Consider the following 72089-nt stretch of genomic DNA (forward strand, 5'->3'; position numbering starts at 1 on the left):
CGAGGAGAGTCAATAGTGCAAGGAAAATGGGGGATGTGAACATGTGATCAAACCCAAGGGTGAGAACCCATCTCCAAGTGAAAATTCCCAACACGGGATTACTTTCAGGGTATTTGTCGAAATAGAAATCGGGGGCCTCACCTTGATCAATGAAAGTTCCTGCAGAAGTATTGCATTGACATAAGGCCTAGTTAAAATTCCATATGAAGATAAAAACATCTCTCTTTACAATACCTCATAAGAAAAAACAGGGCATTGCTTACAATTATGCGCATTCCGAAAAGGGCATTGCTTATAAACTCTAGTTTTTCATGAAAAAACAAATAAATTATCCAAAACAAATAAATCAAATTTTATTTCCACCTCACTGTTATAAGCCAGGGAAACAAGCTACCTGGATTGAATATTCAAAAAAAACCCAAATTTAAAGCAACTACTAACAAGCATTAAGCACCAGCAAGTAACCCAATTTAGCAAACAACAAACTGAAAAAAGCCAAAAGCAAAAGTCATTACGCTGCTTACTCAAAGATAACAAAACCCAAAAACTGAACATACCCAGAGCCATAAGACCAGCAATGGCAAACATTTCTCCAATAGCCAAAGGCAGATAAGACAGAACCGAAAGAACCCTTCTCGGCAACCTTTTCATCAGAACCATCACCCCACTCCCACTCCCTGACTTCACCGAAGCTTCCTCGCCTCCGTCGGCGTCGCCACTCTTCTCCACAAGAGGCGGCGGCGCTCCTTCGGAGAGTATAATTGGCTTGGTTATGTTATTTCCTTTTTTCTTGCTCTTCTTGCTGTCTTGAGGGGTCTTCAGCCCACAAGTGGTGGTGACTGAGAGGGAGAGAGGTGGCTGCCGGAAGGAACGTCTGTGAATTTGAAAATTGTGAAAAGAGAGTGTGATGGGCTTGAAGGGGCAGTGGAGGAGAGGGGCCTTGAGAAAATGGGTTCTGGGCAGACATGATTTGGGGGCTGTGGTGGGGTTTAGAGCCACCATTGATATCAAGCTCCAAACAACTGATTCAGAGTTGAGGGGGTGGTGTAACGACCGGTACTTCTGCTAGTTTATCCCAAAAGGAGATATTTTTATACAACTAATAGTATTCTTCTCATTTTCTCATTTAGGTGAGATATCTTAGATTCAATTTTCGTCGAATTTGAATCACGTCAAAACATACACATTTGCCGATTTATTTTTATATTTACTATATAAAATTTGTATTTTTTTGACATTTGAAAATTAAAATTCATTTTGTAACTATTTTCAGTTTTTAGATTTAAAGAAAATGAAAATTAAATACTTTCTTGTGCTTTCAAAATTTGATTTTGAGTTTTCACTTTTTCACTTTTTGATTTTGAGTTTTATTTTTTTTACTTTTTAAATTGAAAGTTGAAAATAGTTACAAACAATATTTTATTTTTCAAAAGGTGAAAACTGAAAATAAAGAATTAATAACTAAAAATTAAGTGGTTATCAAATGGTTCCTGAGAAACTCATTTTACATTTTATTATGAATAATGCTAGACTACATTTTGTATCACATTGGTGTACCATCTAAAATGACAAGTAATGTGTATATGTTATGTCAATTAATGATTATGATTGGATGTTGATGAATCATTTATCATATCATATGATTACTAATGTGGTGTAATTATGTAGCCTTCCGAGCTTTACTTTGTTATTATGTGGTTTTTTATCTATATGCATAAGATATGACAACCCGTCCCTAAATTTACGTTTTTATGTATTTTAATCGAGTGAATTTACGAAAATGCTCTAGAGGTAAGGACTTTGACTTCCGTTGACCATCGTCTAGAAAAATGTTTTACTTATTCTTTTAGCGTATTTGCGTAGTACTCGTTGGTACGAACGCATAAGAGAAAGCCATTTGCGCGTCCGGATTATAACGGTATAGTTACAGACGTTTGAATTTAGTTATTTATATTTTAGATTATAAATTATTTGAATTCCCACCTTGTGGGATGAGGCCCAATCAGATTTTGTTCAAGGACCAATTAGATTAGAGTTTAAGGGACCAATCAGAAATTGAGAACAAGAGAGAGAGAGAAGCTGTCAACTCCCCCAAAACTACGACCTCCCATTTTTCGATGCTGATTCTGGCCAACTCCGATCGAATTTTTCGACGCCACCACTACCATCTTGAAGCTCTCACTCCCCTCTACAAGACATAACCAATGATAGGGGCGTTGGAACACCGGAGAAGTCTAATCGACGAACACCCGTCCTATCCTAGGTTGCAATAGGCAACTAGGACTTGTATGTGATGCGCCTAGCGCCAGTCTTCATGTGATTGTAGTAATAGAGCGTATATTATGATTACACCCAGTCCTGTTCATATCAAAATCCCTCTGCATGAACTCGTGTGTTAGCATAGATTGATGAGCACTTGATTTTCTTATGCCACAGTTGAGATATTATGATTTGTGTATTTTTGGAATTATTGTTGATTTATATTTGATTTCATACTTATACGTAGTATGATTTTTTGGAAATTATACATGTTTTATGACGAGGGGTTAGTATGTTCAAAAAATAAATGTGTTTTATAAACCTTTGTTTTTGCCCACTCACACCTTCTGTTTTTTGTCCCTCTAGGACTTGGTTAGCTGAATTCTCTATGGCGTAAGAGGGACCTTTGGCGATTCTGACATTCCCCTAAATAAATGTACGAGCTTATTTCCGATTGTGTAATAAGTACCTTAACTAGATTCGACCGCTCTACTTATGTCGTACTGTCATCTATGCTCTGACCACTTATGTTTTATGGGTTCTTCCCACTACTGCACACTCTCTTTATTAGATTAAATAAATGCTAGCTTTGGTTTAAATTTATTCATATTTTATATGCCACCTTTCTTTTGGCAACGTCATCTTCGAGTGTCGGCCAGCATACCTCAACTCTGGTCAGGGTGTGTCATATATATATATATATATATGCATATATTGAGCTTATGGTAGTAATATATACATTTGAATGTGTATATATGTGTGTGTTAGGGGTAATAATATGTGCAATAATTATATTTTCATTGTAATTAAGGTGAGTAATAACATTTATTGATTTTATTTTGAATATTGTGGTACAAATTGTAAATATTTTGTAATAATAGGTCAATTACTTCTATACTTGGCAGTCATTTTTAAACTTGGGTTTTGTTTGGATGTTTTATAACTAGGTGGGTTTTTGTCTAGGAAATAAGAGTTGTAAGGGTTTATATCTAAAGAACCCTAAAATTAAAGTTCAAGAGAAAAATTGGCCAACTATAAAAATTCACGGAGTAATCAGATAAAATTAAAGTTTATGGGGGAAATTGGTCAATTATAATAGTTTAGAGTGATGGCTAAAATTCAAGTTCATCAAGGAAATTGGTAACTCTATTTAAGTTCAGGGAGAAAGTAATCATGCATATACACCGTAGTGGTTCAATTCTCACTGGTCTTATTCCTTCCTAACAATTAACAATTTGACCTACTAATGCTATTGTTTGTCAAAAAATAAAAAGAATAAAAATAACAAGTAGTTTATAGATTTCTTGCACTAAACTTTGGGATGAGTTCGTTCTCCTACTTGCAAAATAACATATTTTTCTTATAGTTATATCATAGTCAGAATTGTTCAAACTTCTTAATCTTCGATTATTTGAAGATCATCATTATAAAAAATCGAAGTATCAAATAAATTGATAATTTATTATTAATATGTTATGTGGTACCTACATTGTTGATTTATTTAATACATACAAAGCAAGGAGTTAAACAATAGAATCCCTAGCTTTGGCCTATCATCTGACATGTGCACAAATTCAAATCCCATAACCAATATGTAAAGGGACACTAAAAACCTGTACCAATGTAACGTACAATATTGTAAATTACACTGAGAGGAGGGAAAGGGTTTAGGCTTGAGACGCAATGAGTTGAAATGGAAGAACCTAACCACTAGAGCAATTCACTTGCAAACATAATCAAATTTAATGTACCAGTTTTTTATGTCGTTTAATGTTCCCATTGAGGACATCCCAAATGACTACAATCAACCAAGACCACAAGCTCCAAACCAAAACCTTCTCCACCAAATCATTCTTTCTCTCCCTTGGCAAATAGGGATGCAACATCACAAGAATTGCAATAATTGGTAACACTCTTGTCATAAAAACTTCCATGGTACGTCGACCAAACCGAAATAGAGCTCCAATCGTAGCAAATACACGTTGAACAAAACATTTCACTTCGAGACTTAAGGCAGTGCCGGCAGTGCCAACGGTTGCAGACCATGATCCCGGACGTGAGACACCATGTGATTTGGTCCCTTTTCCATAGAGAGGGACTAATTTTTCATCCTCTATAACCGCCTTGCAAACCCAACAGTTGGAATTTGAATTCCATTTGTTAAGCCATTTGTTCAAACAACACCAACAATAAAGGTGGCCACAAAGTGTGACAATTGGGTCTCGGGCTAATTCGGAGCAAATTTTGCATTCAAACGGAGATTTTGGATTCGATTGTATTTTCGATTTTCCGCAAGAAAAGATGAGTTGGCTGAATTCTATGCCAGTTCTACAAATTGGGCACTCATTGTTGGAATGTGCCTTGAAAAGCCATTTCATCATACAACTCCAGCAGTAGAGGTGGCCACAGGGTGTTATAACAGGGTCTTGCGCTAAAGCCAAGCAGATGTTGCATTCAAAACCACAAACATCATCACGTCCAATATCCATGAGAGCTCTTCAAGATCCTAAACCCCATCGATGGCCAAAATTAAAAGTTGAATTAGATACAACAAAAAACATAGGAATTTAATGTAGTATTTCAAAGCGTTGCAATGATTATAATTAATAAAAATACATGAATATATAACTTTGTAGGATAAATGAGAAAATACAACAAATTAGTTAAGTATATATCATAAAATAACTATAATGAATTAGGTTTTTCTGTAATGAGCTCACCTTAATTCTCAAGAAGGTATGGGACTGGTTCTGAGTTCTGGCTCCTGAGATTGAAGCTCGTGTGTCCCTCGACTGTTCAGGTGCTGCTGGAAAGGAGAGAGTCATGTTCTTAAGGTCTGCTAGGTAACGTTTTCAGTTTTAAACAAAATTTAAAAACAGGTAACTATAGTTTGGTTTTTTATTTTTCCTAATGATAGGGAAAAAAACAGCAACGATTCGGAAACGGTTTTTTAAACAAAAACTGTTTTTCCTTTTTTTTTTCTCAACAAAAAAACACACCTAAACCTCTAGAAAAACGCATAAGCTCCTATTTTTGTTTCCTTCATAAAATGCAAGTATGATATATAGTTCCAAATCTTGTTAACTGTTATAGTTTCTATTTTGAGTAATATATACAGTTATTTATGCGAGGAAGGTAAATTTTAAGAGTTTATCAACAAAACATAGTTAAAAGAACATGTACGTAGGATGTTGACGTAGCCCTCCCCTTCCTATTCCCATCCATTTTCCTCCCCTCCTCTCACACTTTGCTATTTGTAAATGCAATTTCTAAAATTCAATCTCAATTAGCTAACCTCACTACCCTTGTGTCACAGGTTGTGGATGGATCTAAAACACAAAATGCAGCCATATGTGGAGTGTGTTTGATGCAAGGACATCTCAATGACCAATGCCCTCAATTGATTGAAAATGGAGGATGGGAAACTGCCCATGCCGTGGGTTATCAAGGACCAAATCAGCAACGTAATGTCCCCTACTCCAACACTTACAATCCGGGGTGGAGAGATCATTCGAATTTCAAGTGGAGAGAGCCACAACAACCTGCCCAACAAGGGGGATTTCGACAAACACCACCTGGGATGTTTCCAAGGCCATATGCACCACCACAACCTCCATCATAATCTGCCCAAACCAATTCAAGTTCGTCTTTGGATAATGATACACTTCTTAAATTACTAACCTCCTTGACTCAGGGCCAACAAAATCAAGCTAAGGAGATGAATGAAGTCAAGAAGCAAATTGCGCAGATGGCGGAGTTTATGGGGCAGTTTCGAGAAGAAGGAAAACTTCCTAGCTCCACCATTGTCAATCCAAAAGGGGACTTTGAATCTGCCAAAGCAATCACTTTGAGAAGTGGAAAAAATGTGGGAACTGATCCCAACCATCTAAATCAGCCCAAAAAGAGGACGAGAAGTTGCAAATCGAAGAGGAGGAGCAAGAGAAGGCCATGGCAAGGACGGAAACAACCTTGCCGCAGCCTTCTACACTCCATAATCCATCCAATCTGTCCAACAAAGGTAAGGTAGGTCCAATTTCGGTTAATTCTAACCCTATTCCACCTAATGTACCTTTCCCTCGTAGATTCATGCAAACAAAGAAGGAAGAAAGTGACAAAGACATTATTGAGACATTTAGGAAGGTACAAGTCAATATCCCGCTCTTGGATGCAATCAAACATGTCCCGAAGTATGCCAAATTCTTGAAGGAGCTGTGCACCACAAGAAAGAGAATTTCGAACAAGGAGGTGGTAAGAGTAGGTGAGAATGTTTCAGCCGTCTTGCAACGTAAACTGCCCCCTAAATGCAAAGATTCGGGTAGTTTTACAATTCCTTGTGTTATAAGCAATACTCGCTTTGAACATGCCATGTTAGACTTAGGTGCATCTATTAACGTCATGCCCTATTCAATTTATGCATCTATGAACTTAGGTGAGCTGAAAAATGATGGGGTAATTATTCAATTAGCCGATAGATTTAATGCCTATCCAAAAGGAGTTTTGGAGGATGTTTTAGTGCAGGTTAATCACTTGATCTTTCCGGCTGATTTCTATGTGCTTGAGATGGAAGATTCGGCTCATTCTTCCTCATTGCCTATTATACTTGGAAGGCCATTCATGAAAACAGCCCGCACCAAGATAGATGTATTCAAAGGGATGTTATCCATGGAATTTGATGGGGAAGTCATTGATTTCAATCTTTCTGAAACTATTAAGTATCCTAGTGATGATCATCCGTGTTTTTCTATTGATATAATTGATTCTTTGGCGCAGGAATATCTTGAAGATTTGAATGAGGATGCACTTGAAAAGGCCATTACAAAGGGAGTAGGACTCAAAAACAAAGGGGTAGGGGTTGTCCATGCTCACGACAAGGAAGAAAACAACCTTGCCGTGCCTTCTAATGAGGAATTGGTCGAAGTTGTTGCTGCCCTTGAATCAATTCCAAAGCATGTTGGTAAGCCTTCCGAACCAATTTCAATTCCTATTTCTACTAATAAAATGTTACCTTCAGTTGTGCAGCCACCTTCCCTTGAACTTAAACCATTACCAAGCCATTTGAAGTATGTTTTCTTAGGAGAACAAGAGACTTTGCCCGTCATAGTGTCTTCCACACTCACGACACAAGAGGAAGAGAAGTTGGTGAGGGTGTTGAGGGAGTACAAAATATTTATTGGATGGAGCTTGGCCGACATCAAAGGTATAAGTCCTACAACTTGTATGCATCGCATACTCTTGGAGGAAGGAGCTAAACCATCACGTGACGCTCAACGCCGACTCAACCCTCAAATGATGGAAGTTGTGAAAAAGGAGATAATCAAGCTACTTGATTATGGAGTTATCTATCCAATTTCTGATAGTCAATGGGTTTCGCTGGTCCAAGTAGTTCCCAAGAAATCTGGAGTCAACGTGGTGAAGAATGAAGAGAATGAGCTTGTGCCTGCACGTATTCAAACCGGTTGGAGAGTTTGCATCGATGATAGGAAGCTCAACACCACCATAAGGAATGATCATTTCCCTTTGCCATTCATTGACCAAATGCTTGAAAGGTTAGCTGGTTATGCATTTTATTGTTTTCTTGATGGTTATTCCAGTTATAATTAGATTGTCATAGCCCCAAAGGATCAAGAAAAGACCACTTTCACTTGCCCATTTGGTACATTTGCTTATCATCGTATGCCATTTGGTTTATGCAATGCACCAGCCACATTCCAAAGATGCATGGTGTGTATATTTTCAGATTATGTTAAAAAGATCATTGAGGTCTTTATGGATGATTTTAGTGTATTTGGTAAGTCCTTTGATGATTGTTTGGATGATCTTGAAAAGATGTGTTGAAACTAACCTTGTTTTAAATTGGGAGAAATGTCATTTTATGGTAAAACAAGGCATAGTTTTAGGTCACATAATCTTTGAAAAAGGAATTGAGGTTGATAAGTCAAAAATAGATCTTGTACGCTACTTACCCTCTCCTACTTCGGTGAGAGAGTTCGTTCTTTTCTTGGTCATTCAGGATTTTATAGGCGATTTATCAAGGATTTTTCAAAGATTGCACAACCCCTATGCTGTCTCCTTAAAAAAGAAGTGGCTTTTGAGTTCAACGAGGAATATGAGAAAGCTTTTAAACACCTCAAGAACATGCTTACTTCGACCCCCATCATCATTCCACCAGATTGGAGCCTTCCTTTTGAACTAATGTGTGATGCATCCGATTATGCAATTAGAGCTGTTTTAGGCCAAAGGAAGAACAAGTAGTCACATGTCATCTATTATGCTTCCTGGACCTTGAATGATGCCCAATTAAACTACTCTACCACTAAAAAAAAACTTCTTGCTGTTGTGTTTGCGTTAGATAAGTTTCGTTCTTATTTAATTGGCACTAAAGTTATTGTTTTCATTGATCATGCAGCTTTGAAGTATTTGCTTACAAAAAAAGATGCTAAACCAAGGCTCATTCGATGGATGCTTCTTCTCCAAGAGTTCGACATTGAAATTAGTGACAAGAAAGGGAGTGAAAATGTGGTGGCTGATCACTTGAGTCGAATGGTGCATGAAGATCATGCCAATGTCGTGCCTATCCAAGACACATTCCTAGATGAGCAATTGCTGTCCATTAAGGTAAGTGAACCTTGGTATACTGATTTGGTGAATTATTTAGTGTCTAAACAAGTTCCAAGTGACCTAAACAAGCACCAAAGTGATAAACTACAAAAAATGCACGTTTTTATGTTTGGGATGACCCCTATTTGTGGAAATATTGCTCTGATCAGGTTGTACGTAGGTGTGTACATGAGTCTGAATTTCATTCAATTTTAACTTTTTGTCACACATATGCATGTGGTGGTCATTTTGGCACACAACACACAGCGCATAAAGTTTTGGAATGTAGATTTTATTGGCCTACTATCTTTAAGGATGCTAGAACCTTTTGTATGACTTGTGATCGTTGCCAAAGAATAGGAAATATAGGTCAAATAGACCAAATTCTGCAAACATCCATACTTGCTGTTGAAATCTTTGATGTTTGGGGCATTGATTTCATCGGTCCTTTTCTTTCCTCACATGGTTTCCTTTATATTTTGATTGCTGTGGATTATGTGTCGAAATGGGTGGAAGTAAAAGCCACCCGTACTAATGATTCTAAAGTGGTTGCAGATTTTAGGAATTGAACAGACAATGCATTGCAACCAAATTATTCTTCTCAAGTTCCCTATATGAACAACATGATAAAGATACATTTAAAGATCATTAAGTTCCATGGAAATCATAAGCATTGACAAGGCTATCGTAACTATGAACTGCATGATATTCCAACCAAGAATCTACTTAACACGATTGTGACTAGCAATCTTCACTACTTTTAATGATAAGTTCCTAACGATTAGGTGAAAGTCTTTTATAATTTAGCATCAGATTCATGTATGCAAACTAAGTGTGCACCCTTAATCAACAAACAAGAATAAGTTCTCAATCAAATAGATAAGTAAATCACATTCATGTTTTACGAAACAATAACTGAAGGTAATCAATTCATATTAAACATATATCCATGGCTTCGAATTCACCTCTAACTAATAAGAAAAATTAGTCACACATGTTCATGGCAATTGAAAAGCAAATTGAAATAAACATTGAAATTAAAACAAGGGAAGAAAGAACTCTTAGAACTCCAATGGTTGCAGGTCGCTTGTGCACAAGGTCCTTGCTCTAATGGAAGGCATAACAAGCTTATCTTCTTCTCCTAAGGGTGCGGCAAAGGTGTAGAATGGTGTGTTTCTGTGGCTAAGAGGGTTTTAGAAGTATATGGTGGGGGGTGGTGGTCGAAATTATGGCTGAAAACATATATTTATAGGCCAGGGTTTGGTTTAATTTCTTGAGGAAAAGGCTTAGGGTTTTCGTACAAGGCTTGGCCCAATCCAAGGGGGAAATAACTAGGGTTTCTAGCAAATTTTAGGGTTTCTAGAAGGGTTTGGGGCACCACTTTTGTAGGGCTTCTAGAAAAAGTGTGTTGTGGCTGATTTCTAACCTTCTAGAAGAGTTTGGGGCGCCACCTTTCTAGGGTTTCTAGAAAGGTGGGTGCGGCACATGTATAAGAGAATATATATGCCTTCTAGAAGGGTTTTAGGTCCCCTTACAGCTGATTACTCATCTTCCAAGTCTTGAATTAATTTCTCCATCTCTTTAGCACATTCCTCGCTTCATTTGATCTTCAAAAAAGTCCATTCCTTGTGCCCCACATGTATGCAATCCATTCCAGCCCAAAATTGCTCTAAAATGCTTCAAAATGCACTTTCTTGCAAACTTTGCCAATTAGACCTACAAACAAACGAAAATAGCTTAAATCACTAGAACAAACACAAACTAACTATGAAAATGCAAGAAAACAAGCTAACTAAGTCGCATAAATATGCTCCTATCAAATTCCCCCACACTTAGCTTTTGCTAATCCTTGAGCAGAACAAAAGAAACAAAACAAGCAAAACAGAACCTAAACCTTCCAACGGTTGTCTCAGAGTTTTCCAATGAAACATGACACATTAAAAATCACTACTCACATAGATTTTAGTTATCCTTACCCTTGAGCACACACTCAATCACAGTCACCACTCACTAGCTCGCATTTAATCAATTTAAAACAATGTTTTGAATGTAGTAACATGCCTTAGAGAATCCCTTAATTCCTTATCGGATATACACTCTATTTTCACACAGAATTTCTGACTGCACTCCCTATACTAGGTATATGTGAGAAGATTGATGTAAATAGGTGGACTAACCACTCACATATGTTAAGAAAAGAAAGCACTTTCTGGAATTATTAATGCATGTATATATATATGATCTCATGAACGGAATGCCACTACTTAGACGCGAGAACCAGGGATACCATATGCTCATACCAATCCCAAACTACACAGATTGAAACACATAACAACCAAGATTAAAGTCTAAGGGTTGTAACGGGGCTAAAGGTATTGGCTAACAAAGAAGGGTAAGGATAAACAAAGGTTCTTAAAGCAATAGTAAGCAAAGTAATGAAATCAACTTAGAATTCACTCTTGAATGTTGAATGCAACAAATAACTTGAAACACTAAGGGGATTTCGTACATACTTAGGGTCATATTCAAACTTTTTGGACCCTTTCTTCAACAACTAATACTTGTGAGTTCTTTCTCACTTATTTCACTACTTTTTTTTTTTCACGTTTTGTTTTTGTCTCTTTTTTGTCTTCTCTTTTTGTTTTCTTTCTACCCGTGTACATAACCTTCCCTCACACTTGATTTCTGAAATATGTTTGATCAAAATGAATTCACTCTGAGTCATGCTCCACTATACTTTAAGAACAAGGGTATGGATAATCCTATTCTAGGCTAGGTAGGGATAATGTGGCTAACAAAGAAAATAGGCTCAATAAAGCTCAAATGGGTTAAACCTACAAAACAAATGCATGGGATGAAGGCTTTTTGGCTCTGGTGGTAACTACTAAACAACTTCATCTTTTTATATGTTATGCACTCAATTTTAAGCTTTGAATGAAACGGGCATGAGTTCTAGTATTTGGAACTAAAGTGATAAAACGCATTCTAAGTAGCAACCAAGCAAAGAATAATGAGATCATGCAATGACTTTAGAAAACAAGAAATCACAGATTAATAACTCTCCAAATAAAGTTTAGGCTCAAATCTCTCAGGGTTGTAGTGTTAGTTTGAGTTCCTTCCTTCAAGCATGTTACAAAAACTGATTTTTTTTCTTCTTTTGTGATTACATGTGAATTCGTTAATGATAACTACAACCAAGTATAAACCAAAGAGCATATCAAACGTCCATCCATGTTTATAGCTTTCTTAAACAGTCATGTAATTAAAAACCAAATCCTCATCATTGTGTTGTATGGTACCCTAAGACACAAACACACAAAAATAATTCTAAAACAACTCTTTTTGGGTTTTTCAAAACATTTTGTATTTTTTTTTCAAAATTTCGTATTTTTCTTTCTAAACACACTAAAACAATTCAAAATACACTAAAAATTGTGAGAAACACTCTAGTAGTGTTAGGTGATAAAATCTCACGAAAATCATGCAAAAACAGCTTGTTTACCCCCCCCCCCCACACTTAAACCAAACATTGTCCTCAATGTTTCAAACATAGACTAACATGCAAGCAAGCAAACAACACAACTAACAGACACTACAATCATGGAAAAGGAAAAACAAGAAAGAGAAGGGGTTAAGAATGAAAATCTGGTTATGGAGCTAGAATTCCATCAAGCCCTCATTTGAACACATGGGTTGCCTCCTAAGAAGCGCTTGCTTTAACGTCTTCCAGCCGGACGATACCTCCTTTTAAGCTCCGTTAGGACTCACGGCATGGAGGGGTATTTCCTCCACAACATGCTCCTAAAAATACTCATGCAATGGATCTATGAATGGCAGGGGATAATCATCCTTCCTGATTGTGGCGTTTTGCTTCCTAAAGTCAATGTAATTATTCCCACTAGCTTGCATTCGATTGGGCACCTGCACCATACAAGGCAAAAACCTATTAGTTGAAATGGGAATTGGAATTGGAGGAGGTGGCTCACCAATGTGCTACAATGAAGTGGCAGCACTATCAACAGATGAACAAGGGGTGCTTTTTGCCAGATTTAGTGGTATGAGGGTTGGGGCGTGTCCCTTATGCTTTACTCCAATTCCCTCTTCATTGGTGTTTCGAAATTCATCCATCTTAATTGGTGTTGAACGTTCCTGCCCTATATCTTTAATTACATCAATGGAAAAACAAGAACGAACATCGTTAGGATTCTCAATAGATTCAAGAATTTTAAAATTAATCATATCGCCACCAAACGCCATTGTTAACGCTCCCTTGGCCACATCAATCTTGGTTTGGGCTATTTTCATGAAATGTCATTCAAGTAAGATTGGCGATGGTGAAGAGTGGGTTGAATCCTCCATGTCAAGCACATAGAAATTTGCAGGAAAAATCAAGTGGTCTACTTGCACCAAAACATCTTCCAAAACTCCTTTCAGGTATGCATTAGATCGATTGGCTAATTGAATAATAACACCATCATTTTTAAGCTCTCCTAAATTTATAGATGCATAAACAGAATATGGCATGACATTAATTAATGCACCTAAATCTAGCATAGCTTGTTCAAACCTGTATTACCAATTTACACAAGGGATAGTGAAACAACCTAGATCTTTTCATTTAGGTGGCAGCTTTCTTTGCAACATTGCAGAGACATTCTTACTCACATGAACCACCTCTTTCTCCTGAATCCCTTTCCTTGTTGTACAAAGTTTCTTAAAAAACTTAGCATACTTCAAAATTTGCTTTATAGCATCAAGGAGTGGGATATTGACGTGCACCTTCCTAAAAGTCTCTAGAATGTCTTTTTCATCCTCTTCATTCTTAGATTGCATAAACTTGTGAAGTGAAATATTCCAATACTCAAATTAAAACCCTATGATTGTAGTATATGTAAGTAGGGATCGTTCTAGGCCGGGGATTAGAAGGGATGCTAATCTACTCAATTTAAACTTTAAAACACTTAACTAGACTCAAAAACAGCAAACTAGACTCTTATGACTCAAAACTGACCAAATTGACTCAAAACAGCAAAACTAAGTTAAAAGGACTCAAAACAGACTCTAAAGAGTGCTTTGGATGAATTTTAAACTAACTTGACTCAAAACACTAAATGGGGACAGATTTGAACGAAATTAACTAAACTAAGACACCAAATAATAACTAAGGGGGTTTTTGGACGAATTTAACAAAACTAAGTAAATTGCAGCAAACAAAGTAAGTTAAAATGAGATTAAGATGAATTCAAGGGTGAAAAGCTAGTTAGAGGGTCCTTCTCCACACATAAACATATGCAATATAAATCGATTTCCAATATTGTTTCTTTAAACCATGAATGACAATGCCCCAAATTAATCGTGAATGCACAAATTAACTCTCAGATTTCCTTAAATTCATTGAATTGAATGGACAACGCATCGCAATCAAATTATTCTTCTCAAGTTCCCTATATGAACAACATGATAAAGATACATTCAAAGATCATTAAGTTCCATGGAAATCATAAGCATTGACAAGGCTATCATAACTAAGTGTGGGGGGGGGGGGGGTAAACAAGTGTTCTTATTGCAAATTCGTGGGTTTTTACCACCTAGCATAACTAGAGTTGTTTTTCATTGTTTTTAAGTGTTTTTAGAGTGTTTTGGAGTGTTTTAGTGTGTCTTTGACAAAAAATACGAAAAATTGAAAAAAAAAGTAGAAAAAGTTTTGAAAAACCCAAAAAGAGTCGTTTTTGTGTGTTTATGTCTTAGGGTACCTTCCAACACAATGATGAGGATTTGGTTTTTAATTGCATGACTATTAAAGAAAATTACTAACATGGATGGAAGTTTGATATGCTCTTTGGTTTATGCTTAGTTGTAGTTGTCATTTACGAATTCACATGTAATCACAAAGGAAAAAAAAATCAGTTTTTGTAACATGCTTGAAGGAAGGAACTCAAATTAACGCTACAACCCTGAAAGACTTGAGCCTAAACGTTATTTGGAGAGTTATTAATTTGTGATTTCTTGTTTTCCAAAGTCGTTGCATGATCTCATTATTCTTTGCTTGGTTGCTACTTAGAATGCGTTTCATCACTTTAGTTCCAAATACTAGAACTCATGCCTGTTTCATTCAAAACTTAAAATTGAATGCATAACATATAACAAGATGAAGTTGTTTAGTAGTTACCACCAGAGCCAAAAAAGCCTTCATCCCATGCATTTGTTTTTGTAGGTTTAACCCCTTTTGATCCTTAATTAGCCTATTTTCGTTGTTTGCCACATTATTCCCACCTAGCCTAGAATAGGACTATCCATACCCTTGTTCTTCAAGTATAGTGGAGCATGACTTAGAGGGAATTCCTTTTGATCAAACATATTGCAGAAATCAAGTGTGGGGGAAGGTTATGTACACGAGTAGAAAGAAAAAAAAAACAAAAGAAAAAAGAACGTGAAAAGAAGAAAAGAAAAGAAGAAAAAAGAGCATGACTTAGAGGGAATTCAATTTCATCTAGTTTTGCTGATTTGAGTGTTTTAAGCCAGTTTAGAGTCTAGTCTTATGTTTTTAAGTCTAGTTTAGTGTTTTAGAGTTTAATTTAAGTAGATTAGCAGCCCTAGTTAATCCCCAGTTTAGAACGATCCTTACTTGCTTAATACTACAATTAGATATTCAATAGGGTTTAATTTGCATGTTGGATTATTTCACATCACATGATCTCATCATTCTTTGCTTGGTTGTTACTTAGAATGCGTTTTCATCATTATAGTTCCAAATACTAGAGCTCATGGCCGTTTCATTCAAAGCTTAAAATTGAGTGCATAACACATAACAAGATGAAGTTGTATAGTAGTTACCACCAGAGCCAAAAAGCCTTCATCCCATGCATTTGTTTTGTAGGTTTAACCCCTTTGAGCCTTGTTTAGCCTATTTTCTTTGTTAGCCACAATATCCCTACCTAGCCTAGAATAGGACTATCCATACCCTTGTTCTTAAAGTGTAGTGGACAATAACTTAGAAAGAATTCCTTTTGATGAACATTATGCAGAAAAACAAGTGCGGGGGAAGGGTTTTCAAAGTGTGTTTTGTGTGCCAAAGAAATAGGGCATGGGTTTAAAAAATAAAAGAAAAAAATATATATGTGAAAAAAAACGTTGAAAAAGAAAAAAGAAAAGAAAAAGTGTGTAGAAAAGAAAGAAAAAGAGTTGAAAATAAGTGAGAATGAGCTCACAAGTGTTGTGTGTTGAGGAAAGGGTCCAAAAATGTGAATCTAGCCCTAAGTGTTTTATGAATCTTCTCTTTGTGTTTAAAAGTGGACTTTTGCATTCAAAATTGAATTCTAAGTGCCAATTTCATTACTTTGCTCACTATTGCTTTAAGAACGTGTGTTTATCCTTTCCCTTTCTTTGTTAGGTAATACTTTAGCCCCGTTACAACCCTTGAACTTCTATCTTGGGTGTTATGTGTTTCAATCTATGGAGTTTGGAATTGGTATGAGCATATGGAATCCCTGGTTCTCGCTTCTAAGTAGTGGCATTCCGTTCATGAGATCATATATATTTACATGCATTAATAATTCCAGAAATTGCCTTCTTTGTTTAAAACATATATGAGTACTAGTTTTCATGTTTACATCAATCTTCTTCACATATACCTAGTATAGGGAGTCTAGTCAGAAAATCTGTGTGAAAATAGAGAGTATATCCGGTAAGGAATTGAAGGAATTCTCTAAGGCATGTTACTACATTTAAAATGTCGTTTTAATTGATTAAATGCGAACTAGTAAATGGTGACTATGATTATGCTCGAGGGTAAGGATTGCCAAAATCTATGTAAGTGGTGATCTTTGGCATGTCATGTTTCATTGGAAATCCCTGAGGCAAATGTTGGAAGGTCTAGGTTATGTTTTGTTTGTTTTGTTTGTTTTGTTTTGCTCGAGGACTAGCAAAAGCTAAGTGTGGGGGAATTTGATAGGAGCATATTTATGCGACTTAGTTAGCTTGTTCTTGTGCATTTATGTTGTTATGTCTTAGTTAATTTAGTATTTCAAGCCATTTTCGTGTGTTTGTAGGTCCAAAGGGTTAAAGAAGCAAAGAAGTGCATTTTTGTGCATTTTGGAGCAATTTTGGGCACCAAGTGGATATCTTACCTATGGAGGAAGGTGGATGGACAAAATTGAAGACCAAAAGAGGCTAGAAGTCAAGAGAAGTGAGAATGAAAGCTTGGAAGACAAGGAAAGACACAATTCAACCTATTCCTACAAAGGTGGCGCCTTGTCCCCTTTGTGTTTCCTCTTTGTCCCCTCCTTGTATAGCATTATCCCTTGCCATGTTTCCCTAGTTCCAAACCCTGTAAAACCTTTCCTTTTTTATATAGGACAAGGCTGGACACATTCCCTCTCCCTTTTGGACAGTGCCGCACCTCTCTTACCCCTTTTCCTTCTTTGTTGCTCAAGGAAGGGCTATTTCCTTCTCCTTTTTGGTTCTGCCGCATATCCTCTTCCCTTTTCCCTTAGGATTCTGATTTTATTTCCCTTTTTCTAGTGGATTTGAATTAATTTCTGTTAACCAAAATAAGTTAGGGTTTTGATTTCCTAAAACCTTAAACAAAGTCCTTTGCCGCAGCCATCAGGACATCCCATTCACCACCATACATACTTTCAGCCATTCTCCCATACAAACCACCACTTAAACCTTCACCCACCCCTTGTGCCGTAGCAAAGAAGAAGAAGGAGGACCCTTGGACGTGCTTGCCATTCAAGTTGGATTGCTGGAACGGTTTTAGGTGTTTTCAATCTTTTGTTTTCAATGTTTAAGTTTATGTATGTTTTTTTGCGAACATGAGGAGCTAAACCCCTTTTAGCTAGGGAGAATTTCGAAACCATAAATATACTTGTAATATGAATTGATTACTTCCTGTTGTAATTCTATGAATCGTGAATGCAATTTACTTAACTATTTGATTGATAACTTATTCTTGTTTGTAGATTAAGGATGCATACTTAGTTTGCATGCATGAATTTGATGCTAAGTTTGCATGCATGAATTTGATGCTAGAATGCAAGGGAGTTTCACCTAATTGTTATGAACTTGTATTCATAAGTAGTGGAGGTTGCTAGTCACAATCGTGTTAAGTAGATTCCTAGCAGGAGTATCATGCTCATCATAGTTACGAATGCTTTGTCAATGCTTATGATTTTCATAAAGCTTAATGATCTTTGATTGTATCTTTATTATGCCGTTCATGTAGGAAACTCTTGAAGAATAATTTGGGTTGCCGATGCATTATCCGTCCAATTCAATGATATAAGGAAAATCTGAAGGTTAATTTAAGCGTATGATAGGAGCATATTTATGTGACTTAGTTAGCTTGTTCTTGTGCATTTATGTTGTTATTTCTTAGTTAATTTAGTATTTCAAGCCATTTTCGTGTGTTTGTAGGTTTAAAGGGCTAAAGAGGCAAGAAAGTGCATTTTGGTGCCTTTTGGAGCAGTTTTGGGCCTGGAATGAATATCACATGCTTGGAGCAAGGGAGAAGGATTCCTAATTGAAGATGGATTCTTAGAAGAATGAGGATTCCTACTTACACAAGAATTCCTACAAGAAGAAGGAATGTTAAGCTAAGGTTTCCTATTTTGGTTTTAACCTTTCCTAATCCTAAAAGTCCCTAAGTTCCAGCAACAAAGAAGACTCCTAATCGTATTAAGACACTAAATAAGAACTTCTAGACATCCAACACTCCTTGCCGCACCTCCCTTGTTCCTTTCTCTTCCTTGTTGTGCAAGGGAGAACCTTTCTTTCCTATTTCCTACACCAAATCACATTCCCTTTCTTTCCTAAACCCAACATCACCTTCTTCCCTTTTCTCTCTTAAATTCTGACAATTAAATGCCTTTCCCTTTTCTTGCCACATATCCCTTTCCTTTTCTCTTTAATTTCTGACTTTTAATTCTTGTAGGACAAATTAGCTAAGTTCTAAACCTTTCCTATTATTTTCTGAGTACCCTAGCCCTATAAATAACACACATCCAGCCGCACCCATGGACTATCATGAATCCATTCACTACCTTCCATCATATTAACCATTCTTCCATACAAACCACCACTCATACCTTCACCCAACCTTTTGCCGTAGCAAAGAAGAAGAAGGAGAGCCCTTGGATGTGCTTGCCATTCAAGTTGGATTGCTGGAACGTTTTAAGTGTAATCTTTCTTTTGTTTTCAATGTTTAAGTTTAATAATCTTTGTTTTGCGAGTATGAGGAACTAAACCCCTCTTAGCTAGAGGGAATTTCGAAACCATGACTATACTTGTAATATGATTTGATTACATCCAGTTGTAATTTCATAAATTGTGAATTCAATTTACTTATCTGTTTGAATTAAAACTTGTTTGTGTATGTGGGTTGAGAGTGCACATTTAATTTCCATGCATAAACCTGATGCTGGGATATAAGGGAGTTTCACCTAATCGTTATGAACTTATATTCATAAGTAGTAGAGGTTGCTAGTCACAATCGTGTTAAGTAAATTCCTGGTATAAGTATCATGCGCTTTCATAGTTACGAATGCCTTGTCAATACTTATGATTTTCATATAACTTAATGATCTTTGATTGTATCTTTATTATGCGCTTTCATGTAGGGAACTTTTGAAGAATAATTTGATTGCGATGCACTATTTCCGTCTAATTCAATGACATAAGGAAAATCTGAGGGTTAATTTAAGCGTACCTAATTAATCTGGGGTGTTGAGATTTATGGTTTATTGAAAAAAAACAACTGGAAATCAATTTGTATGCAAGTGTGTCATGTGTGGAGAAGAACCCTCTAGCTAGCCCATCATCCATCCAATTTACCCAATTTCATCCAAACTTTGTTTTAATTTACAATCTGTTTGTTTTACGTTCAAATTCGTTAAAACCAAATCCCCCTTTACTTTGTTGAGTTATATTAGTTAGAATCTGTTTTAGTTTGTGTTTTTAAGTGTTTTGAGTCAAGGTAAAACCAATTTTCGTCCAAATTCACTCCTAGTGTCTGTCTTGAGTCAATTAGCTTGTTTTATGCTGTTTTGAGTCATTTGAGTTGTTTTAGTGTATTAGAGTCTAGTTTTGCATTCTTTGAGTCTAGTTTAGTGTTCCAAACTTAGTTTTACGTTTTCAAGTCAGTTTCAAGTGTTTTAGCAATCCTTCCTAATCCCCGGCCTAGAACGATCTCTACTTACATATATACTACAATTGTCAACAAGAGGGTTTAATTTGTGTGCTTATATATTTCGCATCAGTCCCGTGTCATAAAATCCAACTTCTTTGGGAATTGTCATCTTAAATATATCATCTTTGAAGAATTCTAGACATTCCCCATCCACTTCTTGCTCTTGATTCTTTGGAAAGGTTTCGAAGATGCCCTTCTCACCCCCTTCTTCCTTGGATTGCATGATCCTGCAAGGAATAAGGACATTTTGTGGAACGGGGTTAGGACAAATTGAATTTGGGCTTACCTTGGTTGTAGTGGATGACATAGAGGGTATATGGGGTTGCGGCAAGGGTGTTGGTGCTAGGATAGGCTGCGACAAGGGTAGTTCTTCCCTTGCTATGGCCTTGTTATCCTCATCTTCTTCGAGTAGCAACTGTTCATCCATGTTTTGGCTTGGTTTGGACGTTTTGGTTTGGACGTCTTGGGTTCATCTCCAACCTCCATGCCACTTTCTAAGGTGATAGCTTCAACGATTTCAACAGTTAAGTCAGATAGTTAACTTTGTTCTTGCATTTGCCCCATGAATTCCACGATCTCTCGCATTTGATTCTTCAATTTGCTCATCACTTGGGCTTGATTTTCTATTCGATTATTTTGATTTTGTAATCCCTGCGATACAGAAGTTAGTAATTGAATAGCTTGATCATTATCAAATAGCGAACCTGAATTTGGTTGGGCATATTGTTATGGGGGAGGCTGTGGTGGTGCATATGACATTGTATAGAACCCTTCATATGGCTCCCAATATTCTCCTTGTTGAGCCTCATTGGCTTGATTTTGTGAGCCCTGCGCCAAAGAAATTAATTCATCAAGAATTTGATCATAATCTATTGAAAAACCTGAGTTTGGTTGGGCATATTGTATATGAGGTTGTGGTGGCTGCGCATGACTTGAATCCAACTCCTCATATGGCTGCCAATATCCTTTGTGTTGAACTTTTTAAGATTCCCACCACATAGAGTTTGAATGATCACTCCAATCTGGATTGTACATGTTGGAAAACAAATTGTTCCCTGATTGATTATGATATGGACAACCCCAGGTATTGACATTCTCCCAACCTCTTTGTGGACGTTGATTTGCTTGATATTCTTGCCTATAAGACGCACCAAATGTGGGGACACTTTGCCTTGTGGTCCTTTCGATATATTGCGTTAACTGAGAAGTAAGATTTGTTATTTGAGCTTGAAGATTAGCAATTGCCATGTCTTACTTCTCTAGTACCTAAAATCAAAGAAAGAAAACTAAATCAAATATCAAAAGTAAAATAAACAAAATAGGGTGATTAGCAGTTTTGCTAATCCCCGACAACGGTGCCAAAATTTGATGTGAAAATTACTTGACACACAAATTAAACCCTATTGTTGACAATTGTAGTAAAGATGTAAGTAGAGATCGTTCTAGACCGGGGATTAACTAGGGATGCTAATCAACACAAATAAGACTTAAAAACACTAAATTAGACTCTATAGACTCAAAACTGACTTAAAACACTCAAAACAGCAACAAACAATAAAAAAGACTCAATTCTAGACCTAACAAGTGGTTTTGACAAAAATAAACTTAACTTGCCTCAAAAGATAAAGAAAACATATTATGACTCAACTAACAAGACTTAATGAATGGGGGATTGTTTTTGACGAATTTAAAACTTAAAACAACAACTTTGCATAAAACACTTTAATAAAACGAGTTTGGTGAATTGAAAATAGTGAAAGGCTAGTTAGAGGATCCTTCTCCACACATGACATATGCAAACAAACCAATTTCCAGTTATTATTCCTTTAAACCATGAATGATAACACCCCAAGTTAACTGTGATAGCACAAATTAACCATAAGATTTTTCTTATTTCATTGAATTGGACGGGATATGCATCACAACCAAATTATCCTTCTCAAGTCCCCTAACTATGAAAAGCATGATAGAAAACATATCAAAGGTCATTAAGTTCTTTGAAAATCATAAACATTGATGAGACATTCGTAACAATGAAAAGCATGATACTCCTGCCTAGGATTTACTTAACACAATCATGAGTAGTGACTTCCACTACTTGTGAATATAAGTTCATAACGATTAGATGAAACTCCCTTATACTCTAGCATCAAGTTCATGCATGCAAACTAAGTATGCATCCTCAATCAACATACATAAACAAGTTTTAATAACTCAGATAAGCAAATCACATTCAAGACTCAAGAAACAATAACTGGATGTAATCAATTCATATAAAGCATATAATCATGGTGTCGAATTCACCTCTAACTAAAAAGAAATTAGTTCCTCATGTCTTTAAAAACTGAAGATAACATTAAATTAGACATTGAAAATAAACGATAGAAAACACCTAAGAAAGCTCTAGCAATCATATGTTGAATGACAATGCACGGCAAGGGCTTATTCTCTCTTATTTGTATCTGAATATATGGATGTGTGTAGAAAAATATGGTAGAGGGTGGTGGTTTGAATTGTGGCAGAAAATATGTATTTATAGTGCAAAAACCCACGGCACAAGGTAGCATAGGAAACAGATTTGTCACAATTTCGGAAAGGAAAAGGATTGTGTAACAAAAACCCAAGTGGAATGGGTTTAAAACAATTAGAAACCAAGGGGAATTAGGTTAGAAAGGTGCGGCAAAAATTCCTGCAAGGAAAGGAATAAATTTGGCCTAACTCAAGAGGGAAAATGATGAGGGTTGCAGGTTCTAGAGTTTCTAGAAGAGGGGGAGGCGCCATATTTGTAGGGACTTCTAGAAAGGATGTTTCAGCACCAATTTAGGGGTTCTAAAAGGACAAGGGTGCGGCATAAATGTAGGGGAAATGATAGGCCTTCTAGAAATCAGATATTTAGGTCCCCTTGTAGCTAGATTTAAGGTAGGATAAGATTAGGATAGGATAAGATAAGGTTAGTTTGGATAAGACAAGGTTGGATAAGGTTTTGGATAATGTTCTTTCTTTTTTGCTGATTCCTTATCTTCTTTGTCTTGACTTTATTTTCTTCATCTCTTCAGCATATTCCTAGCCTTTTGAACTTCAAAAACGTCCATCCAAAGTGCTTCATGCATGTGCTATCCATTGTTGGCCCAAAACTGCTCCAAATTGCTCCAAATTGCACTTTCTTGCCAACTTTGTCATTTGGACCTACAAACACACGAAAATAGCTTAAATCATTATAATAAACAGAAACTAACTATGAAAATGCAAGAAAACAAGCTAACTAAGTCGCATAAATATGCTCCTATCAAAAACCATAAGCATTGACGAGGCATTTGTAACTATGAAAAGCATGATACTCCTGCCAAGGATTTACTTAACACAATCATGACTAGTGACTTCCACTACTTGTGAATATAAGTTTATAATGATTAGGTGAAACTCCCTTATACTCTAGCATCAAGTTCATGCATGCAAACTAAGTATGCATCCTCAATCAACATACATAAACAAGTTTTAATAACTCGGATAAGCAAATCACATTCAAGACTCAAGAAACAATAATTGGATGTAATCAGTTCATATAAAACATATAATCATGGCTTCGAATTCACCTCTAACTATAAATAAATTAGTTCCTCATGTTCGCAATTAAACAAAGATAACTTAAATTAGACATTGAAAATAAAAGATAGAAAACACCTAAGAGCACTCCAACAATCTAACATCTTGCATGGCAAGCACGGCTCCAGGTGGCTCCTTCTTCTTCTTCTTCTTTGCATAGCTACAACACAATGGGATGAATTTGTGGTGGATGGTGTGGTGATCTGATGGTATAGGGTGGTGGTTTGAATTGTGGCAGAAAATATGTATTTATAGGCTAGGATTTTGTGCAAAGTAGTGGAGGAGAAGGATTACAGAATCCTAGAGGAATAAGACTAGGAAATTCAGCACAAAACTTCTAGAAATGGATTAAATTCGTTAGATTTCTAGGTGGGAAAAGGATCAGGTTATTTTCATTGTTTCAGGGCTTCTAGAATCAAATATTAGGTATTCTAATGTGATAAGGTGTCCCCCTTCCAGCTGGAATTAAGGTAGGATAGGATAAGATAAGATAAGGTTAGTTTGGATGAGATAAGGTTAGATAAGGTTTTGGACAAGATAAGGCAGTTTGGATAATATCTCCTTCTTTTGAGCTGATTCCTTATCTTCAATGTCTTGAATTAATTTCTTCAACTCTTTAGCACATTCCTAGTCTCTCTTGAACTTCAAATTCGTCCATTCCTTGTGCTCCATATGTAAGCTATCAATTCCAGCCCAAAACTGCTCTAAAATGCTCCAAAATGCACTTTCTTGCCAACTTTGTCATTTGGACCTACAAACACACGAAAATAGCTTAAAACACTATAATAAGTAGAAACTAGCTATGGAAATGCAAGAAAACAAGCCAACTAAGTCACATAAATATGCCCCTATTAACAAGGGATTCACCTAGGTGGAAGGCCTTCAAGGCAACAAAAATGCACTCAATACTATATCAATGATCCAAGCAAAGTTGTATTCTTTTTCCTTCTCTACGTCTTTTTTCCACTGGTTTTTTCTGAGTAAGGTTCTAATGAGGCAACCAATATTGATATATGGGCGTACAAGGGAGAGTGTTGTGAATGGTGTGATGTGAATGCCCATTCAAATGAAAGTCAAAAAGCTGTATGCCCTATATAGTGTGTGTAGTTTTTTTTATTGTTTTGTTGTGTAGATTTTTCATAAGCACTAAGGGAGATGTTGGATGAAACCTCTATATAAAGATACATTTTTTTTTATCATTGCCAATAATAACAAAAAGATAAAAGTTGAAAGATTTGACACAAGTGAAGAAAACAAGCAGAGTAATACGTTGATCCCGTTCCAGTTCAATGTCCAGCACAAATTCTCTCTCATTATTTTTTGCCTATTTAGAGCAGGTTTGATGTTTTGTTTTCCCCAAAACCCCCGGGTACAGCCTATCATAACCCACTATGTAGTCATTCTTGCATGTACTGTGATTAAAACATAAAATGCTTACATACGTTGGGTTATAATTTGGGAAGTATTATTGGCACTCTCACAAGTGTATTTTTCTTTCCAAATATAGAAAGTTTGGAGTGTAGAATGAGATTTTTAGAGTGCCAATAACAATTTCCTATAATTTATTGACAATATAATGATAATAAAATGATAATACACTATCTACCATATAATGATAATATAAAGACAATACATTATTTATATATTTTATAAGGAGGATACATTGTATATATTTTATAAGGGTGATACATTGTCAATACACTATCTACTTGATCATGTGCAAACTTGTGCACAAAACATGTGTATGGGTGAACAAACAATGATAGAAATTTTGAACAAGAAATAATAAATAATTAAAAGCCCACTAACGCTAGGCAGCTTTAGACTTTCTTTTAAAGAAACGATAGTAGATTTATTCAAAACAAAGGTCAGTACAAGTCAAAATCCTATAGAGCGAGAGTCCTACACAATCAAATCTAAAATTAGACTCGGAGGATCATTTAGCCAAGTACAACCCTGACTAGCAATAAGATTGAGCTGAGCAAGCATGTGAGCAATTTTAGACTTTATACGATGAGAGAAATTTAAGTTATCCGATTGCATTCAAAATTTTGTTATAGATGCTTGCATGATACAATAATATTCATTGAAAATGTGAAGAATATGTAAAAATCATAGCGTGTAATAATGGTATGACCTCGTTAAAACTTTGCATGAACTTTGTATGAACTGTGCATGATGCACTCTCTATTCCACACTAGATAATGATAATCTGTAAATTTTCTTGTGTCACGGCGACGAATTGGAAACTTTGATAGTCGAAAGAAATTTTTTGGAAGCTTTCCTCTCCTACGACTGATTATTTACAAGATTAATTCAACAAAGACCTGAAAATAAACGGTTTAATTATTATACCACATTGTTGCTTTTGTTGGAAATTATTAAACCACAAATTGAAATTCCTTTGGTCAGTTGGTGTACTACGTTCAAGAATTGATATCAAAAATATGCATTTGCTTTTTTTCGTAAAAATTTAAAAGAATTGTTTCTCACATGAGTGTGGGGAATAAAATTATAGAAAAAAAAATTAACAACTAGATATACTTAATGATATTATTATTTTATCAATTTTTTTTAATAAACAATTGTATCAACATTAGAGGGGTAGAAAAGTGAGCTAAACCTTACAATATAATTACCTTAATCATATGGTTCAACTTTGTTTGTAAGGAGAATTGAACTCCTCACTTACAAATAAAAGGGGACAAAAACTGAAAGGGACAAAAAGTGCTCTTACCGCATATCATAGGGACAAAAATACCCCTTCTAGAACCAGAACGATGTCCTTTTTTACAGGAATAAGGGAGAACTGTAGTTACTTCTGTATTTCTACGAAGGGCTTCTACCATCTGTTTGATCTCCCTATTAGACACCTCGGCTTGCCTATTGGTTTGAGGATGATAAGGTGTTGAAACTTTATGGTTGACATTGTACTTCCTTAACAACGCTTCAATGGTCCGATTGCAAAAGTGAGACCCTCCATCACTGATGATTACTCGTGGCATGCCAAACCTTGCAAATATGTTGGTTCTAATGAAATCTGCAACCACTTTAGAATCATTAGTCCGGGTGGCTTTTGCTTCCACCCACTTTGACACATAATCAACTGCAAGCAAAATATACATGAAACCATTCGAGGAAGGAAAGGGACCCATAAAATCAATACCCCAAACATAAAAAATTTCAACATTGAGGATGGAAACCTGCGGCATTTGGGGTGGATTTTTTTGCCAAATTGCCATGCCAACCGAATTGCCAACCGTGCCATACCGATTTTGTGCCAAATTTTTTGTACCAATAGGTAATTGTACGGTATTGTACCGTACCAAAATTTTATGGTACGGTATTGATAATGGATACCATTACCATGGTATTACCGTACCATACCAAAAATACAATATAATTTATAATTTATAATTTATATAATACATAATTATATAACACATATTTATAATATTCCAATAATTTGAAAATAAAACCCTACTTATATTATCATTGTTGTTGGTGACTTTGATCTCTTAAAATTGTGGAAATCAAACACAAAAGAGTTCCTAATTCTTTCACAAATAGCCAAAATATCTTTGTAACCCTCACTTCTACTGTTGCTAGTGAAAATGCATTTAGTCTAAGGAGGAGGGTTGTGAACCCTTTTAGGGTATCCTTGACTCCTAAAATAATGGAGGCACTAGTGTGTACTAGTGGTTGGCTTAGGGCATGTGAAGTAAACTTCTACAAGGACCAACGGAAGATATGCTTCAATTTTACAACGAAATAGAAGAAGAGAAAACAAGAAAAATATGCTTTAATTTTTTTAGTAAATTTGTTATTAAATGGTTTTCAACTTTAATTCTTCTTGCTACTAATTAATATGTTTTCTTTGTTTGTAATGTAGGCTTGACACAAACTCAATCTTCTACAAGTTCAATGCCTCCTCCAAAAGCTTCGACATCTCAAGCTTGAATAACCGATCAATGAATTCTCCTTTTTGAAGTTTACTTCCAATTTTCATTTGGTTTGAAACTTTAATTTCTATTTGGATTGTTAACTTCTATTTGTTTTGGTTCGTAACTTCTATTTGGATTGTAAGCTTAATTTTCATGATGAATCTTGATGCTTCATTTGAATTATTATGTGTGTGAATTGTGAATGATGAATAATAGATGAATTTAATCTATAATGTATGAGATAAATGTGCTAAAAAAAAAAGTTTTGCCCTTGAATTGGGTTAAAAAAAACAAAAACATATTTTGTCCCAAAACAAAATGGCAATTACCATTGCCATACCATGCCAACCAAACTTTTGGCAATACCAAACTTCGGTATACCGAAAATTTGGTACGGTAATAGTAATAGATTTTACCAAACAAAAAATTTAGTACGATAATTGGTACAAGGATTTTGGTACGGTAATCGTTCCGAACCCGCCCTATATCTAACTGCAGAGTATCACACCCGCTCATTTTGAAGACTCAGTCGGCCTTGCATTTGTGTGTGGCTATTTGCTTCTCTTGTTGTTTCTATGCGGAATTTTTCGTAGCAATTTCGTGACATCATCGCTTGGAGAAAAATGAGAAGTCAACGAATTAGTCTTCCTCCAAGTCTGCGTCTCTACACTTGCGACTTCCATCAAAGAGTTTCTGTTTATTTTTCTATTTTACTTCTTTATTTGGGGCAAGGTGAGGAGGTTGTTGGAGGGTTTCACCGCAAATTTCCAGAAATTTTCCTTGATGGGTTTGTGAAAATTTTGAATTTTGCTTCGTGGGTTTTGTTTAATCTTCGTTTTTCTTCGTGGGTTTTCAAATTAAAGGGTTGAGATTGGTGGGTTTTTTCTTTTTTATTTATTTTTTGTTTTGTTTTGTTATGGTGTTGGAGTCGCTGGTTTTTTGCTGAATTTTGTGAGCTCTGGTATGGCTGCTGTGATGAGAAAACTGAGTTCTGCTATGGCGGCATCTGGTGGCGGCGACGGGGATGGTGGGGATTTTAGCATGGAGTTGGAGTTTTCGTTTGCCGTGGAGTACAAGGGTCCTCCGGTGGGTTATGATATCCCAAATGCATTTCCTGTTGATATTCGCCACATCCCAACTGCTGCTCCGGTTTCTTCAGCCTCTCTCATGAACAATTTGTCCCTCCCTGTGATTCATCCGATTTCAAAATCCACCAAGAAACCAAAAGAAGAGTCGAAACTTGAAACTGAGGTAAAGTTTGGAAAGGAAATTGTTTCTTCCAATTCAGTAACCCCTGCTGAATTGGAAATTAGCAATGGCGAAAAGGGTGTCTCGACTTTATCAGATAAAGGTGAAATCTCTGGGAAATTGGGGTCTTCTGGCAGTCTGTCTGGAAGTTTGGAGGGTGTGCTTGAATTGCCTGATGATGGTCAAGAAGCTCAAGGCTTTCCGAATTATATGAGCCCCGGTAATTGGGGTTCATCAGAGTCTGGTTCAAGTTCGAGGAGTCTTTCCTCTGAGGTTTTCTCTGGTAGAGAGGAAGCTGATACGGATGCAATTCCTCACCATGTCAAAAGGCCATCAGCTGTGACATTCCGTGATCCTGACTCAAATGACATTGTTCAGGAAGAAGAGTTTGATCTTTCTGAAGGGGAAGAAGATCTGCGAGTGAGGCCAACGATTGAGAGAAGTGGGAAGAAAGGGTCATGCTATCGATGTGGGAAAGGAAACAGACTCATGGAGAAGGAGGTTTGCATTGTTTGTGGTGCTAAGTATTGCTATAATTGTGTGCTAAGAGCAATGGGGTCAATGCCGGAAGGAAGGAAATGTGTTACTTGCATTAGTTTTGCAATTGACGAGTCAAGGCGAAGGAAACTGGGCAAGTGTTCTAGGATGTTGAAGTGGCTTCTCACTAAATCGGAAGTTGAACTGATAATGAAAGCCGAGATATCTTGCCAAGCAAATCAACTGCCAGGCAATCTTATTTTTGTGAATGGCGAACCTTTATCTCAGGAAGAGCTGGTTCGATTGCAAAGTTGCCGAAACCCACCAAAAAAGATAAAACCAGGATGCTATTGGTACGATAATGTATCTGGTTTTTGGGGAAAGGTAAAATTTGAACTCAGCTAAATTTTTTATTCAGCTTGTTAATATTGGACCTCTATTTTGTTGTAAATTGCACCTCAATGCGATGATGATTCTTCTTTAAATGAACAGGAAGGGCATAGGCCTTGCCAAATCATTAGCCCCCAGTTGAGTGTGGGAGGCCACATAAGGCGAAATGCTAGTAATGGGGATACAAATATACTGATTAACAATCGGGAGATCACAAAGTTAGAGGCCTTCATGCTGAAGGTTTTTATACTGGACTGGTTCAAGTTCTTTTGTATATTATATGCTTTGAAAAACAAAACACATTGTATTGATGCATTTTGTTGCAATTATGCAGTTGGCTGGAGTGCCATGTGAAGGAAATCTTCACTACTGGGTGAGTGCAGATGGGGAGTATCAGGAAGAGGGAATGAATCAAGTAAAGGGAAAGATATGGGACAAGGTGTGTACGCATGTGATGTGCAATAAATTGTGTTCCTTTCCGCCCTTTCCTAATTAATGTTTTGATCAAGCATCCCTTAACTGTGGAGTTACTTCTTTACAGACTACAATAAAGATGGTTTGTAACATCTTGTCTTTGCCAATTCCTTCTGGTTCTGCAAATCTTTCCACTGACGAAGTGAACACCCGGAACACCTTTGAAGAGAAAAAGCTTAACAAAATTGTTCTAGTTGGACATCACAAATCTGGTACAAGCACTATATTTAAACAGGTAAGACATTTGGGGAGGAATAACCTGATTACCCATCACTTAATATTATAAAGGTCAGCACCTAATTGGTGAATTTCCTTCCGTAGCTTCAGGGTCAGTAAAATTATTTACCCTACAAAGCTTTAGATGGTAGTAATCATTGCTGAAACTTGACAGTGAACTAGTATTGACATGACTTGAAGTTTTCAAGAAACTTTTTTTCTGATTTATTTGGTATATTTATACCTGTTAAAAGTTTGCGGCAAGTGCATATCAGAGATGTGTAAACATATATACATGCATGCATGTATGTTTGTATGTATTTTTCTTAATGCACCACTATGTGATGTGTTTGTAATTACTAATAATGTATTAGTGCATCCTCTCGGCAGCAGTGTTCTTCTATTTAATAACCAAGTGCAAACGTGCACACAGATAACTAAACATGACTCTTCTTTTACCACAACAATGTTGTCGTTATATTTTAAGTGACACATCGTTTTCTTTTTCCCTTCCACATCTGTAAGTCTAGTTTGGTACACTTTTTCTATTGTTTTCAATAAACTTTTGGAAGGAAATGTTATAGTAACTTCAACATTTCTCAGTGGGTGGTTGAGTGTCCATTTTAAAACAGCGCTGCTAGGAATATTGGTTTAAAAGGCACTTTATGAAACCAAACACTTAATTCCAATATATTTATTCCAAATGATAGCCTTATTTTTTTTTCTGACACTAAGTACTCGCTTATTTTAGGCCAAGCTCTTGTACAATGTTCCTTTCTCTGAAGATGAGCGCCAAAGTATTAAGTTCGTGATCCAGAGCAGATTGTACAGTTATCTTGGTATATTGCTTGAAGGGCGTGAGTGGTTTGAAGAAGAAAGTTTGATTGAGAAGAGAAAAGGAAAAGGACGGCTTTTGGATGAACCTGGCCCTTCAGGTACAAATCAATCTATACTTTGTTTTCTTTACTCCATTATGTTTATGATCTGCCTTTTTTTTTTTTTTTTTTTTACATCAAGGGCGACCCCCAAGTTGACAAGGCTCCTCGCTTTGCGAGGGTTTGTGGTGGGTGTTTTTTTTGGGGGGGGGGGGAGGAGGAGGAGGTGCTGGGGGAACGTCTATCATATGCAGCCTTACCCTTGCTTTGCAAGGAGGCTGTTTCCACGACTCGAACGTCTGGCCTTTCCGTCACAAAGGAGCACCAAACCGTTACGCCAAGGCTCACCCTAAGCCTTTTTACATCATTTTGTAATTTTTATGTTGGATGGCATTTTCACTAAAGTCAGTTGTCCCGTTCCTTTCTAACTGTAAGATAAATTAATTATTTAGATGAGATTTGTGACTATTTTTGGTTTGTAAAAGAAACACAATTAAGATGGGTTACCCTATCCAGCACGTGGAAGAAAGGCTGTAAATAAACCGTTAACAAGAGATAACTCAAATTCGGTTTAGATCCTTTTGGCAAATAATGATAACAGGGGATGAGGGATAACATTGTTTGAGTTTCTATAGCTTTACCTGTTTGGTCAAGTGAATTATTTGTTATGTGTTTCTCTTAATCATTTGTGCATCTCAGTTGTGGGTGTCGATTTTGAATTAATGAATTGTCCACCCACTTTATTTTGGACCATTGATCTTCTAATCCCGTCTAATAGTGGTTCAAGAAAATGTGTTGTCTTCTATGAATTAGTTATAAAGAAAAAAGAATATTTGTTTCACTGATATCATGAACTACATATAACATGTTATGAGCTCTACTGATAAAATTAGATTTCTGCCTTTCTTGACGTTGAGAGTGCATATGGACATACCCATACAAACATTAGATTTTGAAAGGGTTTCAAGAATACATACATATACACACATATATATACATATATACATACATATATATACATATATATATATGTATATAGGGTTTAGGAGTGAATGATTAAAAGAAGGGATTACAAGACCTTTTGAATGATTAAAAGGAACAAAATAAGATTCAGTAGTGAATGTTGGAAAGTCTGGGAATGCCGTTTCCCTTCACTGCTAAAGCCTTAAAACTTTAGGGTCAACTGACTATCCAGCTTTGACAAAATTATTTTTTCCCATATGTTATTGTTAGTACTTTCCAGTTGTTACTATCTTTTACTTTCCTGTCAAGTTGATAGATCTTTCTAGTATATGATTGTATTATGTTATCGCTCGGCTTATAAATAACATATTAAAACTTTACATCAAGTGAGATGCTTGCCTTTTGTATGAATTTATTGCTATCAGTATTTGTCATTATGGAGTCGTGCCTGAAGTTATTCAGTTTACACAGGGAATACAAGCCAGCTTGACGATAAAACAAGATATTCCATTGGTCCAAGACTGAAAGCTTTTTCTGATTGGCTCCTCAAATCTATGGTATCTGGTAATCTGGAAGCCATATTTCCAGCAGCTACCCATGAATATGCACCATTTGTTGAGGATTTGTGGAAGGATCCTGCTATTCAATCCACATACGACCGGAGGAATGAAATAGAAATGCTGCCCAGACCAGCTGCATATTTTCTTAATCGGGTGAGATCACGCTGTGTGTTCCTTGTCCTTTAGTTTTAGCCAATTCACATTCTCAAAGTGTTTCTGCTCATAGTTTTTATTTGTTTATTTTTAAATTCCTTTTAGCTTTAGTTCTTTTGAGTTTTCAATTATTCTTTAGGTCGTGGATACATTTAAATATGAACATGGAATGTGGATAATACATGATCTCTATATTATATGCGTGTTACTCAGTTCAAATATTTATATTTCTGTGTAGGCTGTTGAGATTTCAAGGACAGATTATGAGCCCACAGATATGGACATCTTGTATGCCGAGGGAATCACCTCATCCAACAGCCTTACGAGCATGGAATTCTCAATTCCCCCATCAGCTGGAAATATCAATCTGGACCCTCCTTATCAGCATGACCCTTCGTTAAGGTGAGTTCCGGATTCATGCATCAAGTAAATGATGCTTGAGCAACAAATGCATTAATCTTTCTTCATTGAGTTGGCCAAATATCGTGCTTAATCTGGCTGATTAAATTTATTGTCGACATGCTTTGCCCAATAGATAGAAATTGCTATGTAGTTTTAGATTAGTTATAAGTTATAACCAGGAAAAGTAAGATGAAACTTTTTTAATACATACACAAGAGTCAATGGAATTTTGAGAGTATGCTTTGCCGATAAAGGAAAACACAGGTACGGAATATAACTTTTTGATGCTAAATGAGCGATAGGTTACTTGAAAATCAATTTCATTTTCCAAGATATGATCTTGAATTCGAAGTTCTAAACCAGTCCTTTTTTCTCCAGTTTCTTTGTTGTTGAAACATTTCCGAGTAGTATATTTATGTTAGAAAGAAAAACTTGAGCAATTTTATTTGATGGAAAACAGTGTTTTAAAATGCATTGGCATTGTTTTCTTCGCAGGTACCAACTAATTAGAGTGCATCAGAGCACCCTCGGAGGAAACTGCAAGTTGGTCGAGATGTTTGAAGATGTTGACATGGTCGCATTTTGTGTTTCATTGACAGAATACGATGAGTTTTCTACAGATGTTAACGGGGTTTCCATAAACAAGATGATGGCAAGCAAGCAGCTATTTGAAAATATTGTTACTCATCCAGCCTTTGACCAAAAAGGCTTCCTTCTGATACTCAACAAGTATGATCTGCTCGAAGAAAAGATTGACGAAGCCCCTCTCACTCGATGTGAATGGTTTCATGACTTCAATCCGGTAACCAGCCAAAATCCCAGTAGTAGCAATAACAACAGCAATAACCCCACGTTGGCTCACCGTGCCTTCCAATATATTGCAGTGAAGTTCAAAAGATTCTTTCATTCTCTAACAGATAGGAAGCTGTTTGTTTCACTGGTTACAGCGCTAGAGTCTGATACTGTAGATGAAGCTCTTAGATATGCTAGTGAGATTCTAAAATGGGAGGAAGAGGTACCCAGATTAATTAACGAGATCTCTTCCGCTAGCATCGAGGCAAGTTCTTCCGCTTAAATGTCTTTCTGTAAATGCAACCATTGCTGTTGTGCAAATTGTTTATATACATGCACTAGGAAACACATATATGCAGTGAGAAAATAGAGTTCATATTCTTTTTCAACTTCTGTTTAAACAATGAAATATCTGTTTTTTCTTTTTCCCCAATTAAGTCCAATTTTGCAACACTATCAAGTTGGATGTATTTTAAAATTTAGTTTTTGGTTATATTATTGAAGAAAGTAAGCAGTAAAGTACATAGAAAAAACTGAAAGCAGCAAAAATGGGACAGGACAAAGGATTAGGTGAGTTGAACTACACGTAAAGGCTTAGTCATCCGCTCAGAGCGGGTAGAACAAACCGAAATTGCCGTTACAGTCTCATCTCCTAACTTTTTTCACTGACATTGATTTTTCCAATTGATATATACTTGAGATTTGCTTCCAATTGAAATGTGGAATCTTACCACCAACGTAAGACTCCAAGAACAAGGAAATAATGGAAATGGAATCCCGCCACCAAGCAGGAAACCACAAGCTGAAGGCAGGTTGCACAAGTCGCAAATCAAGTCAAAATCTGCGCGCTGCATATCCGATTGCATTCACCACCCAGAAAAGATGAACCATGAAGACCGACAAGACTGCAATACAAGAAACCCAACGAGCAGAAGCACAAGCAACGAACCATTCACCAAAACTAAGTAGCAAGCAAAGATAGCGAGGAAAAAAGTCTTTCATCTTCGAAATCTTCATCTTCACACTCAGCTAACTTTGAGGTTTCATTACCTGCTGATTTGATCGTCTTGATCGCCAACGTTAGAGTCGAGGTAGCAGAAGTAGCAGAAGTAGTCATCTTCCGAAAACAAACGACACAAACATTTGGATGGTATCAACAACAGCACGGCGACGTTAGTGAATGGAGTACTTGTAGTCACATTCACTTTTGAAATGATATTATTCTCATTAATTCCTCATCCTCCGAGCAATATCATTCAACACTTCAATACTGCTTGCTGTCATCATTGCCTTGGATGGGAATTAGGGGTGGGCACTTGGAACCGAAAATTGAAACCGAAAAATGAATCGAATCGGACCGCACCTAATGGTTTTGGTTTTGCGGTTTTGAAATGGTTTCGGTTTTAAAACCGAACTGCGGCAAAGAAAACGGTTTGGTTTCGGTTTTGGGTTTTCAAAACCGCACCGAAACCAAACCGAAACCGAAACCGTACCATATATTGAATGTTATGTTTTAATTAGTTCAACTACACTAGTCATCCAATTTTGCACCACTATTCGAGTCCATCCAATTTTTCCCCTACATATACTGATTCATACTGAATTTCTTCTCGTTTTCCAAAAAGAGAATGGACATTCTTCCCTTCCTACTCCATCTCAGCAGTCAATTACTGAGGGCACCAGCTCTAGTGTGATTATGGTGCCTGATGTCGACAGGGATTTACTTCATTGTCTTATTAAGGTACATTGGACAAGTAATTGTACTAATAGAAAAATGATGAACCGAGATTTGTTCTCTCTTTTCGTGAAAGCTGATGAAACTCTTGTTGCTTTCAGATATATGATTGTCTGGAGTCTGACTTAAAGCTAAATGAGGTTTTTGAGTTTTTTGGAGTCTTCACTCTCGATTCAGAGTTTAAAGAGGACAAGGATGCATCATATGATTTCACAAATGGTTTTAGCGAAGATGTGTAGGTTCACTTGCCCTCTAATAAGGTATTGGTTCATCTTGCATTTATGTAATTGTTGGTCTCCATATATAAGAAAAGACTAAACTTTGCGTGTTTGGTTCTGTACATAAGTACATACATTTTTATACTTTTTTTTGTTTCACATTTTTCCCTTGGTGCAGGTACCACGTCTCCATTGTTATATTCACAGGAAGCTTGCAGTTCACGACTTCCTTCCTTGTTCCCCTACAATCACAGGAAACTTGGACTTCTATGCCTGTCTGCGTGTGTATATGCAAAACCTGGGATCTCTAAATTTCCCCACTTCTGCATCCTTCCCTTAATTACTTAGATATTGTGTTTGACAATGCTATTATTGTCTACCTTATAGCCAAAGCCCAACGTGGTGAAAGAGATCAGGGAATCTCTCTTGAGGCATCTTACAGCTGTTCTTGGTAATGATGGCATAGCTGCTACTTTCATGCTGTTGCATCTCATGTCCACGGTAAATGGTCCTTCTCATATCAAAATTTTCGGTGTTGGATCCACATGATGATACTATTTTTGTTCATCATGTCCTTTGATTTCATGTCTTATTTCAATCTCTTAAATGACATCTCTCCTCATCTCCTTTACGTATGAGGTATATGATTTAATCTCCTTTTGACAGGTGTATTCTAGAGTTGAAACAGTAGCTGTGGGGAAGCTTTCACTAAATCTTACTTGTTTAAGCAAAGAAAGTGCACCCGTGTATGGTACTCGGTGATGCGTAAAATAACTAAACACACAAATTAAACCCTCTTTTGTCAAATTGTAGTAAAGATGTAAGTAGGGATCGTTCTAAACCGGGGATTAGGAGGGATTGCTAAACTCTTGAAAACTAACTCAATAATGTAAAAACAAAGTTTAAAACACTAAACTAGACTCAAAGAATGTAAAATTAAAAGTTAAAACACCAAAACAAAGCAAAGGAACCAAACAGCAAATAAACACTCAAAACTGCCTTAGAAGCACAATCTGGGCAGTTTTGAGTACTAACACAAATTTGGACGAATATATGTTATAACTTGACTCAAAACACTTAGAAACACAAATCAAAACACTTTCTAACTAATCTAAGACTTCAAAATAAAGGGGGATTTGTTTTGGACGAAAATTGAAAACAAAACAGAAACTTTAAAACAAAACAGATTGTAAAACGTTTTTGGATGAAAAGGATGGATAAAAGGCTAGTTAGGAGGTTCTTCTCCACACATGTCACACTTGCAAACAAAACGATTTTCAGTTGTTCTTCTAATAAATTATGAAACTCAACACCCCAAGTTAATTAGATACGCTTAAATTAACCTTCAAGTTCTCCTTAAGTTAATGAATTGGATGGGAAAGCGCATACAACAATTCAAAGCATTCCTCAAAGGTTCCTTACGTGATGAACACAATAAAGATACAATCAAGAATCATGAAGCACAATGAGAACTATTGATGCACAAAATCAGCGAAGACTTTGGTACAACAGAAAGTGTCAGGTTTTGTGACCTTCGCTTGGTTGCTTGGTTGCTTCAGTCACTAGTGAGGATAAGTACGTAAATGAATAGAGACAGAGAAGCAAACACAGGATGTACGTGGTTCACCCAGATTGGCTACGTCCACGGAGTAGAGGAGTTCTTATTAGTAGTGAAGGGCTTACACAAGTACAAAGGATCAAGCTCTCAATTTAGTGAGTTCTTGTGAATGATTTAACACAAAATGGCATTAGGCAATATTGTGGGGGAATGACCCCTATTTATAGAAAAACTTGTAGCTTTGTCACATTGACATGTGTCATGTTGTGATTGGTTCTTGATGTCGACACGTGCTGCGCTCTGATTGGCTTCTAATCTTGACACGTGTCGAGTAGTGATTGGCCTCCTGGTCGGAGGGGAACTCTTCTGGGTCCTTGACAGTATAGCGTTGGCCGGTGCTCGGTAGTTTCGGGATTGGTCAAGTATGGTACAAACAGTGCTCCCCTAAGTTCCCGAGTGAGGGAAACTCCTCGGTTGGGGACTTGCAAGATCCAATCCCTTGAGTAATCACGAAACTTCTAAGTACCGAAGTGTGGTCTGATCTTCATCTGCCCTTCTCTGGAAGTACCTTTCCTCCATCCGGGAATGGTGTACTTAGCTGATGTTGACGCACAAGGTAATGTATCAATTTCACTTGAAGCTTAGTTGTAGTTTCGGGCTTAGTCAAGTGTGATACAAACCCTATAGTAGGAGTCCCCCAAGTCGCCGAGCTAGGAGATCTGCCGAAAGAGGTGACAGACAAGGTAAGCAGTCAAACTTCCAAGTAAGCAACCCAGGATCAGAGGTTTGACGTCGGCTTCCGGTTGATTGTTCTCATTCTCCTTGTCTCTCATTCAACTGCCAGGATAAGGAGAAGCAAATGGATAAGAGATGATATGAGATACTTTTGCTTTTGAAGAAGTAACTTTCCACAGGCTTATTCTTGAACTGTGCTGGAGGGTTTTCTGGTGCCCTTCAGAGTATAAGGCCGACTCAAAAATTTGAGGGTCAAAACAAGTCCATCAAATCTAGAGTACGTTCGACCTTGATGATATGGGATACTTTTGCTGTTGACGGAATAATGAATGTGGTATGGAAAGGTGTCGTGCTGTAGTGATCTGTTTCAGCTCACCGTTGAACCTTCTGCTTCAATCTTTTGCATGGCAGAAGTGGTGTGCAACCTTTGCATTTAAATGGTCCTTCAGAACATTCCTTCATAGTGACTCATCCACGCTTGGCAGCTTCAGTGTAAAGAGCCAATATCTGATCAACTGTCATGAGGTATTTGCCGGTGGAATTCGTGACCTTGACAGCAGTTGAGGATGAGTACTCGAGAGCAATGCTAAGTAAGCAACCAGGCAAAGGCTCCAGGCAGTCAGTTCCAAATTGGAGGTTTGATTTCAGGTTCCGACTGACTGCTCTCTTTCTCCTTGTCCTGCAGGTGTGGACAAGGACAAAGACAAAGACAGGGAGAAAGCATGATATGGGATACTCTTGCTTTCGACCCTGATGATATGAGATACTCTTGTTCTTGGTGTGGCTTATTTGCTGAGGTATTATCGGGGGGAAATAAAGCTGAGTATTTCGAGAGGTTATGTTGAGGGTGCCTTTTCGAATGTGAGAAAGGGTTGAGCATTTTTGCAGGTTTGCCTGTCCGTTGAGGAGGGAGGTCAATGTATATAGGGATTTCCCAATAACAAGTAGTAATGCTATTCCTTTACCCTTCTTGGTCACAGCAATGTAGTGGGAGCTGCCAGCTTCACGTGTTTTAATTTTGTCAGAGCACTTTGAAAAAGTGGTATGTGGTATCTGGAAAGCTGATATTACGTGTGGAGATTACAAACAAGCTTTATCTAAGGAAATCTGGCTCTCGAAGTTCTGAGAGTTGTGCCTCTTCGGTTTTTGAGAAAGTAATTATGTTGGGAGTCTTTTCTCGAATGTGAGTAAAGGTTGGTCGTTCTTGCCAACCTGTCTTGCCACAAAACACGGAGGTCGACACACATAGGGACTTTCCAGTTGTCAAGCAGTGGTGCTGTTCCTTTACCCTTATGGGTAATAGTAGGGTAGCTGGCACTTCGAAATTCTCGTGCCTAAACTTTGTCAGAGATCTTTGACAAAGTTATATGTGGTACCCGAGGAGTTGATGGTGCATATGGAGAGCGGTGATTGATCAGTAAGATTCACGTGCTTTCTACTTCACCAGAAATCTTCGACAGATTGCCCGTAATTTCCGCAAAGCTGATTGTGCATGTGACAGGTGCTGACGAGGCTGCAAAAGCAGGTGCTTCTTCGATTTCTGAGATCGGCCCTCGTGGTCTTTGAGCAGCCCAGCTTTTGAGAAAGCATTCGCCTCTTCGATTTCTGAGATCGGCCCTCGTGGTTTCTGAGCAGCCCAGCTTTTGAGAAAGCAAACGCCTCTTCGATTTCTGAAGCTCCGTCGAGTGCAGATTTTTATAGAGGCTGGCATTAAGTTCCACAGCACACTTGAATCTCTACCAGTAGAAGCTCATTTCTTGCACTTCTAAGATCTTGATTTGTCTGACCTCTTCCTTCTTCAACACATTTGAAAATGTCTGGACCCTCCGACCGTCGTTTTGACTTGAACCTTGGAGAAGAGATAGCCACGCCTTCTCCAGACAACATATGGCGCCCATCCTTCATATCCCCTACTGGTCCTCTTACCGTTGGGGATTCTGTGATGAAGAATGATATGACCGCTGCAGTGGTGGCCAGGAACCTTCTCACTCCCAAAGATAACAGACTACTTTCCAAACGGTCTGATGAGTTGGCTGTTAAGGACTCTCTGGCTCTTAGTGTTCAGTGTGCAGGTTCTGTGTCTAATATGGCCCAACGCCTATTTGCTAGAACCCGCCAAGTTGAATCATTGGCTGCTGAAGTGATGAGTCTCAAACAGGAGATTAGAGGGCTCAAGCATGAGAATAAGCAGTTGCACCGGCTCGCCCATGACTATGCTACAAACATGAAGAGGAAGCTTGACCAGATGAAGGAATCTGATGGTAAGGTTTTACTTGATCATCAGCGGTTTGTGGGTTTGTTCCAAAGGCATTTATTGCCTTCGTCCTCTGGGGCTGTACCTGGTAATGAAGCTTCAAATGATGAACCTCCAATACCTCCTCCTTCTGGGGTTTTGTCAAGTACTGAGGCTCCGGATAACCACCCTCCGGTGCTTTCTCTTTCTGGGGCTCTACCGACTGCTGAGACTTCCCCTAAGCAACCTTTGTGAAGGCTCCCTTTTGTTTGTTTATTTTGACTCATGTATATGTACATATTTGTGGCTTATCGAAAATATTAATAAATAAGCTTTGCTTCATTTCAACATATTGTGTTAAATACACCAAAGCCTTCTTCATAAAGTTCTTTGAATTTTTGCTTTTGTTGAAACCTGTATTGTTGAAGCTTTGTGAGTGAAGCATGTAATTTGAGGTAGTGTTCCCTTAATTTCCCGAGTGAGGAAAACTTCTCGGTTGGAGACTTGAAAAATCCAAGTCACTGAGTAGTCACGAACTTTTGAGTACCAAGGCGTAGTAGCATATGGTGGGAGTCCCCCAAGTCTCTAGTCGAGGGAGTTGACGAATGAGGTGTCTTGCTAATAGTCCATGTCGTAAGTACCAAAACTTCATTCTTTTGTTTTCTAAGTGGTAGCCCCGGACTTTTTCTTCATAGATTTTGTTGATGAAGGTTGCTAGGCCCGAATAAGTGGAATTGCAGAAGGTGTAACCGTTGGTGCATTAACATCATAATGGAAGCATCACAATGATGGAAGCATCACAATGATGAAAGCATCATAATGATGAAAACACCATAATGATGAAACATCATAATGATGAAAACACCATAATGATGAAACATCATAATGATGTTTCTTTGGTGGAATTGTTTTTCATTTCCCCTAACAACCGGAATTGTTTTTCAACATAACACCATCATCTGTAGGTCGAATCACAAAGTTGTCTTCATGAAAGTTGTTCGTTAATTCCTTAACTACAACATATCCAAATTGGAGAGCCATCGGAGCAGTATAACTCCAGAAATCCAGGTATGATGAGTGACTGTTTATCATTTGTCTGTCAACCCGTCAGATTTGTTGTGAGCTTGGAAACTCTATTTTCTCTTGCTCAGATCAGCATGCTTTCTTCATTGAAGTTGTTCCTCAGCTTGTGAACTACAACATATCCAAATTTGAGATCCCTCGGAGCTGTATAACTCAAGAAACTCAGGTATGATGAATGACTGGTTATTATTTTTCTGTCAACCCGTCAGATTTGTTGTGAGCTTCGAAACTCCATTTTCTCTTGTTCAGATCGGTATGCTTTCTTCATTGAAGTTGTTCCTCAGCTTGTGAACTACAACATATCCAAATTTGAGATCCCTCGGAGCTGTATAACTCAAGAAACTCAGGTATGATGAATGACTGGTTATTATTTTTCTGTCAACCCGTCAGATTTGTTGTGAGCTTCGAAACTCCATTTTCTCTTGTTCAGATCGGTATGCTTTCTTCATTGAAGTTGTTCCTCATCGACTCTTTCATAACATATCAAAAATTCAGGATGAACTAACGGTTAAATATTTCCAGATCTTCGAAACATCACAACAGCTTCGAAATCTGCAAGAAGCCGACTATCATGTTTGGAGCTTCAACACTTTAATTTCCGTCGCTCAAACAGAAATGGTTCCTTCTTGAAAGTTTTCCATATGCTCAAGAACTATAGGGTGTCCAAAATTCAGCTCCATTGGAGAAGAGCAGAGGTTGCAGAAATTTGATAGATGAAAGGAGGCGGAAGAGGGAGAGAGAGAAAAAGTCTCTTGGGTTGGATTTCTATTTTGGGGCAGATTCCAATTTTTGTAGCACCTTCATTATTGATGAATTGCTTGTACTTTTGTCCATTATGAAATTTGGGACTTTGGCTTGTTGTTGGATCTATTATAATATGTTTGGGAACATATATAAGTGAATAAATAAGAAGGAAAATTTTGGGCCCTTGTGGGTGTAAAACAAAAAATGTTTATGTTTACCCAAGTGTTTTTGTACAAGTTCAAGGGCATCTTGGGTTTTGTGAACAAAATTTGTTTATTTGGAGCAAGGTTTTGTGTTGAAGCTTTGTAGGTGAAGCTTTGGTGTTGAAGCTTTGTGGGTGAAGCTTTGGAGGTGAAGCTTTTCGGGTGAAGCTTGTTGGGTGAAGCTTTTTAGGTGAAGCTTTGTGGGTGAAGCTTTTTAGGTGAAGCTTTTCGGGTGAAGCTTTTTGGGTGAAGCTTTTTAGTTGAAGCTTTTCGGGTGAAGCTTTTTGGGTGAAGCTTTTTTAGGTGAAGCTTTGATGGTGAAGCTTTTTGGGTGAAGCTTTTTAGGTGAAGCTTTTTGGGTGAAGCTTTTTAGGTGAAGCTTTGATGGTGAAGCTTTTTGGGTGAAGCTTTTTAGGTGAAGCTTTGTGGGTGAAGCTTTGGAGGTGAAGCTTTTCGGGTGAAGCTTTATGGATGAAGTTGTTTTTTTTTTTTTTTTTTTTTTTTTTTTTTTTTTTTTTTTTTTTTTTTTTTTTTTGGCGCTTGACACGGTCTTCATTTGCTTGTTTTGTAGTGACTGTGGAAGACAGATTGCTTTCTGATTGAGAAGGGTTCCGGCATCGCTTGCTATGAATGTAAAAGAGTGAGGGCTGAGTTGGCTAAATTACCTCTTTATTGAATCATTGCCAAATGGCCTTCATTACATAGGATGCCGAACGGCTATAGCTCAACACTTGTACATCGTGAGTCTATTTGTAGTAGTACTTCAAGTGATCAGCGTTCCATGGATGGCCAAGGGTCTTGCCATCGGAGCTTCTAAGTGTGTAAGAGCCAGGGCGACTGATGCCAATGACTTCATACGGTCCATCCCAGTTTGGACTAAGTGTGCCTTCACTCGGGACTCTGTCGCAGAGTAATCTTTTCTTTAAGACCCAGTCTCCTATTTTGAAAGAACGAAGCTTGACCCTAGAGTCATAATAGTTGGAGATGCGCTGCTTGTAGGCGACATTCCTCAAGTGAGCTTGGTTTCTGTGTTCCTCGACTAAATCCAAGTTGAGGGTGAGTTGTTTGTCATTTTCACTTTGAATGTAGTTATGGACTCGGAATGTTGCTTGCTCGAGCTCAACAGGGACAACCGCCTCTGTGCCAAAGGCAAGTGAGAATGGAGTTTCTCCTGTTGAAGTCCGATATGAAGTGCGATATGACCAAAGAACTTGGGGTACAAATTCTGGCCAACAGCCTTTAGCTTTGTCCAAGCTGGTTTTCAAAGTGCGCTTGATTATTTTGTTGATGGCCTCAACTTGTCCATTAGACTGGGGATGAGCTGGAGAGGCAAAGCATAAGTTGATGTTGAACTTAGAGCAGAACAACCTGAACTTCTTGTTGTCAAACTGTCGCCCATTATCAGTGACTATCGCATTGGGAATGCCGAATCTACAAAGGATGTTCTTCCACACGAAGTCTTCTATCTTTGCCTCAGTAATGGTTGCCAAGGGTTCTACTTCGGCCCACTTTGTGAAGTAGTCCACTGCAACGACTGCGTAACAGACTTTGCCCTTCCCTGCCGGCATTGGGCCGATCAAATCAAGTCCCCACTGGGCGAAGGGCCAAGGGCTGATCATAGGAGTAAGAGGCTCTGGAGGGGAATGAGGAATAGTTGCATATCGTTGACATTTGTCACATGAGCGGGATACTTTGATGGCATCCTGGTGGAGTGTTGGCCAGTAATATCCTTGGCGAAAAGTCTTGTGTGCTAGGGACCGAGATCCAGCATGATCTCCACAGACTCCCTCATGTATTTCCCGAAGGACGATTTCCGCCTCGGCAGGCGTAAGACACCTTAAGTATGGCAGGCTAAAACCTCGCTTATAGAGTTGATCATTGATGATCAGGTAGCGGGTAGACTTGTATCGAATTTGCTTAGCCTGGACTTTATCATTTGGGAGGGTGCCATGAGCAAGGAAATTATAGAACGGGGTGATCCAACTATCCCCCCGTTGTAAGTTGCATACTTCTGCGGCCATGGTGCTTGGTGTTGCCAACAGTTCGACATGAATTTTTCTTCCAATCTTGTCTTCCACAGCTGAGGCGAGGCGAGCCAGGGCGTCTGCATGACTGTTTGCCGCTCGAGGAACTTGGGTGATCTGGTAGTGGAAGTGCTTGAGCAAAAGTTGTGTTTGCGCAAGATATGCTGCCATGGAGCTGTCCTTAGCATCAAAGTTGTTGGTAACCTGGTTGACCACTAATTGGGAGTCACTGAAAATATCAATTTGTTTAACCCCGAGGTGTTTGGCCAAACGTAATCCTGCTAGAAGGGCTTCATACTCGGCCTCATTGTTTGATGCCTTGAATTTGAAACGAAGAGCATACTCCATTGCTACTTTGTCGGGCGTAGTCAAGACTAGTCCCGCTCCACAGCCCTGTTGGTTGGATGAGCCATCAACATACAGACTCCATGCTGAGGTCGTTGATTCTACTTTCTGAGCTTCCGATGGTAATGAAGCTACTGCTTCAAGTGTAGAAGCAATGTCAACAGGATATGTGAAGTCGGCGATGAAATCTGCTACTGCTTGGCCCTTCTCAGCTGGCTTTGGTTGGTAGGAGATGTCAAACTCACCCAACGCTATTGCCCATTTGATCATTCGCCCTGAAGTGTCAGGACTTTGGAGTATCTGTCGAAGAGGATAATTGGTAAGCACGATGATGGAGTGCGCTTGGAAGTAAGGGCGGAGTTTTCGAGCAGACATGACCAATGCCAGAGCCAATTTCTCAATGTTAGAGTACCGTGTCTCCGCATCTTGTAAGGCTTTGCTAGCGTAGTAGACAGGTCGCTCAATATTCCCATCCTTTCGAATGAGAACGGAACTTACGGCTGAAGCTGATACCGATAGGTAGATAATGAGAATGTCTCCTACCTCGGGCTTGGAGAGTAGAGGGGCTTTACTCATGTACTCCTTGAGGTTTTTGAATGCCTCGGCACATTCATCAGTCCATGTAATGTACTTCCTACTTCCCTTAAGTGCTTTAAAAAAGGGAGCACATTTGTCTGTGGCCTTAGAAATGAACCTGGTTAAGGCTGCCACCTTGCCAGTAAGGCTCTGGATGTCCTTTGAAGTTACCGGTTCCTTCATGTCGAGGATTGCTTTGATCTTCTCGGGATTAGCTTCAATGCCTCGTTGGCTAATCATGAAACCTAAGAATTTGCCAGAGCCTACGCCGAAGGCACATTTGTTGGGGTTTAACCTCATTCGATACCTCTTCAAAATAGTGAAAGTTTCATATAGGTTGGTGATGTGTTGGTCAGCATGTTTGCTCTTGACTAACATATCATCAACGTAAACTTCCATGCTCTTCCCAATCTGCTCGGCGAACATTGAGTTGACTAGTCTCTGATAAGTCGCTCCTGCATTCTTTAGGCCGAAAGGCATGACTTTGTAGCAGTATAGTCCTCTGTCGGTAGTGAAGGCTGTGTGTTCTTGATCCGAAGGGTTCATGAGGATTTGGTTGTATCCTGAGTAAGCATCCATGAAGCTCAGGAGTTCACACCCGGTCGTAGAGTCTATAAGTCTGTCAATAAGAGGAAGAGGGAAGCTATCTTTCGGACACCCTTTGTTTAGGTCGGTGTAGTCAACACACATTCTCCACAAGACCTTTTGAAGCAAAAGACTTTCTTTGGTCGGATTTTTCTTAACAAGGACCACATTTGCTACCCATGTCGGGTAATTGACTTCGCGGACAAAGCCTATGCCTTTGAGTTTTTCAACTTCTGCTTTCATTGCCTCGTATCGTTCAGCGTCATAAGATCTTCGCTTCTGTCTCACCGGCTTGATCTTGGGGTCAATACTCAAACGATGACAGATGACATCGGGAGAGATGCCTGGCATGTCCTCGTATGACCAGGCGAAGACTTCAGTGTTCTCTTTCAAAAAAGATATCAATGCTAACCGAAGGGGTGGTGACAATGTGGTGCCAATCTTCACCATGCGATCTGGATAATCTCTTGAGATAGGTACCTTCTCCAACTCTTCAGCAGGTTGGGCTTGCTGGGTGAAAGAGTCATCTCGAGGATCATCGGGTTGATTGTTGCTATCAGGAAGATCCAAGTTCGCTTCATCTAGGCTGGTCTTTGTGACTTGGTCATGTACAGACAGGGTTTCCTTGGGTCCGGGCAAGTGTTGTTGCTTAACTGAAGTGTTGTAACATGATCGTGCACTAAGCTGATCTCCTCTGATGTAGCCGTTGCCATGGGGGGTTGGAAATTTCATCAACAGCATATGCGTGGATACCATAGCCTTGAGATCATTGATGCCTGTGCGCCCAAAGATGACATTGTATGTCGTTGGGCAGTCAACCACTAGGAAGTTAGTGGTAATGGTAGCCGTGTAAGGGCCTGTACCAATAGTAAAGGGTAAATGTATGCTCCCTAAGGGTTGCACGATATCACCGGAGAAGCTTATCAGAGGAGAAATCGAGCGATCGAGCAAGTGTTCAGCTACACTGAGTGCCCTGAAAGCTTCGGCAAACATGATATTGACCGAAGCCCCTATGTCTACGAGGATTCGTCGAACATCAAAGTTGGCTATGTGAGCCTCCACGATCAATGGGTCGTTATGAGGGTAGATGATGCCTCTTTCTTCCTCAGGGTAGAAACATATCGGATCCCAGTTAGGCTTTTGATACTTCCCTCCCCTGATGTCTTCCACGTGAAACACTTGGTGACCAGGCCTCAGACTTCGTTCACTGTTTTTCATGGCCCTATTGGAAGATTCAGATATGGGTGTGCCGCCGCTTATGGAATATATGACATTCACCTGGCGTTGGTTACGGTTATCCCTTTGAGGGTGAAGAAGGAATTGATCAATTTTTCCTTCTCGTGCCAAAGCTTCAATACGATCACGGAGGATGATACATTTCTCGCTATCATGGCCGTTATGCTCATGGTAGCAACAAAACGTGCCCGCGTTATTCGGGGGCGTGTAATCTGGGTGCCTCGGCTTTGGCTTTGGTATCAGGTGAGCTATGCTGGGGTAAATGGCCGCGCATGTGGCATTCAAGGGCGTGTATGTCTCATACCTTGGGGTAGGGGGTATCTTGACGCGGGTTTGACCCACTGCATTGACTGCCTGGGGGCGAGCGTTATTGTGGCGATACCCTTGGTTATCGGGATAGTGTCCCTTACTCTTTTTACTGAAATGAGAGTGGTGAGGATGGAAATCCTTCCTCTTGCCTTGAAATTGATATGTCTGTTGATTCGGCGAAGCATTATGCAAGGCATGGGGAGGTGCCACTGCTGTTTGGAAAGTCGAGGTCTTCTCATTTAGGTGAGTCCGGCTTCCACCTCCCACTTGTTGATAAAGGATGGTTGTAGGGGGTTTCTCCTGATATGTCTTTGCCTCGGCGGAGGCATGGTTATAAGCCTGCGCCATCACCTCAGAGTAAGTCTTCCAAGTATTGGCATTGATCATGTATTTAAAGAAACAATCACGTAGGCCTGCCGTGAAGGCTTTGAGGGCAGTCTTGTCGTGTGCCTCGGCACACCGGGAGTATTCATGGCTGAAGCGGCCAGCATACATACGTAATGACTCGTCTGGCTTCTGGCGGATAGTGTACAGGTCATCTGCAGAGTGCAAGCGATCGGTTTGGAAAATGTGTTGGGAAACAAATAGTTTCCTCAATTCCTCAAATGAGTCTACCGTCTCAGGTGTAAGACGACAATACCAATTTAGAGCTCCGCCAGAGAGGGTGGAGGGGAAGAGAAGACATCGCTCTTCGTCGGTGTGCATCCGGTATGCCATGGTGGACTCAAAGAGGTTAAGGTGCTCAATCGGGTCCTCTTTTCCAGTATAAAGTTGCAAGCCAAGCTTTTGCTTTGTCTTTGCTTGAAGGGGGGTGTTGAGGATCCTCCTTGTAAGAGGGCCAGGCCTGGGTTGGTTCCAGTCAGGTATTTCAGCCTGACGTTCAGCCTTCAACTTGTTTACTTCCTCAATAAGTTGTAGGACAAGGGGGTCCTGAGCGGAGTTATGTGCCACTGGAGCTTTCTTTCGTAAATCTCCATCTCCTCTTGGAATTAGGAAGGTTTGATCAAGGGCATGTGATTTTTCCCTGGACTCGTTGTACTGGCTTCCAGGGTATGTCTGTCGGAACACCTCTGAGTCCCCTGTACCCTCATGTCTCTCTAGGACCTGTTGCCCCTTCCCCAAATTGGTGGCCGGCTCGGGCCGTGGCAGGGGACCGAGTCTCTCAGAAATCCTTGGGTCATTGATCTTTGAGCTTATATGGATGGAATTCTCTCGACGTTGCTTCAGGAAATCCCGACAATCGCGAAAGACGGCTTTCGATCCTTCTGCCCCTTCAGCAAAGAGGTGTCTCCCTCCACTTCTCATGGTTCGGGTCGAAGCAACTGGGTTAAGAGAAGCCTCATGTTGATTATCAAGTCGAGGGGTAATCTGTTCCCTATCAGGGATATCTATGTCGAATGCATGTGACCCTCCATGTTGGAGGGCACCCAGTTGATGGTTGACTTCCACGGGGGCAACAAGCTCGCGTGTCTGAGCTTGCCTAGCTTCGTGGAGTGTCTCGAAGAGCTTCTCATATTGCTCCTGGAGGACCTCATTCCTCATTGCTATCTTGTTGTTCTGAGCTTCCAACTCATCGACTTTAGCTTGAAGAAGAACTCGTTTTCCTTCCTTCTTTCGTTGTTTCGCACTATGTGCAAGGGGGGTGTCATTCTGTGTGCTGTGGCTTCCTTCGCTTCCCATGTTGGAGAGGGATGCCTGATTAAAAGAAAGTGTACGAATGATAGAAACCAGCTTGACACAGCTGAAGAGAGTAGGAATAAGTGTCGTTTCCCACAGACGGCGCCAAATGTTGATGCACAAAATCAGCGAAGACTTTGGTACAACAGAAAGTGTCAGGTTTTGTGACCTTCGCTTGGTTGCTTGGTCGCTTCAGTCACTAGTGAGGATAAGTACGTAAATGAATAGAGACAGAGAAGCAAACACAGGATGTACGTGGTTCACCCAGATTGGCTACGTCCACGGAGTAGAGGAGTTCTTATTAGTAGTGAAGGGCTTACACAAGTACAAAGGATCAAGCTCTCAATTTAGTGAGTTCTTGTGAATGATTTAACACAAAATGGCATTAGGCAATATTGTGGGGGAATGACCCCTATTTATAGAAAAACTTGTAGCTTTGTCACATTGACATGTGTCATGTTGTGATTGGTTCTTGATGTCGACACGTGCTGCGCTCTGATTGGCTTCTAATCTTGACACGTGTCGAGTAGTGATTGGCCTCCTGGTCGGAGGGGAACTCTTCTGGGTCCTTGACAGTATAGCGTTGGCCGGTGCTCGGTAGTTTCGGGATTGGTCAAGTATGGTACAAACAAGAACTATAAGTGTTGACGAGGCATTTGTTACTATGATGAGCATGAAACTAGTGCCAAGAATTCATTCAACGCGATCGTTTTCAAGCGACCTTCACTACTTGTGATTATAAGATTGTAACTATTAGGTGAAACTCCCTCATAATCTAGCATCATATTCATGCATGAAAACTAAGCGTGCACTCTCAATCAACATACACAAATAAGTTATCAATCAAGTAGATGAACGAATTGAATCCACAACTTATGAAATAACAACTGAATGTAATCAAATCATATTGCAAGCATGTGCATGGTTTCGAATCACCCCCCAACTAAGGGGGTTTAGTTCCTCATACTCACAACACAAAGTTTATTGAATTGAAACATTGAAAACATAAGAAAGATTACACCTAAAAGTTCCAGCAATCTGCAATAGACTAGCAAGCACATTCAAGAGCACTCCTTCTTCCTTCTTGCTGCGGCACAAGGTATGGAGATGGTTTGGATGGGTTTTGGATGATGGAGAATGGTGGGAAGGTGTCTAGGATGGGTGTGTGGCACGCTAGGAAGGTTTTGGGGTCAGAAAATATGGATTTGGGTGAAGGTTGGGCACGGCAAAGGTAGGGGAAAGGTTTCTGGCGTGAATGGAGTTGTATGGATGTGTGTGGAATGTTTTGTGGCTGCAACAAGGAGGTTTATTTAAAGGAAAACAGAAATTAAAACCCTAGGTTGATTAGGAAATCAGAAATTAAGTCTAAGGATTCTAGAATTAGGAAATAAAATCAGAAACTTAAAGGAAACCCACCAAAAGTTGTGGCAATTACTTAAAACATAAAAGGAATGTGTTTTAAGTCAGATTTTGGGAAAGAAACCCTCCCCCTTGCACGGCAAGGAAGAGGAAAGGATGAGGGAGGTGCGGCTCATGTCTTAAGAAAGGAAACATGTCCTAAAACTAAAGGGAAATAGGTCTACTTGTGCGGCAAGGGTTTGGGAAAGGTCTAAGTGACCTAAAACTGATGGGAAAGAGGATCCTTTGCACGGCAAGGAAGGGGGATTAAGGGAAAGGTGCGGCAAAGGTCCTAGAGTGGTTTAGGGCCTTTGTTTGGTGTCCCAAAGTGCTTAAAAGGTATTCAAAGTGGCTGGAAATTAAGGACATTTAGGAATAGGGAAGGTCAACCAAAATAGGAAACCTTGGCTTAACTTTCCTACTTCAAGTAGGAATCCTTGTTGGAGTAGAAATCCTTGTTCTTCTAGGAATCCTCAAATGAGTAGGAATCCTTCTTCAATTAGGAATCCTTTGTTGATTAGGAATCCTTCTTGGATTAGGAAACCAACTTTCTTCAAGACTTCAATTCATCCATTCCTTTTGCTCCAAAAGGCTCCAATTTGCTTCTTTTTGCACACTTTGACCTTAGAACCTGAAAACACACAAAAGTGACTTTAAACACTAAAATAGCTAAGTAAACACAACCTAAATGCACGAGAACAAGCCAATTAAGTAGCATGAATATGCTCCTATCACTCGGATTGGCCTTGCTCTCAAGAATCTTTTACCTTTCACACAATGTATATCCCTAACATTGGATTATGCAGATTTGCTGCATTTTTTTCTTTCATTTTTGCCGCTGTTTTTTGTTGCAGTTTTGCTGCTGTTTTTGATGTATTGTTGGTGCTGTTTTTGTTGCATGTTCATTAATTAATATATGAGGAAAATAAGACCGTCTTATGCGTAAATAAGTGTATATTTTAAATTGTACATTTTTTTTTCTAAAAAACCGAACCGAAACCGTTTGAAACCGCACTGAACCGAACCAAATGGTTTGGTTTCATTTCGGTTTTGGCTTCAAAATCGCACCGAACCGCACCGCAAAAAGTTTCGGTTTCGATTGCGATTTCACTCAAAACCGCACCGCACCCACACCTAATGGCAATGGCACAATTTCTTCACCAAACCTTGATGAGTAGGTATCTTCATCGGCTAATACCTCCATAAACACTTTTGTTATCTTCAATGTCTTCATCCTGTGGCATTACCAGGTGGACTCCCTAGCTTTTACAAAGTAACAAACGTTTGCTAAGAAAGTCAAAATCGAAACGCACTTTGCACCTAAGAGGTGGCTGTGTCAGACGCTTGATCTCCTTCAGCTTTGTGAACACTTGCGCTGACTCTAACTCAGTTGAACAATGTCTTCATCCTGTGGCATTACCAGGTGGACTCCCCAGCTTTTATAGCATAGCAAACGTTTGCTAAGAAAGTCAAAATCGAAACGCACTCTGCACCTAAGAGGTGGCTGTGTAAGACACTTGATCTCCTTCAGCTCCGTGAACACTTGAGCTGACTCTAACTCAGTTGAAGAAACCTCATACATATTACCCCAAATTTGTTCTTTGTTGATGTGGATTGCGGTTGCAAGTTGATGTGGATTGCGGTTGCAAAACAGAAAGCATATTCATCTCGCATTTGTTCAACTACATTAGAGCTAATCCTGAGTTCACCAGTTTCAATGTTTGAGGTAAACAATAAATATTTCACTTGATGCATCAAAGGCTGTAGATTTTCTGATTTAAAGTTTCAATGTATATTTCATATATTTTTGTGTACAAGAGTGAGTTCGGGTATATATGAGAAGAGAGATGGGAAGGATGGCTACTGCAAGCAGCCGACCAGAAAGAAGGAGGCATGTTGCCTACCTAATCTGAACCTTACACAAAGACATTACCCCAATCAGTCTCCTCCCTTAAATCAAGGGAAAGTTAATTTACAATAATACATTTAGCCTTACCCTTACCCTAGAGATTACATTGAGCCATACCCTAGACATTACCCTAATCAGTCTCCTCTCTTAAATCAAGGGAAAGTTGATTTACAATAATACATTTAGCCTTATCCTTACCCTAGAGATTACATTGAACCTTACCTTAGAGATTTGCCATAGGGGTCACCCTTGGTAGCAAACTCTAAAGGTTGTGAAAGAACACACTTCAACAACACTCCCCCTCAAGTTGGATCAAAGAGGTTAATCGAGCCAAGATTGCCCAAATAACGATGAAATGAAGTAGATGCCAGAGCCTTGGTAAAGAGATTTGCCCGTTGATCATGGCTTTGCATGAAAATGGTCCGGATGACTTGAGTTTGCACTTGAGCTCTAACAAAATGACAATTCACTTCAATGTGTTTCGTTCTTTCATGGAACACAGGGTTAGCAGCGATGTGCATGGCTGCTTGATTATCGCATATAAGAGACATGTAAGTAGTATTAATAAACCCTAAGTCTGAAAGAAGCCCTTTAAGCCATATAAGTTCACATGCAGTGGCTACCATGGCTCGATATTCAGCCTCTGTGCTGGAGCGAACAATGACATGTTGCTTCTTGCTCTTCCAAGTGACAAGATTTCCACCAATAAACGTGCAATAGCCCATGGTAGATTTCCTATCAAGTGCATTCCCTGCCTAATATGCATCAGTGTAGCCACTGATGGTAGTGGAATTGTTGTTACGCATGATGATTCCTTGCCCTATCGAACCCTAGAGATAACACAAGACTCTGTTAACCATGCTAAGATGATCAACTATAGGAGAATGCATAAATTGGCTTGCCAAGCTCGTTGCATATGTGATATCTGGACGTGTGATGGTGAGATATATAAGTTTGCCCACCAATTGTTGATAGTAACTCACATCATGCATGGCTTCTCCATTTTTGTTGAGCCTTAGTTTAGAGTCCATGGGAGTGATGTCAGGTTTGCAATCAAGCATTTTTGCTTCCTGAAGAAGATCCAATACATATTTTCGTTGATGTAGAAACAACCCATTTGAAAGGTTGCCATTTCGATGCCCAAAAAATATTTCAGCCTCCCCAAGTCTTCGATAGCAAAGGTTTGGCGTAGTGAGAGTTTTAGTGCCTCAATTTCAGCAGCACTATCTCATGTGATGATGAGATCATCCACATAGAATAGCACCACCAATTTCCCATTGATGTCAGTTCTTACAAACAATAAGGAATCAACATTACTTCGTAGGAATCCAGCCTTCTTTAGAACTGAACTAAGCTTGGCATACCAAGCTCTTGGGGATTATGTCAATCCATAGATTGCCTTGTGCAACTTACAAACCATGTTGCCTTTACTACCATCATAACCTAGAGGAGGTTGCATATATAGTTCTTCTTGTAACTCTTCGTGAAGGAAAGCATTCTTCACATCCATTTGATAAAGAGTCCACCCACAATTAAATGCAACTAAGAGTAGAACCCTCACTGAATTCATCTTGGCCATAGGTGCAAATGTTTCCTTGTAATCTACCCCAAAGGTTTAGGTGAAACCTCGAGCAACAAGCCTGGCCTTGTGTCTCTCGATAGAACCATCAGTCTTGAATTTAATCTTGTAAATCCAACCACTTCCAACAGCTTTTTTTCCTGGTGGTAGTTGAACCAAGCTCCAAGTTTTATCTAGAGCACGAAGCTCATATGCCATGGCTTGATTCCATTGTGGGAGGAGATAAGCCTCTTGAAAACTTCTAGGTTTACTATGTTTATCAATTTCACAGAGACATGCAACATGAGATGTTGAGAACTCACCAAGGCTGATACTTTCACTGATAGGATACCGTGAGGCATAAGTAACATAGTCCTACAACCTAGTTGGAGGTTTTCTGGTTCGAGGAGGATTTCTTCTAAGCCCTTGAGACTCTGTAGGAGATTGTGAATGATCAGAATGAGACTCCTCGTTTCTCTCTTTGGCAGGGATACAGCTATCAGTGATTGAGTTAGTTTGTTGAAACATAGTTTTTATTTCTTCAATATCTGGTATCATAGTAACTAAGCTTTCTTCCAACACTAGATTATTAATGTTATGAGGAAGTGAAAACATTTCAAACAGCTCATCCCCTTAATTTGTAGTATTCCCCTTGTGAGTAAAATAAGGGTAATATTCTTCAAACTTCACATCCCTTGACACAACACACTTCTTAGTGGCTAGATTACAGCACTTGTATCCCTTTTGGGTGGAAGAATACCCCACAAACACGCACTTGGTTGCCCTGGCATCTAATTTGTCACGGTACAAGGCTTGAATGTGAACAAAGCAAACACATCCAAATACCTTGAGGTGTGTCAAATCAATCTTTCTACCCTTGAGTACTTCATAGGGAGATTTAAACCTTAGCACACGACTTGGGAGTCGGTTGATGAGGTAAGTGGCAGTGAGGATAACAAATGATGAAAATTTCTTTGGAACATTCATGTGAAGCATGAGGGCACGAGTCTTTTCCAAAAGATCTCTATTTTTTCTCTCGGCTACTCCATTTTGTTAGGGAGTCCCTACACAGCTGGTTTGATGTATTATGCCCTGAGAACTTATGTATTGAAGCATGTTGTTGGATAGAAATTTAGTGCCATTATTTGATCTCAACACCTTAATGTCTGGTTGAAATTGTGTTTTAACATGCATATGAAAATCTTTGAAAATAGTTTGGACTTTACTCTTTGATTTCATAAGATACACAAAACTCATTCGAGAGAAGTCATCAACAAATAAGACAAAGTATTTAAACCTTTCTTTTGATTCAGTTGATGGTCCCCATACATCAGTATGCATCATTTCAAAAAGTTTACTTGTCTTAGACATTGAGTTACCAAAAGGTAGTCTAGTAAACTTAGAAAATTGACAAACATCACAAGTAAAATGAGATTTACAAAAATTTGGAAACAATTTAGACAAGATAACTTCAGAGGGGTGAGCTAATCTCTTATGCCAAAGTTGGTTTTCATCTATGGACTTCGATTGAGCTTGAAGGGCCTGAGTAAAATAGGCGTTCTTGCACAGGTAGTAAAGTCCATTTATGAAGACCCCTTCACCAATCATCTTCTTGGTGAGAACATCCTGAAACATCACATTATCTGGTTAGAAAATGGCACGACAGTTTAAGGTGTTTGTGATCTTTCCAATTGACAGAAGTTGGAAAGGAAAGGTTGGTACATATAAGGCAGTGGAAGGTGTTTTGTGTGAGAGTAAGTTTATTTCTCCTTTTCCCAAACCTAAGATATTTTTTCCATTTGCAATAGACACATGTGAGGGACTTGAAAAACGTTTAAAATGATGCAAATTTGTGACTTTGTTTGTCATATGATTTGTGGTTCCTGAATCAATTATCCAACAATCATTTTCAGTACTAGTTAACAAGCAGTAGTGTCCCAACATGGCTGCATGGCTGTTCTTTTCATTGCCTTGAACTTGTGAACCTCCTCCGTGAAGGAAAAATTTTGTCCTAGCTAAGAACAAGTAAGAACATTTGAATACATATGCAAACTATTAACACTTTAAAGTAGACATGCATTAAAAAACAATTCTTAAAACCCATGACTTTCAAAGCCTAGTATATGGTGAACCAATAAACTCTTTAACAACATTAAAGAGAAGTAAAGATTAAGAGTTTCTTTACCCTTGAAGCTCATCCTTGTTTACACAAGGGATTCACCCAAGTAGAGGGCCTTCAAGTCACCTCCAAGCTCCTTGGATATTCCTTGTGATTTTCCTCCTTTTAGTGCTCCTTTGCTTCTTTGAGGATTTAAGGATTTGTTCTCCAAAACACCAAAAGTTTGATGTCTCTAAGTCTCCACACCAAGGGTTAAGTGTGAAGATGAAATGGATGACTTAGGGAAGAAGAGATTGCTAGATTAATCTCCCTAAGTGGCCGGCCTCTTTGTAGAGAGAAAGAGAGAAAATGTTTCACCTCTTTGCCTCAAAGAAAACCCTAATTAGAAAATAGCTATAAAGTTGCTTTTATAACACTTTTCTTTGGTGAGTGGCAAACTTGCAATTAAGCAAACTTTCACCATCTCCTCACCATGGCCGGCCTATATGTTGTGATTGGGCTTATTGCCCATTTTGTTTTAGTTGTCATACAACTTAAACATAATGGGCCTTATGGACCAAAACACTTTTGGGCCCCGAAACCCAAAACCAACTTAAAAGCCCAATACGAACCTTTCGTAAAATTAATTAACTAATTAATTAATCTTGACCATTCTTCAATTAAACCATTTAATTGAATATCCATTTCATTTAATTTCTTCACTATCACCCTTACTCGGTGTACGATCCATTAGGTTCCAATTAGTGAGGTAGTGGGCGATTGTTACTCTTAACGATCGATTATGAATTGAAACCACATTTCAATTCTCCCTTTTATGATTAGTGTTTCCTAATCATTAGGGCTTCCACAAACCATGAGTGACACCTAGCAGTATGTCATGGTTACCCAAGCTAAGTAGAATTGGTTGGAGAACCTATCCAGTTACAACTACAATGCAATACGGTCATTCTCTAATACAATACTCTTAATCACATTGTTTTAGTGATAGTTTGTTTCATGTCTACTATCCAATGTGATACATATCTATATGATTCCCTTGAATATGATTTGGAACAAACTTCCTAAGTCATATTCATATGCTTTGGCCAAAGACTTTAGAATCATATCTTAGAGTATACTCCTTCCACCATGGAAGGTTAGAGATCCCTTGTTGTGCATTCATATGCCTACATGACTAGATAACTTGACCCCAACAATGCCATGGACACTCCGAGGGAATGCCGTTGACATGATCAAAGATCAAGGACCTAACCATTAGACATCTATGATGCCTCAGGTCAAAGGAATACTTTGCATATTGCAACTTTCGAGTTCTTTCATAACATGTATGTTCGAACTCTCTTTTGATCGTTGTTCAGTGTACTCGATTACGCTTTCGAGCACCTATGTGTTTGTCTTAGTGTCCAACACCAAATGACTTGAGACTAGTCATATTCACGCTTGAGTCGACATAACACATACTAACCTTAGCGGATTGTCAATACCCAATTGGCAATCCTATGGCTAGGAACGTTTTCGGAATGAACATAAGAGAATGGTCTCGATAATCTAACTCACTTAGATCACTTGTCTCTTAGATCAAATACATCCCTTGGATTCCCTTATTACTTAAACACATGATACAATAAATAGTGATTAACAATAAGCTTTGCCCTTCATTAAACATATAAAAGTTTAATACATTAAGTATTCCAAAAAGCTATTACATCAAATGAGTGGCTTTGTGGGCATACTTCCAACACTCCGTGTCCCTTACTTTGAAGATAGTCTGCAAACTCATTGATAAGGGACAATGGATTGGTAGTGAACTCCATGGATCGTTGTGAGATAATAGAAGGATGTGCATTAGCAAGTTCAGCCTTGTAATGAGGTTGAAATTTCTATGAGGACCTTGGTATCATTTTTCCATCTTTGCTGAACTTAGGCTTGAGTTCAAGATGAAGTTCCCAATACTTGTCTTCCACATGGCCAACGCCATTGCAATATTTGCATTTTAGGTGTGTATTTCTACCTTTGTACACCTTAGCCTCTGATGTCTTGTAATTTGAGGCATATGCATGAGTCTCAATCGATCTCGAGCTGTGCACAACATTCATCACTTTCTTCCTTGCTTCTTCTCGTTGGATAGTTGCATAGACATTGTTGAAAGTGGGCAGTTCTTGACTCATCAAGATGTGACTCCTTAGATCCTCGTACTTAGATTTCAAACTCCCTAACAACTGGTAGATTCTGTCTTCCTCGGTTCGTTTTAAGAGAATGATAGGATTTGTGGTATGTGGAAGGTATACATCAAACTCATTCCACATGGCCTTGAGGCTTCCAAGGTGTTGAACAGATGCTTTCCCTTCTTGTTGAGCATTGGCAACGTCCTTCTTAAGTTGAAAGACACGTGCATAATTGTTTTGATTTCCATACATATCCTGCAAGGCTTTCCGAAGCTCACATGAACAATTGTAGTAGCTAAAAATCTCAGCAACATGTTTCTCCATGGTGTTGAGTAGCAAAGACATGACAAGTTGATCCTTACAAAGCCATGCGCTGTATGTAGAGGAGAAGCTGTCTGGAGCTTCAACACTTCCATTTACAAACCCTAATTTTCCTTTGCCTCCAAGAGCTAGAGAAACAGCTCGAGACCAAGGGAAATAATTAAACTCATTCAAGAGAACTGAACACAGACATTGATTGGTGTTAACCTCGATGTCTGAGAAATTTAGGGAGAGACTATACTGAGTTTCCTCATCATGGTTCACTGAACTTTCTTCACCCATGGTTCATATTTTTGGACAAAAATGTAGCAGCAAGAATGGCAAAGACATGTCACAAAGGAACCTGCTCTGATACCATGTAGATATTCTGATTTAAAGTTTCAATGTATATTTCATATATTTTTGTGTACAAGAGTGAGTCCGGGTATATGTGAGAAGAGAGAGGGAAAAAAGATGGGAATGATGGCTGCTACAAGCAGCTGACAAGAAAGAAAAAGGCATGTTGCCTACCTAATCTAAACCTTACACAATGACATTACCCCAATAAGTCTCCTCCCTTAAATCAAGGAATAGACGTTTTTGAAGATCAAGTGAAGTTAGGAACGTGCTAAAGAGATGGAGAAATTAGTTCATGTCTTGGAAGATGAGTAATCAGCTGCAAGGGGGACCTAAATATCCTTCTAGAAGGCTTATCCCTGTCCTACAATCATGCCGCACCATCCTTTCTAGAAACCCTAGAAAGGTGGCGCCTTCTTTCCTTCTAGAACCTCTAAAAGTGTGCCGCACCTTTCACCTTCTAGAAGCCCTAAAAATCTGCCAGAAACCCTAGTTTTTTTCCCCCTTGGGTTAAGCCGAGCCTTTCCTTGTTCTCCAAGATGTGTGTGCTGCAAACCCTAATCCTTTTCCCTTTAGAAATTTCGCAAACCCTAGCCTATAAATATATGTTTTCAACCACAATTTTGCACCACCCCCTCATATAATTCTACACCACATTCAGCCGCATACACACACCAATTCATACCCTTTGCCACAACTTTGGAGAAGAAGAAGCTTTGCTATGGCTTCCATTGGAGGAGGAGGACCTTGTGCCGCAAGCCACCTGCAACCATTGGAGTTTTAAAAGTTCTTTCTTCTCTCGTTTTAGTTTCAATGTTTATTTCAGTTTGCTTTTCAATTGTTATGAACATGTGTAACTAAGTTTTTCTTAGTTGGAGGTGAATTCGAAGCCATGGACATATGTTTAATATGAATTGATTACTTTCAGTTATTGTTTCATAAAACATGAATGTGGTTTACTTATCTGCGTTATTGAGAACCTATTCTTGTGTGTTTATTAAGGATGCATACTTAGTTTGCATGCAGGGATTTGATGCTAAATTATAAGGGAATTTCACCTAATCGTTATGAACTTATAATTAAAAGTAGTGGAGATTGCTAGTCACAATCGTGTTAAGTAAATTCTTGGCAAGAGTATCATGCAGTTCATAGTTACGAATGCCTTGTCAATGCTTATGATTTTCATAGAATTTAAGGATCTTTGATATGTATCTCTATCATGCTATTCATATAGGGAACTTGAGAAGAATAATTTGGTTGCGATGCATTGTCCATTCAATTCAATGAACTTAGGAAAATCTGAAAGTTAATTAGTGCATTCACAATTAATTTGGAGCATTGTCATTCATGGTTTAAAGAAACAATACTAGAAATCAATTTATGTTGCATATGGTTCATGTGTGGAGAAGGATCCTCTAGCTAAGTTTTCACCATTCAAATCACCTAATTTACTTTGTTTTGCAATCTGTTTAGTTTAGTTAAATTTCATCCAAATCAATTCTCCCTTTAATTAAGTGTGTTAGATTAGTTAGAAAAGTGTTCAAATCTGTCTAATTTAGTGTTTTGAGTCTTAATAGACTTAAATTCGTCCAATTAACTCCCTAGAGTCAGTTTTGAGTCAATTTCACTTAGTTGTGCTATTTTGAGTAGTTTGAGTCAGTTTTAAGTCTTAAGTGTTTAGTTTTGTGTTTCTAAGTCTAGTTTTGTGTTTTTGAGTCATATTTGTGTAGATTAGCATCCCTAGTTAATTCCCGGTCTAGAACGATCCCTACTTTCATATACTACAGCTATCTTAATAGGGTTTTAATTTGTGTTAGTTAAATTTCACATCAGATAGCAGACTCTAGTGGCTGGGAAAGAACACACTTCAACAACAAAGGCATTCAAAATCTTACTAAAGCTGAACCACCTTGGAGCTTCAATTCCCGGAAATACATTCTCAAATTCAGATTGCAGACGATAGAAAGAAAGAAGCGATCAGCCTCGCCATTCGATAATATAGTTTTCATTTTCGTAACGTCGTTAGCATGATTGTCACAGAGTCTTTGGCAGTTAGACAAGTCCATCCAGTTAAACAATTGTGCATCTCAACGTTCCAAAATGTATGACAATTTTGAAATTTTGTCAAGGATACTCAGTCACTGACATCCACTCACCCTAACTTCGGCGGAAGTTCTGGAATTTCCACAAGCCTGTTACATCCATGCATGTCAAGTATCCTCAAGCTGACAAATTTGGTAATGCATTCGGGAAGAGTAATCAAATTGCTTCGCAATACATCAAGTTGATAATGCATCCGGGAAGACTAACAAAATTGCTTTGCGATACATCAAGTTTAAATAAGGTGGCCACAGAATCAAGAACAACATGGAAATTCATTTATGATAAATCCCTCCTTGTACATTTAATTGCTCAAGACTGGGAAGCGCTAAAGAACGCAACTGTCGTGTGAATCCTTGAGCTACTTGGGAGCACCAATGGAAGTGGTTGTACACTACATGAAACACTATCCTCATTTCACAACATCTCTCACATATTGTGATAATCAAGCAGCATTACATATAACGGCAAATACAACTTTTCATCAGAGAACTTGACACATTAAGATGGATTGTCATTTTTATATAACATGCTTGATGGTGCAGTTGTCACTCGTCATGTTGGTTTGTCGCAATAGTTAGCCGATAAGGAGAAGTTCTCGATTATGTTGCGCAAGTTTGGAGTCTTTCACATTCACTTTCCTTAGAAAATCAATACAATTAAATAAGAAAGCAATATGTAATTGATCTTGTCTTTGATTGTGTTTGATTCTTGCCCTTATGTACTCCTAGTTTACAGGTCTTCGTGTTGTACAAGGAAATCCTAAGTATATTTTTTTCCACATATTCATCACATAAGGTTTGTGGTATCTCTTTTATGCCTGCCAGTTTGGCTTAATTTCAGAAGATGCTATTGTAGAGGATTTTTTTATTATTTTGTTTTTCACTTTTTTTTTCGAATATGACATCTGATAGACTTTGACATTTATTTCACTTGAGTACCCAAACTCTTATTTGTACCAAATTTTTATTATACATTATTTGTACCAATTTAATTAGTACCTCAATTAAATTCTGAGTCTCAAAAATGTTTAATGAAATTTGTGCTAAAATTGATGCTTAACAAAGTCACTTAATATTGAAGAAATAAAAATAAACCCTAAAATATTTAAGCCCTGTTTAATCATATTCTAATGGGGTATCATTGTCGTTAAAAAACTGTTAAGGTCTGACTGCATTAATTTATTTATTTTTTGGGTTTATGAAGAACCTCCCTACCTTCAAAATCAATTGTAAGAATTTTTTTATTTTTAAAATTACTATTTTGAGAGAGAGATTGAGAATTCGAAACTATTTTAATAATTTAAGGAAGAGTAGAGTCTCGAACCAAGAAAAACCAGCAATCTATTTGCTAGAATATTAGGCTGCATACCAATTATAAGAACTACCAATTTGCTTCAGCTTTAGAATAAATAAATAAATAAATAAAATATAAATAAATAGACAAAAAATCGAAAAAATAATACAACGTTATCGTAGATACAATCCAATGGATCATTGATGGTTTCGAAAAGCAATGACTCATTCTTCATCACTAGAAGAGAAGTGGTAAAATGGGACCACGCAAATTATTAGTACATTATTTATATGAAACAGTACACAGAACATGTTTACAGAGTAATGCTAAGGAATCAATTTTTTAAATTAAATTTATAAATAATGTGATGTGCATCGATAAACACCATAATCAACACTTCAATAATAATCAACAACTACTTATATCATCAAGTGTCACTGTTGGGGTAAAAAAAAAAAGGTTCCTCAAGTCAAGGAAAGTGGAGATGATGGTGGTAATTAAAATCCACGGTGAAGATTAACTAAGAAAATTTACACCATTCATTTTTTTAAACAAATAAAAAATGAATTAAATCAGAAAACATAAAGAGCCATGTTGCTAGAACATGTGAGGAGTTGCCCATTTCCTCCAACGTGCAAAAGGAAGTTGGTGAAGAACTACCTGCTTTCTCACCCCACTCTTCCTGTCACCCTAAGTCTATAAAGGGGGAGATTGAATTTCACAAAAAGGGAAATCGACAGAAAGAGGACAAGAGAGAAGAGCACACAATAGTGGAGAACTGAAGAGAAAACAAGGAGAGAAATCAACAAAAAAGGCAGAGAGGAGTATAGAGGGGTTCACGGCAAAAGAGAAGAGGGAAAGCAAGGAAGACACGACAAAGGGAGCAAAAATATTGGGTATAAATTTATTGTTTATATTGGAAATCTTTAAGGAAAGGGATCTCCATTGTTTTATAAAAATGGGGATTAGTTGTGGGGTCCACATTACATTGAATTTTAACGATCCGAACCGTCTATTTTTTAAGTTGCACCTCATAGATCATCCTTACAAAATATTAGCCAAATCGGAAATGTTTAAGACATCTAATTGGGTTCAAAGAAATGAACGAATACTTTGTTATATAAGAAACAATGAAATTTTATCTTGATAATTAAATAGGCAAATGGTTTCGGATTAAATTGAATTTTTGCAAGAATGATCTATGAATCGAGACTTACAAAAATAGACGGTTCGGATCGTTGAAGTTCGATGTGAAGTGAGTCCCACACCTAATCCCCATTTTTTGAAAAAAATGGGGATCCCTTTGCATAAAGGGCCTGGTTTATATTTTGTTCTTTGTCTTGGTGTTGGTTCAGTTTTTGCAGAGGAAAAAAAAAAAGACTTGGCTTTTCTTATTTTCACCAAAGCAAAGAAAATGGTGAAACTTCCACCATCGCAGCCATCTAAAGGATAAACCTCCTCTTTCCACTTCAAATTTCCAAAGCTGCACTGCTTCTCTCTCGGATCCTCAACCAAAGCCCACACTCCCAATAGAACTACGGAGCTTTCTCTTTCCTTGCTTATATCCTCCTGGGCCGTTTGCCGATCTGCGAACACGAAGACTGCGGCAATCACTATCACCGGTGCTAACCCTCCAGGGACGACGAAACCAGCCTCCACCACACTTACAAGGGGTTCAGCTGCAATACATCCACCGTCATCAACAATCTTCACACCTACACAAACGAAGACGATGGAGAACCGCCTTCTAATAAGCAAAAACAACTATTTTACCTCATTGTCGAGCCCTCTCCAGATCAAGATCAAAGCCCACCTGCAGCCGCCGAACACCACCACTTCAACAACACCGACGACCACAGTAGCCGCACCGTTCTCGATCCACAAGCCCATCGACCGCATCATGCTCTCAAAGTGGTCACCAACAGAGTCATCCTCTTAAAAAATGGCAACTTCTGTCCCCGGTGCAAATGGATCTTCTCTCTCACTTTGCAGCAACTTTATCGACGTTGAACAGAGTCCCAAGCAGACGTAGCAGCCACCTTATGGTCCTTCGCTTCCGTTGCAACAACCGCCTAACAATGGCGCCAAATAAGCAGCGACAGCAGCTGCCGATAGAAACCTCAAAACAATAGCAGGCAGCAGCCACAACGAAGCAACACTGGGCAGCAAGCAAGCCATAAGGAACAAAAACTTAGCTAGCAGTAGCGAGGGACGAAGAAAGGAAACACAAAAATGAAAGGCAAAGACACAGCCGCAGAGAGAGAAAAAGCAGCGGAACATGAAGCCAAAGACCTGGTTGACGAGCGGATGAAGAAAATGCAGAAAAGAAAGAAAGACGCCGTTTGAAGCACGAAAGCTGCAGTCTTTGCCTAGAGAAAGAAGATTCGAAGTGGAGGACTAATGTTCAGTCTCTCCGAAGCGGTGCCCTTCGTTCATACTCTTCGTCCATGCCAAGAAGGAAAGGAGCAGTTTGTGCCATCTCTACTGAGCTTTTGCTGCCATGAATTTCTAAGTGGTCTAGACCACTCAATGAAGTTTGAGATGATGTTCCACGACTAGACGCCCTTCGCCATCATCGTTGGCTCCATGAATTTCCAAGGAGTGATCGATGCTCTCCGTCGCCCATGCTCTGTGCTGAGAAAGAAACATCTGAAGTCCTCCATCTCCACCCAGTCCCCGGCTCCGTAAGTTACTAGAGAAGACGGAAGGAAATAAAATTTCCCCTTTTCGATGACAACAAGCAGAGGGCGACTTCAAGTTTAGTCATTAATCACCGTCCGTGTCTTGAGAAAGCTCGCAAAAATCTACTACACAAAAGACTCTGGTTTCCTACCATTCGATGAAGTTCGTCAGCTTGACAAGCAGGTGTGAGCTTCAGACGCGGCCTTCCACAAGAAATCAGTAACGAGAACAAAGTCTTTCTCACATGTTGATCGTTGCAGCAAATAACCAAGACATGTTTCTGAATTGAAGTTGATGACATGCTGCTGCAATTTTCTTTTCATCAAAGTCTATGGAGCTTTCACAAGGTCCAAGAAGAAAGGACGTGCGAGTGTGCAAATAGGACGTGATGAAGAGCAAAACAAATTGGGATGCCATGCATGTGGTTCCCTAGAAAAAGGGACAAGTTTGTTGCAGAACAAAAATTTTCCAAAGAAAAATTGATATAGGATTTGAACCCCACTAAAGAAAAATTGCGGCAGGAAGAAAAAGAATAAAAAGAAGGGGTGGGTTTATCCTTTGTGGAGTCCTACTTGGATTTAGAAAGTTCAATTCTGAAAATAAAAAAGGGCTTGATTACCAAACTAATCGGGAGAGCCACAGCTTCTTATATAAGTTCATATGGGTTTGGCAAATTTAAACCCTATGAGTTGGAGTTTGGGCCGAGTAGTAGAGGGCAAGAGGACGAACGATGTGAATGAAGCACACTGGTTTCAAATTGGTTTAAAACAAAAAGTGTTGAGACAATGGTGATGGCATCAAACTCATGAACACACATTACTTCATATGTCTTGGACGCAAACCATGCACAAAGCTTGATGAATTTACCACCTCAAATTAGTGGACTTAAGCCCCATCAAATCCCAAATGGCAAAAAGCCACATCAAATCAAATGGCACAAAACCGCTAGAAATGGCACAAAGTTGCTTCAAATGGCACGAAGCCGTATCGAATATCAAATGGCACGAAGCCATGACAAGACTTAAATGGCATGAAGCCGCAACAAGACTCAAATGGCATGAAGCAGCATTCCACTCCAATGGCTCAAAGTCCTTGCCCGCACGAGCTAAAGCTACACAAGGCATCAAAAGCTCCAAGTGACTCAAAGTCCTCGCCTGCAAGAGCCTAAATTGCACAAGGCATCAAATGCTCATTGCCTGCACGAGCTAAAACTACACAAGTTATCAAATCCCAACAAATACGTAAGGAACTACTAGTGACTTGATCCCTCAACAAGGGTACGTAGGCATTCAAGGGAGACCTAGGTGCAGTCACAAAATCAAATAAACACCCAAATCCCCAAGTTACGATTTATTCATATTGGAATCAAAGGGTTTTTCCTTTTTAATGAAGAATTGTAATTAATAGATGCATAGTTTAGAATGGGTCAAACTCAAATTAATAAAATCCTCTTCGAAAAAATGAACGAGGATAAAATTGTGTCGAGTAAATTATTTGTGTACGTATTGTGTACAATTTTTCCTCAACAGTCACCAAGGCACAAAGCAATCCATAAGCAAATGCACAGTGTCCTCTAAAAAGTGAAGAAGAGTCCAAGTCCCTCTGCATGTGAACCATCATGCTGCTCTCCTTTCTTCCTTCCTTACATTTTTGCTGTTGTTGTTCAATTTCATCGCCATCTCCTTGTTTGGCTTTCACTTCTTTGCCCCTACGTTTTCTTTCAGCTTACCCAAGTCGCTCATCCAGACCTCTACCACTGCAGCCATAACCTTGAACTACTTGAATGCTTGAAATGTGGTGTGTAGTTTTCTATATTGGTTTTTTGGTTAATCAAAGCTAATGGGGAGAGTTGCCTACAATGCCTTTACTTTGGGGTTTATATAGAAAAAGAAAAAAAGAGTCATGGCCTTCCAGTGGTTTAGGAGAAAAATCAGTGTGTGCCATGGCCGTTGGATATAGGTCGCACACACGATATAAATGTAGGGGTATTCGTTGTGTGCGACTTGGCAACTAGCATATTGCCATTCATCAATAAGATTCCTTTACATGTAGATGTTATAATGGTACTATTGTTGGCACTCTAATCATTATTCTACATACCCTCCTCTTTATATAAATATTCTATTGCATTTTTATATGTTTAGAGTAAATGGTGACTATTTCATTGTGGGAATAACGGACTTGTGGATTCTCTTCCTTCTTATTTCCCTCTCTCCCATTTCCTCCTTTTAATTTAGACTGTTCAGAAAGAATTTGATGGCTTAAAGTTGTGCCACATATTTAATGATCTTCATTTTATATTTTTTGTTCAACAATCCTTTCTCTTCTCCATTCATGTCCACACCACCATTTACCCTCGTCCTTCTACACACCAGTCTTGGTTAGCTCCTCAGGTTGATCTTGACACCGTAACACTCGGAAACTATATCGAAGCAATGTTTGAAAATTTTTTCGCTACTGTCGACATTTTCGTGAAAATATCCCAAAAATCAGAGAAATATATGGAAAGGGAGAAAGGGGGGTGAAGTCTAAACCTCACTACATATTGGAGAAACTCTTAAGTTTTCAACTAAAATCGATATTTTCGTCATCTCAATTAAATATTGAAGAAACTCTTATATTTTCTCTAAACCAGTATTTGACATTCCCTAAAGTTTCATTTTGATTGTCATCATTTCCATCAAAAGCAACTGATATCAAAATCGATATCGATATATCCATTTATATTTCTACAAATTTGCATATTGATACTTTTATTGATATCAATATTTTAAACTCTGCAAAGGTTTTAGAGTTGTCAAGGAAGTCGGAGAGAATTCTTGGATTTCATCGTGGTTTTTATCAATTGTTCAACAGCCTTATATCCATTACGTACAACAAGGAGAGGGAAAGGGAGAAAACCCTCGTTTGGCAACAACACCACACCACCCTTATAAAAGTGTTTTATTAAACTTGAAATTAGGAGGACACGAAAAACCATCAAACGGCGAAAAGTTAACATTCTAAATTAAAAAGAAGTTAAGCTACTATTTCCATTGTCACTTGGTTCTCTAGTGAAACTTTCAAATTTCCCATACGTAAAACTCACGGAAAATATGTGCTCTACATGAATTAATTGATATGTGTACCACAAGTATTGTAAACAAAATTTGTACCTGCTAATTTGTGTCCTTACTATTTTTATTAACACCGACAAAACATGCTACTTTATATTTTTCTAGAACAAACAAAATATTCACCGCCCTTCACACAGAGGTTGTATTCTGTAGTCCATAACTAACAAAATAATACCATGTCCTCATTCATAAGGGTGGAGGGTTTTTTGCTTGGGTGGTGGTACGTTTGAACCCTATGGACGGTGTTTTTGGGGTCTTATTCTTTGTTTCTGTTTTTGATGGTCTTGCGGGACTGTCCTCTATGTGTTTGTTAGGTCTCTGTGCCTTTCTGGTTTCTATGAAGCTTTTCTTATCCAAAAAAAAAAAAAAAACTAACAAAATAATAAATTTCTTAACAAATTTACTTTGTGTATATGCAAGGTAAAACTTCAATCTCATCATTAACCAAACACATGAATTGACGGTTTTTTTTTTATTTTTATTTTTTATCTTGGTTGGAGTTAGAGCCCTTCTTACCCACCCCATCTTCTCTTTTTTAAAACACTTTTGCAATATATTCCGTAGCAAGTTGAAAGTTACTAGATATGTTACAAATGGAAGTCTTGCATTTGCATAATACATCTATGTGGAGCCAAAAATAATCACAAGGCGATACGTTGAATTTTGGGTAAAAAATGATAAAATTACCCTTGAGGCACACCAGGATTCCTACGTGCGAGCAGCGGACAATCATCCCTCAACCAAGTCAAAAGTGACTAAAATAGGTAACAATTCAAAACCTGCCACTGCGGTGGTTGCCATGGTGGGGCCTTGTGGTGGTGGTGCTGCTCCACTTATTGTCACGTTTAGCCTCCAGGATCGCCGTGGTCCCATCTCTTGAACATTGGAATTTTCGTTCGTTGAAGTTTCTAAATTTCTTGCCATTGTACTTTTCTATTATGTTTTACCAAAGAATTTTTGCAAATAAAGAATTCTAAAAATAAGAACATACAAAAAATCTACGAATGGACAAGAAAATAGAAAACCTTGGATGTTAGAGTCTTTTACGAGTGTGGGACTCAACTCTCAATGAAAGCACCAATTTGTGGATGCAAATTTCTTCCTCCTTGATCTTGGACAAAATTGCACCTACACAACAAATAACACCTTATGTTAGGCCAAAAGCCTCATGAGCCCACGATGAATTGGGGGGGGGGGAGGGCTTTGGCCGAAGTTAAAATTTTGAGGGAAAAGTGTTTGGAGAATTTAGAGAATTTTAGCAAGCGAATTGGAATTGAGTTTTGGAGAGAATGAGGTAGTATTTATAGGGGTGTGGCCGGCCTCCTTGGGTGAAAGAGGACTGGCCACTTGGCTCTTTTTGTGGGCTAGATTTTTTATTTGTGTTCAATTGGGAATAGTTGAATAATTAACTAATTAATTAGCTAATTAATAGAATAATTGTCTAATTGATTAGCTAATTAATATAATAAAAGGGGAAAGTTTTGGGAGTTACTTTGCGGAGAGGATTTAGCCACCCACGACCAGGTCCATGACACCACCACCATGGCCCAAGCCATGCCATCCAAAGCCCACGAAACCAAGGCAAACCGGCCCAAGCCGTGCCAATTCAACCTTTAAGGGCCCAAGCCATAGCTAAGCTAGCTTGTGCCTTCTAAACCCAACGCAAGCCCAACGTGTTACCAAGCCTCACCCAAGCCTCGCACCAGTGTGAACCAAACGTCGAGCAGCCCATTCCCATAGCCCAGCACGCTCCCATGGCCCAACTTGCTCTTGCAACCCAGCCTACTCTGGCTGAGCAGCCTACTCCCGTGGCCCAGCCTGCTCCTGCGGCCCAGCCTACTTTCGTGGCCTTCCAAGCAGCCCAAATCGGTCCAAGATTAGTTCAACCGTCCCGGCTCTAAATTTTCAGACCAACGATCGAACCGGGACCATTTTCACCACATTTTTTTACGGATTTGACATTTTCTAACTTAAATCTTAGTCGCGGAGTCTACCACACTTCCACTGCTCAAGGAGATCCATTCCTTCCAAACTCTTCCAACACAAATAGAGAACAACACTTGTCTCGACAAGTCATAAAGTTGACGAGTGCCCTCGCACAGCAGACGACCTTGGTGAACTAGCCGGAGATACAACGTACCCCAGACGAGGTGTCGCGAAGTAAGACAAGGGCAGACGAAGAACCTTTTCAGCAGTGTCCCGACAAGCAGCTACTCAACTGACCACGTACCGAGCGTTCAGGCAGTGTACTTCTGACTGGGTCCTCGAGATAGTGTATACTCCCGTCTTAGCGTGTTAAGGAGTGGGCACTCTTGACTAGGCCCACGGACGAGCATACATTCACGGTTAGGGTCACACTCTGATGGTTAACATGAGTAACCTTCCAGGCAAAGTGTTCATTTACATCTAAGCCTACAAGGAACAGTAGAGAGTTTTTTGACTAAGCGATTGCGCCATTTCCAACGCAATGAGGTCACCAACGAAGCACTATGATAGGACATAAGCTGGTCACCCTTCACGGAGGAGATCGAGCAGGCAGTGCAGCTTTCCAAAAAGGACTTCCAGCAGACCACCCGTTGATTTAGAAAATTGATCATGAAAAAAGATCTAACTCTGGCAGACTCTTTCGCTCTGACAGACAAGCATGCACTTTAGGACAAGGCTCGCCGATAAAGATGCAAGGACTTGAAAAAGAACTTGACATCACCTTACTACTATCCAAACCGGAAGTAGCAGATGACCTATTTGCATGTTTGACGGTATCGGAAGTAGCAATAAGCTCAACCATCATATAAGAAGAGATGAGGGCATGACTACTTGTATTTCATAGTTCAAAAGCTCTATTCGATGCTACCAGAAATTCAAAAGCTAACTTTGGCGATAGTTGTTGCAATCCGAAATCTTAAGTTTTACCTTCAAACGAACGCAACAACTCGACCCAAAGGTGCATAAAGGGTAGACGAACACTAGAAGGACACACTCGAAATCAAGTTTTGTCTTCGTCGCCCCAAAAGATTCTACATAGGAGCAGCATGTATCGACAATCGAACACCACCTCCTGCTACATGTCAAACGGCCCTAGTCGACCCTTGTTCCATAATTCAACTCTAGAGTGGCCCAATACCGGTAGTTGAGCATCTTCTACTGCATGTAGCATGGCCTCAGCTCCACGACTCCCTATTGCGCCTTCACGCTTAGCCTAGGTGACACAATAAAGTGGCTTAACGACGCCCCAAAGGTAGCTGAGCATGCCCTAGTCGCGCCTGCTCCACCCGATGGAGACTTCTGGCATTTGTATGTCAACAGTGCATCCAACTACAAAGGTTCGGGAGCAGGCGTAGTCCTTGTCAACCCAAACGATTCGATGCTGGAGCAAACGATCACTTTAGGCTTCAAAGCATCCAACAACGAAGCAGAGTACGAGGCCCTACTAGCAAGCCTCTGAATAGAAAAAGACTTGGCGGTGAAAAGGCTCACATTCATTCTGATTCCCAGCTAATCGCTAGCCAGAGTACTTGAGCCGTTTCAGACTTACACCCTCACTCAAGTTCCGCGGGCAGACAACGTTTACATGGACACACTAGCCGGCCTAGGCTCCGCTCTCGACCACCAACTTAAAACGCTCTATTCCGGTGGAGTATCTAGACAAGCCAAGCATAGAGGCGAAGCTAGTAGTCGAAGTGTTAT

The 72089-nt window shown here is 38.8% G+C and overlaps 2 protein-coding genes, 1 long non-coding RNA gene and 1 pseudogene across 4 annotated transcripts in view; 3 read left to right on the forward strand and 1 right to left on the reverse strand.

Moving 5' to 3' along the window:
- LOC126624467 (cytochrome c biogenesis protein CCS1, chloroplastic-like) overlaps window positions 1-1083 on the reverse strand; it is a 3662-nt gene extending 2579 nt beyond the window's left edge. The window contains exons 1-2 of the mRNA XM_050293529.1: window positions 558-1083; window positions 1-159 (exon numbers count right to left, since the gene is read on the reverse strand). The exon at window positions 1-159 is cut by the window's left edge and continues 61 nt beyond it. Coding sequence (XP_050149486.1) covers window positions 1-159; window positions 558-1002 — 604 coding nt within the window. The 5' untranslated portion in view covers window positions 1003-1083. The remainder of the gene's footprint in view (window positions 160-557) is intronic.
- A 27041-nt stretch (window positions 1084-28124) lies between these two features.
- LOC126624464 (extra-large guanine nucleotide-binding protein 1-like) lies at window positions 28125-34574 on the forward strand. Of its 2 annotated transcripts, none has more exons than XM_050293524.1 (8): window positions 28125-29700; window positions 29809-29946; window positions 30041-30145; window positions 30248-30415; window positions 31148-31331; window positions 32697-32947; window positions 33186-33349; window positions 33845-34574. In XM_050293524.1, the coding sequence occupies exons 1-8, from the start codon at window positions 28555-28557 to the stop codon at window positions 34422-34424; spliced, it is 2736 nt and encodes a 911-aa protein (XP_050149481.1). In that variant the 5' UTR covers window positions 28125-28554; the 3' UTR covers window positions 34425-34574. The 2 variants fall into 2 exon arrangements, with proteins under 2 accessions (XP_050149481.1, XP_050149482.1); XM_050293525.1 differs by having other exon boundaries at window positions 28126-29700; window positions 32706-32947.
- A 143-nt stretch (window positions 34575-34717) lies between these two features.
- On the forward strand, window positions 34718-36853 carry LOC126624470 (mini-chromosome maintenance complex-binding protein-like; annotated as a pseudogene).
- A 4222-nt stretch (window positions 36854-41075) lies between these two features.
- On the forward strand, window positions 41076-42630 carry LOC126624472 (uncharacterized). Its single transcript, XR_007624113.1, has 2 exons — window positions 41076-41869; window positions 41953-42630. It is a non-coding gene; the product is annotated as an uncharacterized LOC126624472 (long non-coding RNA).
- Window positions 42631-72089: the final 29459 nt, after the last annotated feature.

The sequence above is a fragment of the Malus sylvestris genome, chromosome 5 (genome assembly GCF_916048215.2).
Source record: "Malus sylvestris chromosome 5, drMalSylv7.2, whole genome shotgun sequence".
NCBI classification, from domain to species: Eukaryota; Viridiplantae; Streptophyta; class Magnoliopsida; order Rosales; family Rosaceae; genus Malus; species Malus sylvestris.

What these genes read in the sequence shown, in the direction of transcription:
- LOC126624464 (XM_050293524.1), top strand. Translation starts at nt 28,555, where the DNA reads ATGGCTGCTGTGATGAGAAAACTGAGTTCTGCTATGGCGGCATCTGGT. An exon ending in CAAGCACTATATTTAAACAG is followed by an intron (nt 30,416 to 31,147) that starts GTAAGACATTTG and finishes CGCTTATTTTAG; the next exon opens with GCCAAGCTCTTGTACAATGT. An exon ending in CTGCATATTTTCTTAATCGG is followed by an intron (nt 32,948 to 33,185) that starts GTGAGATCACGC and finishes ATTTCTGTGTAG; the next exon opens with GCTGTTGAGATTTCAAGGAC.